This window comes from Hirundo rustica, chromosome Z (assembly GCF_015227805.2).
Source record: "Hirundo rustica isolate bHirRus1 chromosome Z, bHirRus1.pri.v3, whole genome shotgun sequence".
NCBI lineage: Eukaryota > Metazoa > Chordata > Aves > Passeriformes > Hirundinidae > Hirundo > Hirundo rustica.
Window position 1 is genome coordinate 59836966 of NC_053488.1, and position 72089 is coordinate 59909054.

General features: G+C 37.4%; 1 long non-coding RNA gene across 1 annotated transcript; it reads left to right on the forward strand.

Moving 5' to 3' along the window:
- Positions 1–25256: 25256 nt before the first annotated feature.
- Positions 25257–41259, forward strand: LOC120765603 (uncharacterized). The gene is made up of 3 exons (XR_005704478.2): positions 25257–25323; positions 27166–27291; positions 40408–41259. It is a non-coding gene; the product is annotated as an uncharacterized LOC120765603 (long non-coding RNA).
- The last annotated feature ends 30830 nt before the right edge of the window (positions 41260–72089 follow it).

A 72089-nucleotide genomic window follows, 5' to 3' on the forward strand; every position in this document is an offset into this window, starting at 1 on the left:
TGGAAAGGCTTTCTTGGTGGTGCTGCTTTTATCATAGTATTCCATCTCCATAAATTATGATGCTCAGCTAGTATTCAATGTCTTTCTCTAACCCCAACATAAGCTGCGATGTAGTGGTGCAAGAGTTGTTTTATTAAGTTGTTATTTTTGTAAGATTTATAAGTTATTTTTGTAATGGTTCAGTCCACTGTACCCCCCTGTATTCTGTAATAGTTTCCCCCCTTATGAGTTAGTTACATAACCAGACGTTTTATGCCAATCATTCCTTCCCTGCACCTGTCCCTGTCAATCCCCCCTCTCTCCTCGTGGTCACCCTGTCTGTCACTTCGAGACCCTTCCCTGGATTCTGGAAAGATCCAGGAGAGGTGTCGAGTGATAGGCTGGTGCCCAGGGAATCCCCTCCTACCCTCCTGTGACTTGTTAATGGTTCAGAAGTTGACACCCACTGTTACACCCCCGTGTTCCCTGGTTGGCTGACCCATTGTCACCACCCCTGGATCCTCCCCCGTTTATAAGTGGCTGTCAAGCTTTGATCTGGGCTCTCTCTGGGCAGCAGTGGTCTGAGGCAGAGCTCCTTGCCGGACTCCCCTTAATAAACTACCTTCTACCCTGCCTAAAGAGAGTCGACTCTTTTTCCGTCGCCGCCGTCGCAACTCCATCGGGTCCACTCGCTGGTGTGAGGAACCAAGAACCCACAGGGAGGAGGTTACTCACTCTGCCTGTAACCCCGACCGATCCACGCTGTAGCAGTGCAGAACTGAGCTAGCCTGTGGTCAACGCCTGCCAGGCGTGAGGGGACACTGCAATACTGCTTGACTGACAAAGTAAAATATATGAAGAGCTGTGTCTACAGATATGCTTCAACAAGTGCCTCATCAAAATATTTTCTTTGAGGTTCTTATAATTTTAGTCAAGATCAGGTTACACGAGAAACAAGTATTACAAACTAATTTATCTTAAGCTCCTATATTTCGCAGAAATATCTTGCATAGTTAGAAATGCTAGCATACAGAAACAAGGACCATGTCCCCAGATTAATGATGAAACACAAAGTAGTCAAATGGCTATGGATCTGTGATTCTTTGGGAAGGCTGGCCTGGAACAGAGACTAGACAGAGCTAAGAGAATAGAGTAGGTATTTACCAAAAGGCCTTTAAGGGTACACCTTGGGCAGTACAAGAACCTTACCAGGGTGGACCCAAAATGGTCACAAAATGGATGACCGGTCATAAGGTCTCACACTTTTATAAGTTTTGGTCCATTTGCATATTGCAATATTTAATTGCCCAATTAGAGCTTCAGATTATGAAGTCCCATCCTTCTTGTTTTCCTTCTTCAGTCCATTGTTGTTTATGCTTTTGGGCCTGAAAACTTGTAACAGTTGTCCTTGTTCTTCATCTGGAAAAGGATTTGTTTTGTCTACCTACCCTGTGAAGAGAGCTTGCTAACACTTAATATGAAGCCCAGAGTTACACACCTAGGCAGCACAGAATCTGAAAAATATGAAAGCTAAAGTTATAGGAATCATCTGTGAGAAAGTCATCAGCTTTTTCTGAATTTTGGAGAATTTTCAGTTCAGTAGGAGCCTTGTACCTTAAGAAACATGTGGAAATAGCAAGAATCAAATTATGATAGCCTTTAACAAAATGAAAGAGTGAAAGCACTGAATTTGCAGTGCTTTCATATTGCCTGTCAGCCATTCAATAAAAGGTGTGCTTTCATCAAGTTTCATACAATTTAATATTTTCATTCCAGGTTGGTATCACACTTGTGACCTGAAATACTTGGAAAGCCCTGTAATGTCCAGAGGATGCCTTTTAAAATGGACAGGTGTGTCAGCACTTCCAGAAACAGTACCATCCATTACCTGGATATGGGTCTTCCGCTTGGCTCTAGATGAGAAGGCTGTGGAAGGCCACCTGAGATGGTATGGCAGCCCTGAAGAAAATTCTAACCCTCTACAGAGGACAACCTATCAGTCATACCAGGATTAGGCACTTTGGATACACAGCCTTAGGAAGCTGCAGCACATGGCAGCTGTGGAAATTCAATTTCTGTTGAATAGGGCCGTTAATGAGCAACAAAAGAACCATGTGCTTCAGTTAATATTAACAGCAGAATTCCAATAGGGTGCTTAGAGATGTAAAAGTCATGGTAAATTAAAGCACATCTAATTCAAAGTAACATTTATTGCAACCTGGTTGTTACATTGGTAGTAAATCCTGCACAACTTCTTCTCTGAATGGTGGAAAGTATAAATTCTGGAAGGCAATGTATATCTGGGACCCTGTCCATTTACTGTAAAAAATGCAAACTGTTTCTCTGATTATGACATCAGAGGCAGGTTAATTGAAATTGCTTAGCAGATATCTTGAATATTCATAACTTGCAAGGCTATGTAAGTAAGACAGACACTTTCATACAGTTAACAAAATTAAAACAATATATTAAGTTTACCAAGACATATGACTTTACTTCTTTAAATCAAAAGCAAATACAGGCTTGTGCTTGATTATGGAGAGAAAGATTTTTTAAAAGTATGAAAATTAAACACTATCAAAGCAATCATTAAAGTAATATGTTGGAGTCCAGGGCATTCCTTTTGTTGCCCTGGAGGGTCAGGGACCTGGACAGGGGGTCTGGGACCCCAGCCCAGAGCTCAGAGAGACACTGGCTTTGATTTCAGTCCATGGGAAAAACTTCCTACACTGAGAGAAGGTTTACAGGCCACAAGAGTGTGAAAAATAGTAGTTTAGCTTATCACAGGGTGAAAAAAATTGTAATTTTAGGTTCCTAGCATTGAAGTGAATGGGAACAAGATGGAGAATCTGGGGCGTTGTCTCCTTCTTCTTCTTCTTCTTCTTCTTCTTCTTCTTCTTCTTCTTCTTCTTCTTCTTCTTCTTCTTCTGCTTCTGCTTCTGCTTCTGCTTCTGCTTCTGCTTCTTCTTCTTCTTCTGCTTCTGCTTCTTCTTCTGCTTCTTCTGCTTCTTCTGCTTCTTCTGCTTCTTCTGCTTCTTCTGCTTCTTCTTCTTCTTCTTCTTTTCTTCTTCTGCTTCTTCTTCTTCTTCTTCTGCTTCTGCTTCTGCTTCTGCTTCTGCTTCTGCTTCTGCTTCTTCTGCTTCTCCTTCTTCTCCTTCTTCTCCTTCTTCTCCTTCTTCTCCTTCTTCTTCCCTCACTCCATTGCTGCATTGACGTGGCACAAAGTAGTTAGTGAGGATTGGGTCAAAGTAAAGATGACCTTTTTAGTAATAGTGATAGACATTGGTGAGAAATAGTAAACAAGAAATACGTAGCAATTAGTATAAAAGATAAGGACAGCCCAGCTCGGGGAGAGACGTGAGGAATCCATGCAGCTGCGAACATCTTGTCGGACTCCGAGAAAATTGTAAGATAAGAAACAATAAACGAAGTATGCAACATTGAAAAATCTAAACCTGAGAACTCCGTCTCTTCCTTCGGCTCGGCTCGGAGCTGTGCAGGGGAGCAAAGGACCCTGAAACCACCTGAAAAACGGGGAAAGCTCCCGACAGTAATATGGAGTTTGGATCTCCAGTGTAAAATTTAGAAATGGGTTGTCAGTGGATAAAACCATCTGCCACACCTTCTTTGAATATTTATATGCCAATTTTTAATGTTTGTAAAAAAAGGAAATGAAGAATTCATGAGTTGAGATAAGGACCAAGAGAAAACACTTCAAGAGCAAACAGGCTCAACTTAAAGTTGCAAAGTGAAATTTGTTGCTAACAGAATCAGAAGTGGATAATGGGAAGTAAAATAAGCCAAAACACCTTTTTCCCCCTAGCCCCTCCTCCTTCCCACCCACAGTGCAGGGAGACAGGGCATGGGGGTTTTGGTCAGTGCATCAGCGAGATTTTCTTCCACTGCTCCAGAAGGGGGGGTTCCTTCCATGTGGGACCAAGGCGTCCCTCCCACAGGACACAGTTCTCCATGAACTTCTCCAGCATGGGTCCACTTCCGCGAGCAGCAGCCAAACCGTGCCTGCTGCAAACATGAGACCCTCCCACAGGCAGACAGTCCTCCCAAAACTGCTGTGGCATGGGTCACTTTTTCCACCAGGTGCAGTCCTCCAAGGACAGGCTGCTCCAGCCTGGAACAAGGGCCCTCTTGCTTCACCAGATCTCCCGCTGGATCACTGTCTTCTTCAGGCATCCACCTGCTCTGGTGTGGGCATCTTCTCCATGGATCTCTGCATCCCCTGTGGTTCCCCATGGGCTGCAGGGGCACAGCTGCTGCACCATGGTCTCACCACAGCCTGCAGAACCTCGGCTCCTGCACCTGGAGCACCTCCTGCCCCTCCTTCTGCAATGACCTTTATGTCTCCATGTCATTTCCCTCACATGTTCTCACCTCCTCTCTTCTCTGACTAGAAGCAAAACTCTGTCATGTTGTTTTGATTTTCTTCTTAAAAATGTCATCACAGAGACATCACAAGCCTCTCTCATTGGACCCAGTTTTGGCCAGCAGCATGTCCATCTCCAGAACCATCAGGATTGTCTCTGCTGGACATGGAGGAAGCTTCCAGCATCTTCTCACAGGAGCTATCTTTGTGCCCCCCTGCTATCAAAAAACAGGCCATTGCAAAACAATACACAGTGTTAGATGCAATCGCTGGAAACCATCCAGTCCAACCCCCTTGCCAAGGCAGGGTCACTGGCAGGTTACAAAAGAATGCCTTCAGCTGGGTTTTGAACATCTCTGTAGAGGGAGGCTCCATACCCACCCTGGGCAGACTTTCTGGTGCTCTGCCCTTCTCAATGTGAGGGTAGTGAGGGTACTTATCTCTCTGTGAAATTACAATCAGACCTTATATGTTGGAAAAAGCAGAGTGGTAGGGTTTTTTTGTTGTTGTTTACTTTATTTTATTTTATTTTATTTTATTTTATTTTATTTTATTTTATTTTATTTTATTTTATTTTATTTTATTTTTAATTAGGAAAAGCTGCACTGAACCTAAGGGACACAGTTCTGGCAAAAATAGCCATTTTCTTTACATTGTGGAAAAGTTATCCAGCACACCTCACATTCAAGAGTTTTCAGTTAGCAGTTGGGTGCCTTCTGTAGTCCCTTCAAATGTTATTCAGTACACCAGGAAGGTTTTGCATCTGAACACAATGATCTTCTTCCTTTTGAGAAAGACAGTCATCCAAAAAGAGCTGGAGTTTTAGGATCTTTCCTGTGGGTTTTATAAAGGGGTCTAGAGTTGTTACAAACGAATGTCTACATCCAGGTCAGTTTCTGCTAATTGGACTATGACCACCGAGATGAGAGAACTTCTAGTGCAAACCAAATGTTGTGGTTTCACCCCAGCCAGCAGTCAAGCCCCAGGCAGCCCCTCACTTGCTCTCCTGCCAGTGTGGCTGGGGAGAGAATGTGAAGGTGAAAGCTGGAAAACTCCTGAGATGAGATATAAACAGTTCAATAGGGAAAAAACATATCCGTGTGTATAACCAAAGCAAAACAAGGAATTAATTCACCACTTCCCATGGGCAGGCAGGTGTTCAGCCAACTCCAGGAGAGCAGGGCCCCATTCCATGTAGCACTTACCTGGGAAGACTAATGCCATCACTCCAAGTGTTCACCCCATCTTTTTGTACAGACCATGATGTCACATGGTCTGGAATATCCCTTTGGTCAGTTGGGGTCACCTGTCCCAGCTGTGTCTCCTCCCAGCCTCCCATGCACACCCAATGTCCTCACCAGGATGGAAGTACAAACAGCAGGAAAGGCCTTGGCTCTGTGTAAGCCCAGATCAGCAATAACAAAACATCTCTGTATTATCAACCCTGTGTTCAGCACAAATCTAAAACACAGCCACTGTGAAGAAAATTAACTCTTTCCCAGCTGAAACCAGTGCATTAGATTTCTAGTGTGGAAGTAAAAGTTGAATTTTGAATGCTGTGCCTTGGATACAAAACAGAACAGGAGAACTGATTAAGCTGCTTTTACTACAGAACTTCAGGTTTCTCTTGGAAAAATGCTTTATGGAACTCTGCTGATTTTTCTTAAGAATTTTAAAGTGTTTCATGTAATAGATTGTGTCTGGTTCCATCCCGCACCGGGCGGGAGATGACCTCCGGCTAGCTCGAGTCAACACAGCCACAGAATGGTCCCGGTTCGTTTCGGCTTCTCGGCTTAGCAGCTGGACCCCAAAAGTGTTGTGACAGCAACAGCAGCAGAAGAGAAAAGGCTGGCTCTCAGCTTAGCAGGTTAAAAGATGTTTATTAGCTCCAGAGTTGAGGAGCAGGGAGGCTCCGAGCTCCGAGCTGAGAGCTCCGAGGCTGAGACGCTGAGAGAGAGATGCTGAGAGAGAGTTTTTTCCTCCCTCCTACTCCCTAAAAGCGGGGGGCAGGTTCCAGGGAGGACACAACAAATCAGGGAATTCAGGGGGTAACAAGGTGTGCCCACCCCCAAGCCTTGGACCACTAAAATCCAGAGCTAAAGGAATTCCCCCCAGGGGACCTATCACCTGAAGCCCTCTCCCTGAGATTTCACAACCTGGGAGGGTTCCTCAAAGTGATAGACAAGCTGCCCCAGAGACGGGGGTGGGAGGACTGACACAAAACACCTTGTTATACAGACAACACAAAAAGGGTTACAACACTGGGGATACAGTGAAATGAACCATAACATAACCTTCTTATAAAAACCTAATAAAACAGTTCTGTACCACCACATCAGATGTAATGAATTTATGTAATAAAATTATAAAAAATCCTTTTTTTTTTTTAAAGGAGTTTCCTGAGTTATGTTGAAGTAGCGAGGTACTCATTGGACTCTGGTAATTCTAATGCTACTTCTTTTAATAAATATTAAGGAAGAAAGATGTTACATGTTGTTTTCACTAAGAATGCAGTAGAATTTGGGTATACAATTCTTTTACAATTACAATACGTTACAATATTGTATTATAATTACAATACAATGTAATTGTGTCTACTTGCCCAACACAAAATAATTAATAAGGTTTTCACTTTAATAATTTGAAAACAAAATTCAGTAAAGACATTTCTCATTTTGCTTTCATTCAATATCCATTCTTTCCTTATTCTTTCTTCTATTCTTTGACAGCTCTAGAGATAGGTCCAAAACTGAGAGTGCCTTTGGATCTCTGTTGGCCTTTCTGCTTCTTCAGCCAATCCACACCATCAGTGAAGGTTCCTTTGATGTCTCTTTCAGACCTTTTAAGGGGTGATACCATCATTTTTTCTCCCTGTTTTGTTCATTACTCTCTAAGATCTACCTCCATGGCTAACTGCTTTGTACTCAGATTTATTTTTTTTTTTATCCCCGCCCCCTAAAGAAAGGAAGTTACTTTTTTCTAAAGGATGGGTGTGAGGAGCAGTTATATCTTAGGACCATAAAACAATGAGTGATCCTGATTATTTAGTAAAATTATTTTCTAAACACTGCAGTGAAGTGTATTTTGGAAAGATATCCCAAATTTATAGCTGCAAAGTGGTGAAGACATACAGCTTTCAATATTTCCAAGGTATATAGTCTTCTGGACGTCAGACATGTGTTGAAGTTTTAAAAAATGCTAGTTTTCATGCTTGTAAAGTATTGAGAAACAGCGATGCACAAAAACCTTTTGAAGCACCTGCAAACTTGACTATCTGCTTTAAGAAGTGCTTACAATCTCATGGCTCCAAGAGGAACAGCTCCAGATCAAGCAAGAAATCTTTCAGAGTACCAGGAATTGAAGCCTTTGGCATATAGCTGTGGCATTAGCTGCAAATCCGTATTTCCTTCTCTTTGATAATCACAGTTTGAATCGAGTTTTAATGACGGTGCAGGATTATAGTTATTTTATCTTAGCTGGTTTGTTAATTCCTGGTCGACAACACAGTTTCTCATACCAGAGCAATAACTTCAACACATATAGGAACTGTAATCATGTTAAGACATCCTGTCAGACTTTATAGAAACCACACAGGAGTTAAATAGGACCGTGTGCAAGGCCAGACTAGCAAGTAGAAGCCAGATAAAACATTTGAGCATTCGGATTTGATTAAAGGGCATGGGACTGGCAGTATCCTTGATCTCTCAGCAGAGAATTACATTGTGAAGAGGTGAAACAGCACCTTAATATAATATAATTTAATGAGGAAGAGCTGATATTTCATGATATTTCATTAGCAGCCAATAATTTGGAAGAATGTTTTCAACACATCGCATTTGAATAGGTTATATATTAAATTCATATAACTAACAGTGCTTAACTAGGTCTGAAGGATGGTTACAGCATCTGTCATTGACAGATTCCAAACTAACTGTCTTGGAGAAAGAAAGAAAAATGAGATGTCTTGTGAATTTGACTAAAATTGGCTAAGAAAGTTGTTTTGACTGGTGATTTCAACATATGGAATTCTACAATCCTGCAAGCAGGAAAACAGTTACTTGTTGATTTTTCCTGGATTTGAACACTTTCTTTCTAGTTAATTAGTTGTGAGAAAGAGGGAATTTTCTTTTTTTAGTGTGGAGGCTATTTTGTTTATTTTTGTTCTTGTAGACTAAATCTTTGCATTTAAGGGAGTATGTCCTTCAGAATTTTGATAAATTGTAGTGTTCAACCCATCAAATATCAAGAAAACAAGAGTTAGGGTGGGAGTCCAAAATTTGCTGGGTTTGAACAGGAGACCTTGTAGGTGGTTTATGTATTTCATTAAATGTTCTGGATTTTTGCTTGGTTTCAGTTTACCTAGCAGGTTCTATAGCCATCCTTCTCTCTCTTCACACATCCCTTCTGCCCCCTCCCCTCACTTTCCTTCCTCCTTTTCTCCCTTTCTCTCTTTTTCTCCTTCCTGATGTATCTTGACGTTGTTGTGGTCTTCTTAAGCTGTGTACTGTGTTTTTCATGTTTTTCATGTTTTTAGGTATTTTAAAGGAGGAACACCTTAAAATTTATTAAATGTATTAAAATGCATTACATTTTTGATAACACCTCCTGTCTTGGTGTGGTGGTGCTCTTCATTAATGTTACTGTAGCTGTTAGGTAAATAGAGTTGTATCATACCCGATAAACAGCCTCAACACCTCGAGGTATGCAGCCGACTGTTCGTTGTGTAAAGTTATGTGAATTTTTTATTTAGGTGAGACAAAAGTCTGGCAGGCCAGGATTTGGGAGCAGAAGCCTCAAGTGCCCACAGGACATGAAGGGCACCATGGTGTAGCAGCACAGTAAGGACACCTCCTCCAAAACAAGGTCTCAGTTTTCAGCAACCTCTCTCTTGGGGATGCCTCTCTTTTTATTTAATAGCCTGTTTTTTTATTCTCCTAGCAAGTAGTCTAGTTACTTTATGGATGACTGTAAGTCACGGTGCCCCATGGCAAGGATTCCCAAATCTTGCTTGTTGTGATGAATGCCCATTTGAGAGGGTAAGCAGGGGACACATGCACCACTTTGGCTGTGTCATTTGCTTTGCCAGTCCTTGGGATCTCAAGGGTTAGGCAAAAACTGCTCTTTAATTTCTCCGAGTGACATGAAAACTTGCAGGTCCCTCCTAGCAAACCCTTCTACACCCTTCCCCTGACTAAAGAGACCTTGTTTGTCTAGTGACTCCTTAAACAGATACTGCACACCCCTGATCATCTGTTTTGCTCCTTCTAGCTTAGTCTTTTTGCACACAAGTACAGAATTACATGCAGCATGAAAACATTTCTGCCTCATGGATTTGCATTGAGGCATTCACTCTCCCCTGGTTTTGGTCACTATCCTTTTTCTTAAGCACTACATTTTTATGAAGTTAAGGCTTCTCACCACCCTACAAATTAATGACCTGAAGTAAATGCAGTAGGAAGCCTGCTCTTTGTAACATCACAGTTATCATACTGTCTTCCCACAGAGTATTAAATTGTCTTATGTTGCTATCCATCATTATGTTGAATTGTGTAAATTGTCTAAAAATTAGTGAAGCTTCAGACACTATAACTGTTTCTAACAGATACTATAAATTATTTAAACATTATTATACTCTGTGAATTTAAAAGTTGAACTTCTAGCCTCAAAATATAAAGAGAAATTGCTACTCTTTGTGCAACATTCTGGGGTTTTGTACAAGTTCAATTTTCAGGTCAGAATCACCACAAAATAAAACCAGGCACCATCCTAACAGCAACAAACCCCTTGTCTGTGCATAATATTCTCTGTCCTGGGTGCAAATAGCTATTAATTAATCAAACAGAAGGTTATTTGAGGTAAACAAAGACATTATTTATATTTTAAATGTCGACACAAACAAAAACTCGGACTATTTATTTTGATGTACCATTTTCCAATCAAAAGGAGAATTAGAATACATTAAATTATATACAATTGCTTTAAATAGGTATTATTTTATAAATGCTGTATCATCTAAAAGTGCTTTCTAGCTTCAGGGATAAAATAAAATTCTTAGTATTAGTCACCCCTCTCTCTGTACATGCTACCAGCATTCAGGGGTGCAGTAAAACTTGCCTTCTATCAGAAAGGGCTGTTTAGATGTATTTTATTTCTAGGAGACACTGCAGAAATCATCAGTGTTTCATGAGGCATCTTAGCTTGCTCCCAATGTTGTAGGAGCATCATAGATTTTAATTTCCTTTGCAAATGGTTTTGTGTGAATTTTTACATGGATATTTTCCCTAATAGAAACAGTTGATCTGAAGTTCAGTATTTAAAAAAAAAAAAAAAAAAAAACACAAAACCAACAAAAAAAAACCAAAAAACCAAACCAAACCAAAACACAACAAAACCATTGCCCCATTGTTATTTTATTCCAGTTTTAGTGGACTATTCACAGATTATGGATATTTTGTAGCATTTACAAGGAACATGGAAGTGGATATGAAGTGAAAGAAATGAGAAAGAAAAATTACAGGAGTAGGGAAAATACTCTAAAACAAGTCAATTTTAATTACTGCATCTCTCATACTTATTTACTTACTTTCCTACACAAAACTACACTCTCTGAAGAGTTTAAAAAATCTTTTGCTAAAAGTACCAACAATTGTATCCACCAATTTTAGTATCCCACACATACTACAACCTGTGGGTCCACATTCTCCTTGATATCCAGGATTTACCTGCTTTTTGTTTTGTTTCCTTTCTTTAACTATGACTGTTTTAAGTTAGTGTGATCTTGTAGGATATATTTTGTGAGTACTCAGGAGTGTCACTGCATCTCTTGCAAACCCCATCCTAATTTAATCACCTCCAGGGAGCTTAGCTGTAACATTACATGGCAAAGTACCGGCTTGCTGCTCTCATTCCCTGCTCTCATTCCTCCTGCCAGGAGGACATGTCTTCAGCTCACCTTTTCAGCCAGCTGCTATTATTTTCCTGGTACAACTGTCAATTAACTGGTTTGAAGTGAGCAATGACATGCTAGCCTGAGTTATCACACTCTACCCCTGGTCTGAACACCCTAAAATAAAGTATTCACCCAATTTTTCTGGGAGAACCCAGAATGTTTTTGTTGAGTGCTTTCTGGGTGAACTGATGCAATCTTCCTCCTAGCAAATAAGAAGACACTCTCTTTGATGATGATAATACAAAACACTAGGGAGTGTTAAAGTCACTAGTGGGAGTGTGTTGTCTTTGTTAATAGTGACTCTTGTGAACATCTTTATTGCCTTATGAAAAGCTTTCAATATAATTGTTTATGTTTTTGGAGATTAAAAAAATTAAAATAATTACAAGCTTTTAGTGTTCATGGTTTAGCACTTTCATGCCTTAAAGGTAACTCATCAGAAAAAATCAGCAAATGGTTTATAAAGAATTATGATAAGAAACAGATTTTATTCTTGTTCAGTGCTCAGGTCTGAGCCACTCTACTATAATCTGATCAGGCTGATTCAACCCTTATGTGGAACACAGCCAGCTGGTTGGATTTCTCTTGTGACACCATTAACATGATCCAGCATTTGTGAGCTGATAAAGACCAAATGATCAGCTGAAATACTTGTAGCAAAAATGCTGTCCTCTTTTATATAACTTCGATATATCTGAGTTTGAATATTAGCTTTAGAGTTCTCATATAAATATATTCTTAAGAAAATATGTTGTTTTGACAGTGCCAACTCCTGATGTGTTTCCATCATCTGAATCTCCTTCCACTCCTTAAATAAAATATGAAGAGGTTCTAAGCAGGAAAATGCAATTTTAAATACAATTTTAGTTTATGAAAAGGCAAATATTGGGTTTTTTTCTGTGTTCTGTCACCCCCATTATTTCCATATAAGAAAAATGGCAATATTGTTATGAAACAATTACTTTTCTTCATAATTCTCTTAGGAGTTAGTAGTAGCTCTTCTTTTCTCGTTACCAGGGTTGTTTTTTTTATTGTTATCTTTAATTGTATCATTTGAAGTGCTTGTAAACCTGCTTTGGTACATCAGGCTTGCTTTAGAACTTTTAACCTGTTTAGTTGATGGCAAAACAGGTAACACTTTTAACTATTTTCTGAGTCAGAAACTTCTTTCTTGGGTGTCTTTCCTGTCACCAGTTGTGCACACTGACTGCCATTTCATTTCTCCCACTCAAAAAACCACTAGTTTTAATAGATTTTGGACTCAAATGCTGTTGTGTTTTCCTCAAAATGAATTTTTTCTTGAATTGAGTGTGAGGCACTTGAAGAAAAGACTTTCTGAATATATGAAAAGCATATACTGGGAGATTATGTGAATAGCAAATGTAACTAAAATGATTTTTGGAATTCTTTTACAGATTGTTCTTCAAAGAAAAAAATATTTTACAGCAGTTTTATAAGTAATTTCTTATATCTCAAAGTTCCTTGTGAACCTTGTGAATGGTAGAACTCTATTTATTCATTTGCAATAACTAACGGTGTGCATTTTAATTAAAGCCCTTTATTTACTAATTTTAAAGAACTATTTTATTTCTAAAGATATTTTCTTTCAACCAAAATCTCTCAATGGAGTTGAAGGTAACTTCACAGCATGACTGTGACAGAACTAACTAGCCCAAAGTCCAGAGTCCCAGATGAGTGGAAAGAAAATTGAGGCCATCCCCTTAATCTTCATGGCAAGAGTTAAACTGCCATGTTGCTGTATATTATTTAAATTCTCTTTGTAGGCAAATGTGAAAGAAAATATGCTGTCTCAGCTGCAAATGCTTCACATGTGTTAGTGTTTGATCATTTTTTTAGTCACAGGACTTTTAACAAATGCAGAGCTTAATACCAACTTTGAGGTCAAAAAGGTACAGAGGACATTCCCTATGGAAGCATCCTGACGAGTGAGGAATATCTAAGTAGACTTTTTCACACCCCCTTCTCTTGAAAACTTCCTGCTGCTCAACTCGTCCTGTGTCATCCATGCAGGAAAGCTGCTGTACTCACAGGGAGCCTGTCTTCCTTCTGTGGTAGGGAAGCGAGCTGGATTTGTTTTCAGTCTTTGGTTTTTTACTTGAGAGGAAGCAGCAGAGGCAGACATGGAGCTCAAGATCATTCCTCTAAGTTGGTGTCTATTTCAATCGACTAGTTGCATTCCTCACTGGATTTGTTTTCCTTATATGCATACTTTGCTTTCATGTTAGTAGACTTCTTTCTGCCATCCTGTTTTACTCTCATTGCAGAAGTTTTATGTGTCGTTTCCCCAGTAAAAAAGTGGCTGTTCAGCAGCCTTTTTGAGCTTGTCATCATAGATTTAAAAAGAAAAATTTACTGGCTTGTTTTCTCTTTACTCTTTGGCATTGTCCATGTGCAGCTGGTTTCTGCAGATGTTTCCTGAACAGAGCTAGTGACATCTAAAACCTTGCAAATATCATCAGTGTTACAAGTTTCTACTTTGCTTAAAGCTGCATCACACAAGATACCTATGTCCTTTGTAAGATCTGGCTGCATTCCTTGCCTCAAATATAACCCTCACCACATTGTAAATATATGTTTTCTTGTAGCAGTAGAGTAAGTAAATGTGTACCTGTTATTGTTGCTGGAATGGCCTTTCTAATGTGAAAACCATGGTTTCAAATAAGCTGTGTGCTCCATTTACAGTCTAAACATGCTTTTCTAATTACCTTTGTATAATTTTATACTGCATTGATTTGCAGCTGAACTTCTCATTTACTTTTTTTTTTTTAAAGTTTTAATTCTTCTCTACTCTCTGCATCCTTTTGTGTTATTCCTTGTTGTCTATTTCCTTCCTCCTTTCCTTTCTCCACTTAATTCCTTTCAAATGAAGAACATTTGTGCACATAAATATCTTCCATGTGTCCTTTCTTCTCACTCTCTGAAGGTTCCTACCTTCTATAAAGCATTTTCTGCACACCACATCTGCCAAGTACTTTACTGTCGCTTGTCTCTTACAGAGCTCCTGGCTCTGTTTTGCCCAGGCTAGCTCGAGACTGTGACAAGACAAGAGAACTCCCCTGGGTCCAAAAACCCAGGGAGCAGTGAAGGGGCTTTTTCCCCTAATCACGAGAGAGACGGCATCGGTGGCAGAGGAAAAGAGTCAGACTTGGTGGGAGAGGGAATCCAAGGGCTTTATTCCAGTCTTTGTTCCATCCCGTCTGGACTTCTGCCTCAGAAAACCGCTCAGACCAGCTCATCGCCTGGTCTTGTGTTCCGGGCTTACATACAGGGAAGGGGCTAAAGGAGGGGACAAACCAACACCCAGTGAGGGATAAGGTGGGAGTGGAACAGGGTTGGAGGGACATTCAAAGAAACCAATGGGGACATAAAGGGATGAACCTCCTCTGGCTCTTGCCCTATCATTCGATGTTTTTACCCAAACTCTCCAGAACCTGGGAGGAACAGCCAAATGACAGACAGGGCCCGTAGGAGGGGACTGGGAGCAGTGTGGGAGGATTGATAGGGAAAGGGGGCAGGGACAAACCTCGGGATATAACATTTTCCAGGAGAACAGGGGTGTACAGAACAAACCATTATAAAACCCAATATAAAAATGAAATACAATATGAAAACAAATGACACTCAGCAACACTTTACCTTTTGAGCTTTTGAAGGAAAGCTTGTTAGAAAACCAGAAATGTTCCTGACAAATACCCTTTATTCTGTTACACTCACTCATTTGTTAGCAGCTGATTAGGTATAGGGAACAAAGGTCATATATTCAGCAGCTGGTATCTGCGTACATATTGTACATATTTCTAAGCATTGTAAAGCAAATAGTAGAAAGTGGAGTTTGGTCCTTGGCTGGGGTATGCATCCTACGGGGGGTGGGATGGTGGTGGTGTTGTATCCCCAAATCCTGAACCGTGTAAAATCCCCAAAGAGCTTTTTTTTTCTTTTTTTTTTCTTTTTTTTTCTTTTTTTTTTCTTTTTTTTCATTGTTTGCGTTTTGTTTCAAGGTAGTGAGATGCTTGCTAGTGATGACAAGCCATATTTCCTAGCTTTAGAACAGAACTGTTCTTACTGCTGGTGGTCCATTTAAGAAAGGAACTGTAGTGGGAAACAGCCTAAAGCCCATTACTTCCCTTACATGTCAGAGATTTTTACCTTTGGGGGAAAATGCTTGACTTAAACTTTACAGGAAAGAAAAAGTGTTTCAAATGCTGACTTGAAAGTGTCCCAGGAAAGAGCAAAGGTGCCAGTGGTGAAAGTGGACAGTCCTGGTAGCTTCAGTCTTTGATCCCAAATGTAGGGAAGCCAATGCTACCTTCAGAAATCAATGCTTTCTTCAGACTGACTGCACTCATAAATTAACCAGAGGGAGAGAATGACATTGGATTTGTTACTAATTATATTTGGGGTTTGTCTTGTACTTTTGTAATAAAGCATATACCTTTAAAAATTCTTACAATGAATTCTCCACTTTTTAAAAAAATTGGTTAAATATTTTCTTATATAAAAATATGATATTCATAGAGGGGAGTATGGAAGGGACAACATGAAATAAGCAAGGAGAAGAAAGACACAAGTCTGCTTTATATTCCTTTATTTTGGGAAGCTGGTCTGAAGTGAGATGCTGCAAGGCTACTGTATCTCAATAGCACCAATTGTATTAAAGAGAATGTGATGTTCCCAGTGTGTGGAGAACTCTGCTATGAATAGCTATGTTAGATTTCTTGAGCTATTCCATATGGTTTGGATTTTGTCATTTGTAAAAATGGTATTTTAAATTGCTTTCTTTACTTATAGAAACACAGATTTTAAGAGGGTGCTTACAACTAGTGTAGGATTTCATATGACAGATATTTATATTTAATGCAGAGCAAAACACAAAATACACTTAAACTTTATTCAGTTGCATTGTAAATGTATTCTACTTTCTTTCAACTGAAGTAAATTATATTAATAACTTGTTATTGTTAAAATGTCAAGAGTATTTTCTTTCTCTTTGAATTATAATTTCTTTGCTCAGGGTACTGCATTTTGCTTATCTCTCCTGACATGGAAAGGAAGAAATGTAATCTTATGTGAAATGTTCAGACTTCTCCTGAATAGGTAGGTTATTTCTTTTAGATTAGCTCAAGTAATAGTTACAGAGTTGATATATGGAATGTGGAAGGAGACAGGAACTAGACAATGCACTGAAGCTGAAACGCTTCCTTGTTTAAAGATATAGTCTCCCTGGGACTAATAGAGTAATGAGCACATGTCAGGCATTGTTGTATGTGGTTCTTTTTTTTTTTTTATTTTCACCAAGCTGATTTCAAGCATGTAGCTTTTATTTGACTGTGGTATTATCAAAATTTACATTCATCTTGCAGAGTTGAAGTATACCTGTTTGGGGATGAAATTGGAGACCTGCAGGAGAAAAAATGTACCACAAGGAGTTTTGAATTTCAGTCCTTCTCTGCAGCTGATGAAAAATATTCACTGTAAAGTATCTGGTTAATCAGATAGATCTTAAATGGTTCTCCCCTCTCACCACTTCAGAAATAGATCATTCTGCCTCTTAAAGGAAAGCTACATTATGTGAAATACGTTAGTATGCTGTCGGTCTAGAAGGGTTGAGGACTGTGTGGGTTTTGTGGTTGAGAGCTTTCCAAGCTGACTTACAAAGTGAACACAAATGTGAAGTTAAACTTTGAATAATGGTATTGTTCATAACCAGAAATATATGAGATAGTCCTTCTAATGGCTTTACTCCAGCAAGCCAAAAAAAAAAAAAAAAATTCAAACGGCTGTCTTCATCACAAAATCTATTTGTTTCAAAGATGGGTGTAAGGTTTCATTTTAAATTATTGTCCTACCTTCCAGCTTCAGAGAAAGTAGTACAGCTTTATATTTCATCAGCAAGGACAGCCTGCATACAATGCTGGCAAAATTTTCCTTCCATTACAGTCAGTTTAATTGAACAAGCATATATTTTTTACATTCTCATTTTCAAATTATTTTAAGCTTTCCAACAGCTGTTACTCATTAATTTATAAAACCATCAGTGAAAGAGCAAGGACCTGGGTAACCTTATTTCTGTGTATTTTTCTTTAAAATAAACATTTGACCCAATAGTATTAGTAATAGTGTTGTTTTCCAGATGGAGTGTTTTATTTAAATATTTATTAGCTATTATTTTAAATTCATTAAATTAAAGTACAATGGACTACACCTGGGTCGTGGACACTCTCACAGGTTAGGTGGAGAAGGGATTGAGGTCAGCCCTGTGGGGAGAGACCTGGGTATGATAGATGGTGAAAAACTCCATGACCTGGCCATGAGCACTCACATCCCAGAAAGCCAATTGTATCCTGGGCTGGATATGAAGCAGCCTGGGCAGCAGGGGAGGGAGGAGATTCTGCCCCTCTGCTCTGCTCTGGTGAGACCAAACCTGGAACCCAGCACCCAGCTCAGGGGTCCCAGCACAGGAAGGATATGGACCTGTTGGAATGAGTCCAGAGGAGGCCACAAAATTGCTCAGAGGGCTGGAGCACATCCTCTACAGAGCCGGGCTGGGAAAGTTGGGGCAGTTCAACCTGTGGAAGAGAAGGTTACATGGAGATCTCATAGCAACCTTCCAAGTAACATAAAGGGATCTGCAGGGAAGCTGGAGAAGAACTCTTCATCAGGAACTGTAGTGATAGGACAAGGAGTAATGAGTAGGAATTGAAAGAGGCTAGATATTAAGAAGAAATTCTTCTCTGTGAGGATGGTGAGGCACTGGAACAGGTTGTCCAAGGAGGCTGTGGATGTCCCAGCCCTGGCAGTATTCGAGGCCAGGCTGGATAAGGCTTTAAAATCAACTTGTTCTAGCAGGAGATATCGCTGCCCTTCATAGTGGGGGTTGGTTGGGACTATATGATCTTTATGATCCCTTCCAACCCTTAACATTTCATAATTTTAGCAATGAAAGAAATGCAAAAGTAAACCTCAGTTTTAGTATCTAGATCTTACAGTGGTGCCAGAAATTTTCATGCTCCGTCTTATCTATAAGAAGTCTGCATATACTTTAACACTACTGTTGTGATTTCTTTTGTGACTTTAAATTCCAAATAAATATCATTATCCCATCTAATGTCAATCTCAGCTTTTTTATAATTTTTAAGAGCTTATACCTTCAAAATTAAAATTTTAAATGGGAATACCATTGAGAATTGGGGAAAGTACGACTCAAACCTCATGCTGGTCCACCCACAGAACAAAACAAGCAGAGAAAGAAAGAAAACAAAAAGAGTTGTCTTTTATTTTAAAATCATCATCATGTATTGTTCCATGCCAGACAAGGAGGTTAGAATAAAGCCTGGGTTTGTGTATTGCATAGTTTGGGTGAAGTTCTGATGGGAATCTCATTTGCAAACTTCCAGGCATGCTTCCTATTTCTTTAACAGAAATTCTAAAATATGAAATCAATTTACTCTGCAGAAAATTTATCCTGACATTTGCAAATGTGTCTGACATCTGCAAATTTTACTGGATTTCTGTGGGATTGAGAAATATTATATAGTCACTGTTTTAAAATATTATCCATTGTCAATGAGAGATTTTTTTTTGAGGTGTACTCACAATTTATCTACCCTACTGAGCGCATGGAAAGGAGTGAACTGAATATGTTTTGGAGACTGTTGTTCTTAGTGTGACTGGAAGGGATAATAAGAAGCATTTTACCAGTTCTTAAACCATATTCCAGAAAACAATCACTTGTCACTGAATGTGTCTGGAAGAGATAGCATGGAAACAGCAACTGATTCCATCATCTTGTCTTGTAGTACTAAAGCTATGTGTAGTACCTCCCCTTAGTGGTGAGCCAGTTTGAACGAAAAATTGGTCCTGAGCTTTGTGTTTCCCCAAGAGTCTCCCAAATGAATGGGCCAAGATGTTATTAAGGGTGTATTTATACTGTGTTTAAATCCTCTTTATAATGGCATAATTTGAAGTTAAAGATTGTTAATGAGATGGATTTTTTCCTAAGATCAAGTGCTTCCATGAATATAAACACAGAAAAATCTTGCATTCTTCTTTCCACCCAGTAAAAAGCATAAGTTTTTGAGCTTAACCGCCCCCCCCCGCCAAAAAAAAAAAGGTGTATTCCTGAAATGGTTTGTAAATAAAAATAAGCTTCCATCTCTCATCTACTTATTAGAATTATCCTTTTTTTTTCGTTGTGTTTATTCTTCTTTAATGTCTTAGAAAAAATAATTTTTCTGTGGGACAGGACTTCTGGAGGAAAATTCTTGTGTAATCTGTCAAAAAATGTCTTAGTGAGTAGTTAGGCAGCCCAAAAGAGTGCAATTTTAGTTTCTAAAAATGTATGTGTTTTGTAGAAATCAGTCTTGGAATGAACAACTGTCTAGACATTTCATGTATTAAATGGTAAAGAACTGAAGCCCTGGATTTATTTAATACAACTGCTTGAGTAGAAAGTCTTGTGTTTTATATATGGGGCCTAGAGTCGTAAAACCTTGGACTCTGGTCCCTTTTTTGATGCTGGGTGACCTTAATAACTCTTTGCACTTACACAGCACTTGGCAAACATTATTAATTTAAACTTCACAAGAGTCCCCGTGAGGTACAGAGGTGTAATTATCTGACTTTTTCAAGTGTGAGAATTGAAACTCATAGAGGTTATGCTCTGTAATAAAACAAGTTCAGAAAGAGGATGGAAACCCAGGTCGCTTGGCACTTACTCCTGCTCCTAATCTGCTTGAGTACCGCTGAAAGCCTCAGCTCCTTAGCCTAGCACGTGGGTTAATGCTGCTTTCCAGGCTGTAGAAGCTTGTGCTGAATGGTGTGCCAGGGAGATAAGGAAGATACACATCTGTGGCACCTGTCTTCCCTAAAAGGTACCACTGACCTGCTTTGAATTCATAGGAAATTCCTTGTAGGCAATGATGGGAAATTCTAACCCAGAAGGCAATAAAATGATGTTGAAAATCCAAGAGAGGTGGCAGCAAATGTACTTGAAGTGGTTGCAGAGCAGGGCAGTAGATTGACTACACCAGAAGGACCTGCGGCAATCTTGGTTCCTCACTACATGAGTCTGAGGCAGGGTACTCATCATTTTTAAGCCTTAGATTTCTTTTTGCATGTTCTTAATTTGCTTTTAAGCCATGCCGTGCTGCCAAAACATGAGCTTAGGTAATGTTAGATTTTACTGTGATGTTTCATGACTTTCAGATTATTTTGACTGAATTTCTAGTGCAGAACCTCTTTCCTAGCTAAGGCTTTCGCTTATTGGATTGCTGTTCCTAAGATAGGCCGAATTGCTGGAATCAGAAGACAAGATGACACGATGTGAAAGTGTAACCAATTTTTATTGCCATCATTTACATCTGGTGGAGGTGCCTATAGGTGGCCAGTTTGCAGGAAGGACAACGTAGAAACTCTGAGCCTTCCAGCTCATACACTGCTAAGTTTTCCAATCCTGAGCTTCATTAGAAAGACCTGTGGAGCAGGAAGAAAGAAGAAATTTTAATTCACTTTTCGGACAGACCCTGAGTGCCAGCTGCAGAAAAACGGCTACAATGGTACCCATTTAATTTACGATGATCTTCACCAACCTGCTAAAGTGCACCATTCTAAATGTGTCTTTTCCTCACAGTTGGGCTGCTCACATATGGGCTGCCCCTGCATCATGGCATTTCCCCTACTCAAACAATATTTTGCTTTCTGTGGATAAACTTTACAATAACAAAATATGCTACCCCTTTGCAGGATCTAATAAAGCACTTCTGTTTCTTCCTGTGATTTTTTGTATTTTTTTTCACATTATGTTTTGGTTTTTTTCTCTTTTGTTTTGTTTTGGGGGTTTGTTTTGTTTTCCCACAATGAACAGTATTTCTTGTTGTAAAAGGGGTTTTATTTGCTATGCATCCCAACACTTCTTATATGTCACCTATTCATAATAATTTTGATGTAGTGAATTATTTTTATACGAGTGTGCTTTCCTTGCTTTCCTTTGTATTTTTCAGAGCCTTCTGTACAGATTTCCAGTAAATTATTATTTTCTCTGTATTACTTTACATGCTGTAATTGCTTTGTTATCTATAAAATAAAGGTAGGCTTAGTTTACTCCTTTCATCACTGCCAAAACCTCGGTGAATGAACTGCAGTTCCTCTCATTACCATAGCTTTGTTCTGCTTTGTTCTAGTGATAATTGCCCTTGTCATCCTCTTGTAACATTTGCTGTGAAAACTTGTGTTTAAAAACAGAGAAAGTAATAGGTGGTGTTGGAGAGAGATTAATTAGGCAGAATATTTTGCAAAATGAGTTGATAAAGAAATGTATGTATTTCACATCATTAAATAACTGAGCCAGAAATTATTATGTTAACAGCAGCCCACATGGATGAAAGGCTAAGGTGCTTTACTGCAGCAGATACAGTAAGAATATGGCTGAGGCAGTTTGCATTGTTGATTCATGCTGTACTTTTGGTCAAGTGAAGACAAACTAAAATTTTCAAATATCTGTCTGTCTTTAAACTTCCCCCCCCTCCCCCCCCCTCTGGTGTCCTTTGCCTTTCTTCCCTACAGCCCTGTTTTTACACTTAAGAGTTATTTTTGTAAATGATTATACTGCTTTTTAAACCATGTCTTTATGAATCCCTTTTCCAAAGGCAGTGAAAAAAATGTGTTTTGCTTCCAATGACCAAATTAGTAAACAAGTTTGAAGTTAAGGCCTGTTTTGTGCTGCTGGGGGGCTCACTAACACTGTCAAAAACAGTTTCTGGGATCTTGCAGCCACATAATTTTTTTTTTCTGGGATCTTTCAGCCACACTATTTTGGTGAAGCCGGCTAACACTTGAAATGGAATCTTATTTGTGAGAAATGTATGTGAAGTGACCAACTGAAAATACAAATAATAAATAATAAATAATTTTTAAAAAGAGATTCAGCTTCACAGATACATACACATTGTTTCCCTTGTTCTGGAATGTTTACCCAAGCTGCAATTTTTTACAATATCCTTCGTAAACGCATACTTCACTGCTCCTCATTCAGCATTATTTGTGTCGTGGGAGTCTTCCAAAGGAAACTAAAGATTTGGCAAGGCCTGGAAGCTTACACAGAAGACTGTTTATTGTAGAGGAATTTGAAAGATAAACTTGTCATCAAGGAAACCAAGGTTACCTGTCACCCTGGTTTTTCTGAGTTTTTTAAAGCCTTTTGATTGTTCATAAAAATGGAGTCAGATCTTTTAGCTACTGTACAATATTAGGAGCAGTTTCTACCTTTTTCTCACAGATGTAACATAAACAAATCCTTTGTTTTTCATTCTCTGTCTTTTTTTTTGCATATTTCTAACCTGAAAACAATTGTAACTGACGGCTGGTCTGGCCAGTTGGCTGAGAGGTGGAAACTCCAGAAGCCAATCTAGTTGGCTGAGAGGTGGAAACTCCAGAAGCCAATCTTCAGCCAGACCCACAAATGTATAAAAAGTAAGAAATAAACAGGCAGAGGCTCTCTGCCTTGTTCTCCGCCTTGGGCTTTCGGCCTTGGCTCTCTCAGAGAAACCTTCTGTCCTGCGAAAATCTTCTTGATTCCGTGTGATTGATTTGTGTATTCCAGTCACAGTTACCAGATGAAAATGAAAGATAAAGTTACTGTATAACAGGACCAGTGATGGAGGTGTTCCAAAACAGTGGAACCACGTCTGAGAAAATGCCTGAGACAGAAGCCAGGGAGATAGCTCTAGGGCCAGTGGGTGTGTGTTGCCCTGCGTCTCTAATAACATCATGATGGAGCTACCCTGTGTCTGAGATGTAACTTTTCACTATAACACGTGGGTGTATCATCTCCTCAGCAATTTTTCATAAAACACAGATGAGTGCATTTTTTAGGGGACGTGGTTGCTGAAATCCAGTTCTCACTTCAACACTTGTAAGTATAGTGGAACTGATACAGGGCCTCATTGTGAGCACAGCCACAGTGCAAATGTAAAGGCGATCTGCTCTTGGAGGACAACACAACAGTTTTTCAAGACTCATAACAGGCTGTTGGTAGAGCAAGGGAATGAGTGTTTGAAGATCTGGAAATTCCAGAGACCACAGATGTAGTCCTGTCTCCAGCAATGTTTCCAAGCCTATATCCATTACAGCAGAGAGCAGCAGCTGCTGTCACCACAGGGTGTTTGCTCAGTTCATATGGAGAGGCATGGAAACCCAGAGCAAATTGTTTCATCTCACTCGCTCCAATGGAAGGTATGCTGAAACAGAGAGAGCTCTTCAGTGATTGCATTCATCTGTTGAATACTGGTAATTACATATTCATGATGTACCATTGTACTGCACAAAATTCAAGCTGAAAAGTCAGCCCGGTTGATTTTGCAGGCTGTCTATGTGTGTGGTATATGCAATGCAGGAGAGGAGGGAGAGCACTCTGTGCTGTGAAACAGCTGCCAACTGTACTCGGGTGCTCTGGAGCTGTGGTGTCTGGCCTGTGACCTAACTGCCATGAATAAAATAAATACATTCCAGTATTTCCATAATTTTAAAAGACCCTTTGGTTAGATACACAAAGTCTCACAGAATTAAGTAAATGAGAATGAACATCTGCCTTTAAATTTTTAAGGAATGGGTAAACAAATTGCAACTGACTGTTACAAAAGTGTGCATTTTTTTGCCAAATACACAATAAAATATTCTGAATAAAATCAGAACGCTTGATAAAAACACAGAAAACCTTGGAAAGATAGAGCAAAATATTGAATAAGCGACATGTTTTCCACATATATAGCTGTGATTTAAGGTCCAGTATGGCTCCAACTAACTTATATATCAACGGAGGAAGGAAATGTTTTCTCCAGCTGGTTATAAAAGCAATTTTTTTTTTTTTTTTTCTGATAGATTATATACCCAGGTATTTGTCACAGCAATGAGAAGTGGTTCAACTGAGAAGCTTCTCAAACCTGTTAATTAGGAATGGACTGGGTACAGCCCTATGCATCTGCCCATAATCTGTCAGAACCAGGCTAAAAATAGTCTCACTGTAGATGGAGTTCAAGTCAAGTTAATGGTGTTTGTCTTTCTCTATATATTTATTTGCTCAGTCTGCTTCAGTTCTTTGGCACTTGCTAGAGAGCTATTGAAAATGTTGACCTAATACTCATATCAAAGTTTATTTTCTTTTTTTTTCCCCCCATGTGTTTAAGTATTATATCTCAATTCAGTGATGTTTTTCTTCTCAGAGAGGTAAGTGCTTTTCATGTAAGAATCATTAGATCCAGTAGGAGTTCCTCATGCACATAAGCATTTGATGAACGATTACCAGAATATGTTTGTGCAGGGAGGCTACAGGATGTTTATGAGACCACAGATTTTACCCTTGCATACTTTACCTTTCCATGTATTTTCTCTCTTGTTCTTTTATTTTCATAAGGTTTTTTTTTTTTCTCCATGAGCATTTCGTTTTCACTACTTTGCATTTTGTCTAATGAGACAAAAAAAAAAAAAAATTGTTTATATTTAAAATGAAGAAAGATTTATGATGCAGACAAATAATGCAGACAAATGATAAAGAGACGAAAAATGGTCCATCTCTCTGTTTTGATTAGTATTCTATGTGACTTACATAATTGTCTGCTATTAATGCTGATCTCCAAGAAGAAACTCCTGCCAGTAGGAGTCTTTTTTAATATGAAATGCAGTGTCTTCTTCAATTTTACTACAAAAAAAACCCCAAAAAAACCAAAAAAACCACCCAAAAAAACCAAAACCCAAACCAAACCAAAAACAAACAAACAAACAAAACCAACCAACCAACCAACCAAAAAACCTCCATATTTTTTGGTCCCTTTAGAATGTCCATTTTTATTCGAGACAACTGAATCTAATTATCACACAGTCTCTCTTGAACCACTTAAGGATCTCAGTATAAGAGCATAGCAAGGAGTCCCTTGACCAGTAGGTAATCATTTCCAGCTGTGCCATTGTAATAGCTTTGAGACCCTTCTCCTGGGAAAAAAAGGTGAGCATAAGTTATATCAAATTATTCAGCTTGTTACTGCAACAATTAGTGGGAAAGAATTAAAATCACAATTTGAACAGGAATATTTCTGTCGTTATCAAGTAAGTAGCCTGTCGCCACTAAGTAAAAGCATAATCAAGTGTTATTCCTTCCCTGAGGAGGTGAAAATACTCAAGAAAAATTCTGCAAAGTCCCACCTTTAATTATTTGGTTATAGCTAAAATGTTAGAAGATGAGGAATTAGAAAAATCTCTGAATTAAGCATACGAGTCTTTGGGAAACAAAAACATGTACACTTGTTAGAGGCATCAGAAAGAAACAATATATTGGTGAGAAAAGCTGTTGTATACTTTGTATATTATACAATATATTTCTGGTAAATATATTTTCTGTGCTTTTTGAGAGTCACATATTTATGGGACAATTGTATATATTTCATGGTTTTACCACATTTTTTGGTCTTGTTGATGATTGGAAACCCTTCTAAACTGATTTTGGATTAGTGATTTATTTTGTAGTTTATAATCTCTTTATTCATTATTTGCAATATCCATTAAAACCCACTTCTATTTTTCATTTGTGATGTCATCTTAGCTATGGCATGTTTGTTCCTTCAAGTCATCAAGGACATTTGAATATGTTATCTGGGATAAATATGTAGCATTATGGTCTCTTCCTATACATAGTTTCAATTTATTGTTATTAATTTTGCAGTAAGTCTACTTCTATGGCATTACTTGTATAATTATGCTATCTTGTAACTTTTATTTTGAATATATCTGGACTCAGGTCACCAAAATCGAATTTATTGTTTTTTAATAGTTTGAAAATATTTTCCCTCTATGACTATTTTTCACAGCCTAGAGAAATATTATAATTCTCTCTTCAGAAGGAGAGCATTTTACTCTCTATAGAAGAGCATTGTATATTGCTATACCTTAAATGTTAATTCTCCTTCCCCACCAAGAACTTAGTACTTTAAGAAGCAATTCAGCTTTTAAACTCAAACATAATTCTTCGTGATTATCATCCCTGTGTTTCTTTGCAGGGTTTATCGATGCTTTTGCTTTATAGTCTGAAGATATAGCTAATGTATTCTCCTGTTTCTCTTTCACTGATTATAAAAGTAATGCTGTGAGGCAAAAGTGTTTTAGTTTTTGATTTATGCAAATAACTCTGTAACATAAGTTAGTAGCCTAATGGCTCCTTATTACCCTTAGTATGTTCCAAAGGACTAGGTTCATTGCTGCTGTATTTTTAAAGTCTAGAACTACTAAAGAACAATAGTTTTACTATTGTAAAACTATTTACTGTTGAGTAAAGCCATGAATGGCTGATCAGAAGTAGCAGTTGATCAGCTGAGAGAGAAAAGAAAGAAAAACCTGTTCAGATGAGCAGGTGGTAATTTTATATCTAAGTATATCTGTTGATAAAATGGGTGCATAAGCAAAGGTGGAGCAGAGGAATTACTGTAATATCTAGGTAGTTGTTAGTGAGTACACACTGTCTTTTCTTTAACAGTATCCAAAAAATATTTCTGAATTCACTGGGAAAAGTGTACCAAAGATTGCAGGTTATTTGCTAAAGCCATCATCAACATCCAAGATATTAGCCATTATGAAGTTATTGTGAGAGGTATTTTCTGAACCAGAGCACTAGAAAGAGCTATAAATAACAATTCCCTCACTTTTAATTCAATGTTCGTAAGAAAAAAAATAAGAATCTTTACTAGTAGTAAAGTATAATATTTAATTCATCTAAATTCAATAAAATTCTGGCTGCAGAATTGAGTAAAATAACTGAAATATGTAATAACAATTGCTAATAATTTTAAATATCTAGAGACTTCAGTGTCTGGAATTACTGAAGCATTTGGCAAGTCTCTTCTCGTATCTGCAAATAAAATCTGTCACAGAGAAGAATTGAAGATATTTCCAAAGCGCTTGGAAAGGTTAAACAAAAGGCTATGTAAGTGGATTTATTCTGTTATATCTACCTCAACAATTGATTCTCCTGTGAAATTATTTGTCCCCTGAAGTCCTTTTGCCTTTTTGACCTTCAAAGTGTAAAATATTTTCTCCAATGGCTTCTCATGATTGTGATTTGAATATTAATATTATGTTCTCAAAAGGAAAGGCTACCTTCTTCAGCTCTTCCTCAGCTGCATAATGTTGCTCTACTCCAAGGTCCTGTTGCTGCACAGTGGTAGTAAAGGTGACATAAAATCACTGACAAAGGACTTGGCTGAGAGGCTTGGATGCTTTTGAGGAGAGTAATGTTTCTTTAACTTCCATAATTTAGTCTTGGGATGATTTGAGTACTTTTGCTCTGACTCTTGGAATAATTTTATTTTTACAGACTGCAATATAGTAGCCCATTTTTTTTAAGGAAAATGTTTTTTCATATAGCATGAAGTGGTGATATTAGTCATACATCATATATGGATGTCAGTAGATACACTGAGTGAAATAGAGCTTGGATTTCTGTATGTGGCCTGAAAAATTTATTGTCAGAAGTAATGGGACTTGCTGAGAAATTTCAGAGAGATTGAGGAGGGTTTTCCCTGCCTGGTTTCCATTGAAAATTTGCAGTTATCAGTGTTTTCCCATGGATTTCGGCAAATCAATGCAATGACACAATAGTATTAATCTGAATAACATCTATTGAGCTTTATTGGTCTTCAAGTTGTTAATTTCATCTGCAACATTCTTCCATTGATTTTTTTTTCTCTTTTTCACTGCCTCTTGAGGTGTTTTCAGTGTCATTGCAGTATTTTCCCTCTTGCTGTATGTATACAGCTCCCATCTGGTAAGCTAAGCCGACAACAAGGTGTAGCTAAATACTTGCCAGAGAAGGCTGTTTTGTTACTGTGATCTTCCCACCACTTGTGCTCTTTGTTCATGTATGTTTTACCTTAGCCTTGTTTTTAACATCTGTGGTTTTACAGTTCTGAATTTAGTTACATTTGTTGATACACACTGGGTCTTTGGCCTGACTAGAGGAGTAGTAGTTTTGAGTACTTTGAGTGAATATAGAAAAATAAAATATTTCCAATGAAAGAAAAAATATCTTTCAGAAAAATATTTGTCAGGAAAATGTTCTGTAAAATAAGCAGTAAGTTTCTTGAAGAATACAGTACTTTAGACTAAAACAACAACAGAATTGCCTCCCGTTGGTGTTTGTGGTTTTTTTTTTGTTTTGTTTTGGGTGTTTTTTTTTTTTTTTTTTTTTTTTTTTTTTTTTTTTTTTTTTTTTTGACTATTTGTCCTAGCAAATTACATAAAGGTATGATGTGGACCAGACAGACAGACAGATGGATTTCAACAGGAAAGATGCTGAAAGGGAGAATATACAAATGTCACAGTAAGAGAGAATTAATTACCTATAAAATGTAGGGTTACCTATAAAAGTATTGTTTTTACCTAACAAACATGTATTGCTGCCTACCAAATGTGATGGCAACAGCTCTCCTTTTTGTCCAGCAGACCGCTCTAGGTCTGGACATAAAAGACAAAAGTCCAATTAACTCATTTGTGAAAGGAAGTTTATATTAGTATCTTTCTCCTCAAAAACATTGCAGAGAATTGTAAAGCACCGTGAATACCTTTCCAAGGATCCCTGCCTGAGTATAAACAGTCATATATCAGAGACAAATTGTGAGGAGTGTGTGACTTCAAAGGCACTTTCTACCTAATTCCAAGCAGGTGAAGGAGTCCTTGTGTCCCAGTTTATTGGGAAATAAGAAAGAAATATGTTCATTCTTCTGCATGATTTCCAGGCTTCAGTTTTGCATTTATTTTGATGAGATAAAATGGGAGAAGTAAAAAATGAGGAAAATATTACACTCTTTAAGGTGATGATTCAAAGCAGGTGCTCTGTAATAGGAACAGGAATGAATAGAAAGTTTGTAGGAAAGCTTTACTACAAAAACTTGCCATTTATAGCCATTCAGCCCCAGGCCTAGCTCTTCCTATTTTTTTTTTGGGAGCTGAGATAATGTGACTCTGTGAAATGCTGCTAGGGAATGAGATTCAGTTTCAATAAATATATTTAAAACACTATTAAGCATATATCATTTTTATATCCCCTAGTAGAAACATGTAGGAAAACAAGGACAGATGTACTCTGCTCAGGTTTATTCTAGACTTCAGTGGGTCATCCAGAGTGCAGGGAAAAATGTTTAAGAAAACGTGCACTCAGAAAGATGAACATCTACTGAAAATCATTGCACTTATTTACAAATGGTATCATTGTAATGGCAAATGATTCTCTCATTTTTGCTCAGACCTGAATGGTTCAGGTCTTTTATTTGTATGCTGACTTCTGAACCTTGAGGGATTTTCTTGAAAAAAGACTGCTTGAGGAGAAGGAAATCAGATAACTAGCAGACAATTTGAAACACAGTGATGGGAGGGATGGTAAGTCATTGCTTTGCAACTCCTTTATAAATGGCAATGTGGTTTATGGACACTGTGCAAGAAAAGAAATACAGAAGAGTATCTGGACTTGCAAGCAAGCATGAGATTACAAAAGGAGACAGTTTTTTCACTAAACTATTATATTTGGTCGAAGGAAAGAAGCCTCGGGCTAGAGCTTTAAAAACTGGGCAAACATCGATAAGGGATATCCTTCATTTTCATTACCCCTTTTCTTAATTCCTGAAAGTTGCTTTGTCTTTTTAGCGGAATGTAAAACTCTTGCTAATGACAAGTATGTTGGAGAATAGCCTGTTCATTACATATATTGAAATAGAGATTTTGGCTAATATGGTTACCCCAATTTCTTTTTCATTTCTTTTCCTAAGTCAAAAGAAAAATGCTATTTCTTACAGCAAGTGTTCTGCTTCCAATTTTCATGCTAACTCTTGATTCCAAGCCATCATCAGTAAACATAAAAATAGATCTGAACATGCCTGTATTATTTCTGGGTAAAGTTCTCCCGCTTCATTTTGACATGAAGGCTACAAACACTGGATGAAAGATAAAATACCAAAGTTTCATTGACGTTTAGGGGACAAAATTATTCCTTAACTTCACTGTAATTATGTACTCTACTTGTGCATAAATTGCAAGAATTTCATGGGTTTCCACGAAAACACTAGAAGAGATAAAACCAAGTGGCTTTGGATTAGAGCTATTTTTGTTTTGTTTTGTTTTTACAGTTAGAAGGAAGACAAATACTGATATCACCTTTTAGCTGTTCTATTCTTAAGTGGTAGCTGTTCAATCCATACACTTTTGAATACAATATATATGTTACCTTGCTTCATTAATCAATCCTTCTGAATTTATTTGACAATTTCATTTGCACCTGAACTTTTGAGGTGCTTATATTATGTAACTTGTCACTGGCTAAAAGTCAGAATTAGTTTGAGGTATTTTCAGTGCTCCTTTTTCTGATGGTTAAAGGCAACATATCAGAAAGAATTAATGTTGATGTTAAAGGAAAAATTACTCTAAGTCAATGGTTTTTATACATAAAGAAGAATTCTTGTTAAAAGTAACAATATAATTTCATGTTGCGTACTTATTTGTGGCAGTTTTGGAGGACTTTTTAATTTTATTTACCTGAAAAATTATGATCTATTTGAATGACTTGTCAGACTAACAAAAGTGGTTGTCAGTGTTAGAGAAATTGCTCCAGATTTTGAAGATGCGGTGTTTTAGTTTGGAAAGTTAAAATAATTAACTGTTAGTTTTTTGCAAATGATCCCATTTGAAGGACTGCCAAAATGTAAAGAAACATATGTTCATATGAATGAGGAAAGTAGAAGAAAAAGGTGTGTTTTGTGCATGGTCTGCAGGATTTAAAATAAGGTATGAAGGAATATTAGAGCATGGAGCTTAATGTTAAATATGCCCTAAGGCTGGTATAGAGATTAACAGAAATACATGATTCTTTTCAGCTGCACAAATCTGTCTACAGGCATCAACATTGATCTCCATTGTTGTTTTTTGTCATATTTAATAATGGGAAAATGGTGTGAAAATGATACTCCTTCCTCTCTAGCCTTTTGGTGGAGAGTGCAACAGCAACTTCATTCTGCTTTTTGGAAACTATTTTGCTTTTTTGCAAGATGACAATGTGGGGAATCTAGCTAGATGTGTATTTGTGGGTGTAAGTGATTGTGATAATGTTTAAATTTTAAGGCTCGTTCATTAGAAGGAATCGCCAAACATTTTGATGTCTTCGAATCTAAAAACAAATGTTTCACGGAGATACCATGGTACTCAGATGTACTTTTTATATTCTCTTCCATTCTGGTTTTATTTTCCTGTCCACTGCTCCAAATGTTCATTCTCACAAACAACCATCCCAACCTTCTTTCTTCTTAGTTTTTTTTTACTTCTGTTATGACTCCATCCCAAAAGTGGTGCAATACGCTGATCCCAGCTGGGCAGCTTAATATAAGCTCAAAATCAAACTGCAGCCATGTGGAGGTCGGTCAACAAATTCATTTGGTGGGTCCGTTTTTGGGCTATACTGTATAGGTTGGAAACACATACTATTAACATTTCTATCTCCCAAGTCTTTCTGGAGAAGCAGGATAAAATGGTTATCCTTCAGGCCAAAACCCAGCTTTAGCATAACCATTATTACCCCAAGCATGGTTAAAAATTAAAGTGCCTGTTGATAACTTACACCTGGTTGGAAGCATTGAGCTTCATCTGTCTGCCAATTCACTTAGGATTTGTAGAGGAAAGAGGGAATTTTTTTTACAACTATGTGAAAAGCTGTTAAGGAAAACAGACAATGAGTGCATAGAAAACGAAACTCAGAACACCATGTCCTCATGCAGCTCTTAAAATAAGAGTAAGAGACAAAGAAAGAATCAGTGGATAGAATCAGCATGCATTCTTGTTCTTGGAATATTTTCCTTCTCCTAATACTATTATTTAAAGTCTCCAGTTGCTCGCATCCTCATAATATGAAGTCTTAGAGTAATCTTCCTTAAAATTGCTCTGTCCAGAGACCATACTGGAAGATTACATGCCAAAATAAGATGATAACTTTCATTAAAGTGGCTTAAATACTCATGTACAGACCTAAAATAATATATTGATAGCAAATCAAACTGGACTTAACTCTTTGGGTGTTCTGTTTGTTTTTGTTTTATTACTTGGTTCTTGGTTGGTTTTATTTTGGGTTGTTTGTTTGGTTTTTTTTTTTCCCCTCAGTTTTTTCCCCTGTATTTTTGAGCCCTAGTCTACTTAAGGGCAATAATTTTATGGGACTGGATTTTTCAGCACATGAAAATAGATTATCTACATGGTACATGCCTCAGACAACCCACATTTCTATTTCTGTTGAGAAAACAGAGTGCAAAGTGCTGGAAATATGTATCCATCAATATAAGAAAAGTTTTATCAATGATCAGTTTGATGAAAAGATGAATAATTTGCTGCACAGTTGGTCCATGCAAACAAAAATCAATGACATTTCATTTCTAATGCAAATTAAGGAGAATAAAATTCAGCTGTCAATTTTTATACCTATTAGGTGTGCTACAAATAGTGTGCTTCAAAAATATCAGTTCATAATAAATAAATGTAGGAGGAGATGATTGATGTAGATATTTTCCCTTTGTTTTTCTGACCAATGAATAAAACCTTGCTCTTAATCTATTATTGGGTATTAGCATTGTTTGAACATGTTTGTTGCTTGGCCCATTTCTTACTCCAGAGAGTGAAAACTCTCTGGAGGTGTGAGTTTTCCGACTCTGCTCTTCAGTCCTATAAGTATTGTAAATTAGGGTGTATATTTGTTACCTAATCTTCTCATAGCAGCACTTAAAGAAAAGTAATATACATATGTGTGAAAAAATAAGCAATATCTTCTGCTTAGAACTGAACCCAGACTGATGTTAATACATCAGTTCTGCCTGCCCAGTCTTCCCAATTTTCTTGTCTGTTTGATATAGTTGGACAGCAGAGTCTTTTTCAATCTTTAAACATCAAAATTTGGACCATAATTTCTAGCACCTGTCATTATTCTTTGGTATGTCACTTTATTCACACCTTCCTTCTTCCTGGCCACTAAATGACAGATTTGGAATTTTTATATACATATGAAGTTTACACTACGATTTCAGTTCTTTACTATAGGAAATTTATTTTATATTACTTATAGCTTTTGTGTTGCCAGTATTTTTCTCTTGTAATGTTGACAAAATTTGAATTTATAAGAGTGAATTACAAGCGAAAACCAGCCAATTGTTGAGGAATCACTCTGGAGGCTTGTACTAGTTGATTGTGTTGTGCTTTTCAAAATACTTTGCTTGCACTGATGCAGTGATTCATTATCCTTTACACTGTCTTCTGTTTTAACTTTATATGTAAGTTTTTACTCCTCCTGTTGGCACTGGTGCTGGTTTTCAAGATGCAAGTATCTGTCCTCTGGGAATGGGCTTAGACTTAGGGCTATGAAACAGCTGTCAGTTGAGAATAATTTCAGTCAGGAAATCTCCTTTTCTACAGAAAGTCTTTTAAAAAATATGAAAGTCTCGTTCTTTAAATTCAATTTCCAATACTGTAAAACTGACCCATAAATACCAATCATGTATAATCTTGTTTTAGTTACAGACATTTCCACATTTGAGGAGCATTTATAGAAAGAAAAATGACTTTTAACCAAACTAATTGGATTGAGGCAGTGTGGTGTAGTGAATTGTTGGAAAACGGAGAAAACACATCAAATTATGACTGGAAAAATGTTTCAGGAACTGTATTGTCTGGTCTTTTTCTAATTTAAAAAATATTAACTCACATCAATCTGTCAAAATAATGTTCAAGGAAAGATCTCCAAACCAAAGATGGGCTTGTAGACCATCAATTGAATTTGATTCTTTAAAATATGATTAATATTGTAGCCCTAATTCATCCAAGTCTCTTAAATGGAATTGAGGAAATGTTTTCACTTATCTTTTTTTTAATGGCATTTCTTACAGACACATGCCTTCACCCCCCCAAACAAACAAACACACACCCCAAACCAAACCAAAAAACCCTCAGGATTAAAAAATAATTCAGGACTTTAAACCGTCTTTTGGCATAACCTACAATAGTCCTATTCTACCCACCACCTCCTGTAAATTACTGAGCTGTCAGTCTTCCATATTTCAGCCTGTGTAAAAATAATTGTAATTGAATGAAATGTGGGATGAGTGAAATGGCAGTAGAATAATCTCATTCTCAGATTTACTACAGTTTTGTACTGGGAAAAATGAATACTTTATTATCTGAATAGCATGAGTTTTCTAGGTAGATTTTTAATGCATGTGAAACTGCTTTAAAATGTCTAGAAAACACTGTATTTTGCTCTTCTCCAACACCCCACTCCCAGGCTAGATCAGTAAAGCAGAAAATTGCAGCCTGTTCAGGAGAATATTTTGTCGTGTGTGATCATCAGCCTGATTTTGAGCAGCAAAAATCAGAGTCGTCAATATTCATAGGAGTCTGATTGAATGTGTGGTAAAACTAATTTCACAGAGAAAGTAAACTCCCTGTGTCCAGCAGTGTAAGGCTGAACAGATATGGTCATGTATCCCTTACATCAGCACTGAATTTTCCTCCAACATAAATATTAAACCAAAGAGTTAGCAATAGGAATTCACAGTGACTACCAATGCAATTACACAGTTATTTTCTCTATTTTTCACCTATCTTATTATATGTCTGCTCTAACCAGACATGGCACAATATATCAAGAATTCTGTGAAAAAAAAATTGTTTACTGAAATATTACTTCTGAGTCTGAAACATGCCTATGCTGAAGTGGGAAGGCAGAAAGAGCTGGAAGGATAAAGAAATTAACTAGACAGCAAATAAAATTGACTCCTTAATATAAAGGGAAGTATACAATGCTTTCTTCTTTCAGTTTAATGTATAAACTTCATTAAATACATTTCCAAACACTGGAATTGAATAAATTGATTATAAATAATTTTGCATTCTGAATTTTTCTTCCTTCATTACCAGTGAACTGTCAACTAGAAGTTTGCCTATTTCTTGCTGTTTTCAAGGGCAGTTGTCAGGGGAAACTATTTTGCCAGGCAAAATGAGCAAGAATTGTGCTATATATCCTCAGCACAAGCTACAATCTTCTTATCTGTTAGCAACCATGAACAAGCAGGCTGTGGAATGTTTCTGTATAGTTCTCATAACTTAAGTCATTTGTTGAATAACTTCTGCAAATACATACCAGTTACTTTTTAGCATCTCATTTTTGAGTGTACAAAATTCAATGTGTGAGCAATTGATGGAATTTTTATATACATATGAAGAATCTGATTTCTCATATACATGTCATTATCCTCTAAATCATATGTGTAATAGGAATAACAGAGTTGATAAACCAGAGAATCCACTCCGTCATGGTTTGACCCCAGACAGCAGCCATCTGGGCAGCCACTTGTTTGTCCTTCACCAGCTGGACTGGGGGAAAGGTAAAAGCTCAAAAACTCCTGGGTTGAGATATGGACAGTTTAATAGGGAAAAACAAATCATGTACACAAGCCAAGCAAAACAAGGAATGAATTCACTGCTTCCCATGGGCAGGCAGGTGTTCAGCCAACTCCAGGAGAGCAGGGCCCCATTATGTGCAGCACTTACTTGGCTAGACAAATGCCATCACTCCAAATACTCCCCTCCTTCCTCCTTATTCCCCTCATCTTTTTGTACTGACCATGATGTCACTTTGGTCAGTTGGGGTCACCTGTCCCAGCTGTGTCTCCTCCCAGCCTCCCAGGCACACCCAACGTCCTCACCAGGATGGAAGTACAAACAGCAGGAAAGGCCTTGGCTCTGTGTAAGCCCAGATCAGCAATAACAAAACATCTCTGTATTAGCAACCCTGTGTTCAGCACAAAATACAGCTCTGTACCGGAGACAGGAAAGAATATTCACTCTACTTTAGCCAAAAGCAGCACCACTGGGCATTGAAAAGTAGGCTTTAATTTAAAAGTACGTATGTCAGTCTGCAGAACAAAGAGAATGATTCTGTAACTTTGCAGTTATAAAAAATAAGAAAGTCCATAATATATAACAAAGTTCATAAATGTGATCATTAGAATTATTTAAAAATTGCTTACATTTTAACTAATAGCAACTTATGGACTTTAGTTTCCAGTGAAGTAAAATTACAAAATGTGGTCTATACCTCAAATGAAAATATTGAATGAAATTGTCAATTTTTGCATGGTTAGAATGGAAATAATTGATATTTGCAAACTTTATTTATGTTTTCTCCAAATAGAAAGATTTTGATGATTCTACATCTAAAACATTGTATTTGAGTTTCAGGGAAAAAAAACCACAAAACAACAACAACAACAACCAAACAAACAAAAAACCCAAAAAACAAACAAAAAAACCCCAAACAAACAAACCAACCCCCACAATAATAAAAATGGAAAATTAGGTGGTTTGGGTTTTTTAAGACTGTTGAGAGAAAATTATTTACTTAAATTTAATTTTTTTTTCTGGACTCTTTTTTTTTGCTATACTGAGCTTGGATATACTGCCCATTTTCTATGTAATTTCAATTTCAAATGTTTTGATATTGCACAGTCTTAGTGGAGAAATTTATACATATAGTCTATTTTATATATTAAATGACACAAAACACGATGACATTTTTGAGTAATTTTGACATATGGTAACTTTTTGTACATGGTTTAGTGAGTTGAAGAGGAGACTGAAGCTTTTAAATACTAGAAAACATTGTCTGTGTTCATGCTACTTGGGAGGCTTGTGGAAATCTATATTCAGAATGTAAATTTTCATGGGTAAGTAAAAGTCTGCCAAGGACATTGACAATTCAGATGGGAGCTGACTCATAATCTGAATGTGGAACCATAACTCAAAGTTATTTGGATAGGCTGAATATTATTTTGGGACTGGTGCTCAGAGCAAACTTTTAAAGGCCTAAAATAGGATGAAGTGGTTAACCAGGGGAAAACTGTTGAAAGTGTGTGTGTTTTCTAGGGGCAGATTGCTGAAATCCCCTTAGCACCAAGAATTCCACAAATGTTTATCTTAAAACCTCTTGTTGTCTGTATTGTCCCACAAAGTTTTTAGGATAAAAAGGAATACTGATGTCCAGAACATACAGACTACAGTGAAGACACACCATTGCATTAATACCACACAGAGCTCCAAGAAAGCACTTGGGATTTCTCTGTCACAATGACTGGTACTGGAAATAGACCTGCTTTCTGGACCATGTAGCAAGACAAATACCTTTTCTAGCCTGCCAACTGCTCTTTCTGGAAATGGACCACATCTGTTTTTTTGTTGTTTTTTTTTTTTTTTAATGCATTTCTATACTTCCATGAAGGTAAGCCTGGGTCTAGCAACAAATAAGAAACTACCACATAATGTTATTTTAGAAAAGAAGATGAAGAAAAGATGGTTTCCAGTACATACATATTCACTCGCCCACAAATATGGTAGTCTGAACATTGAGAATAAAACAATATTATTTTGTTACTCAGTAAAAATAGTTTACATCCCTAGGTATTTATAATGTAGACATCCTGATTGAGTAGGTTGACTTATTGTGTCAGCAAGTACAGAGTACACACTAATAAATGAGGAGAAAATGTCAACTATGTTGGCAGGAAATGGCCAGTCGTACAGCTGACAGCCAGTCTTGGCAAGGAATTTATGTAATGGTTTGGTATTGCAAGCTGTTTGTAGTTAGCTTTACCAAAACTGCCAGCCAATTGCCTCATCAGGTCTGCTGACAGGCAGTAATCTAATCTGGTCTCCCATTTGTTCTTTGTTTTTATCTGCTAAACACAACATCTTTCCCATGGTTGAATTGTATGCTATTTGAAATCTGAACATTGCATTCAATCTTTTGGACACAAGAATTGCAGAGGTATTTATAATCAAAATCATATAGAAGTGGGCCTCTGGAAACAATTTTTCATGAATATGTGCTCAGATTTCAAAATAAACTTACTATGAAAGAAGAAAGAAATGTGATTTCGTTATTCTCCCCATATATGCCCTGTTTCAAGCACAAGTTTGAACACAGGATGTTTTCTGTCATTAGGAATTCTAAATAGATGTCAGGAAGAGACTGGAGGGAGAATTGCAGGTACAGTGGAAAATAGATTCAAGGTTGCTGGCTTGATCAAAGCACAGAGATAAGTAACACGCGTTGTGCTTGAACAAAGCAACTTACCTGTAAAATAAGTAAAGTTGAACGAGATATGTTCAGATTTGCTGGTTTTATAACATGTTATTTGTTGAAAGGCAGTTGGCTTAAGATTTATTACTGAGGAGTCAGTGTGTGCTTATGTCGTTGATTGACATGAAAACTATTATTTCAGTACAAAAGTACTGAAGAAAAAAGAACTATGTCTGTTCATATAAAGTCAGGACGGTCTAGTGGGAAGGGTGTGAAATTGGTGACATTTCTTTGCTCCTCCAGAAGCTCCCTGGGTTGTTGATGGCACATTTGATTAGGACTAGATTGCAAGAAAATTGTTGTGTATCAAAAAGTGTTCCTAATATATACTAACTCCCCCTGCCTAGCAATTCATTTCTCAAAGCAGACAGTTTAGTAGAGCCAAGCCTTGCAACTGCCAGTATTTTCAGATGTAAATTTCCACTGACATAGTGCTTCTGGCCTGTGCTTGTGTCCAGATACTACTCACTCTGCTCTGGCCACCATGTAGCAGTTTGGCGTTCATGGGAGAATCTTGCTGGTATTACAGACCAGGTATTGTGTAACTCTTGCACTCGAAACGAAATGAGCCTACCTGGTTTGTTGTGCCTACCTCTGCCCAAATTATAGGGGTGAGGAAGTTGTAATGCCAGGAGGTGCAGGGTCATTTCTGTTCTGTGGTGAAGCCTATCCCTTCCCTCCACTGCAGTGTTGTGAGCCCCACACTGAAGTGCTCTTTGGAAATCTTGCTTGGGGTCATGCCTTCCTTCCACTCTGGTCTTCCTGCCTTTCTTCCCTAAAAACATAAAGTAGAGGGATAGGAATATTCTGTCTTAAATGAGATCTTGTGAAAAAAAGTTGTGAAAAATTCATCTCTTAAAAGAGTATATGTCTGCTTGCCAAAATGTACCTTGGTTCTCATTAACTACATTTCTCAAGGCTGGCAGGATGTTTCATACTTTTGAAGGGATACAGATGATAAAGGTGTTCAAGCTTGGGAATTGTTTTTTCTGTTGTGTCAGGGGGTCACTAAAAAGTCTGAAACTCTTATACAGAATCAACAATTTTTAAAGCAGTGCTGGTAGCGATGTTTATGACAAGGTTCTGTTTCTTGACCTGAAAATATTAAGAATCTGTTGGGCGAAGCCTCTGGCCATCAAGGAAAAAGTATTTGTCTGACTGCACAAATCCTCAGAAATCAAAAAGACATTTGCCAAAACCCTATTCATATATAAAGATAAAATGATGTGCCAAAGTTCATCTCTAAAGTAAAACTGTGAACAATTTATATATTAAAATATAATATACATATATCATATATTATACTCTTATGTAAGATATTTTATATTAACTATGCATCAGAACATAAATTTCAAAATAACCTATTTTTAACAAGAAAAATAGAATGAAGAATTACCAGTATTAGTCATTGTCTGTTGCCAATCTATTACTTTTTATTACTTAGTAAGAAAATACACAACAATTTAATGGAAATTACAAACCAATATCCACTTTCCCCCCCTCTAGTTATTTAGTATATAATATACTAAATATTCAAAATTAAATTCTGAGGAAGAAAGTACAGTCAGCTCTACACAAAAGTAAAGTTATTTCACTCACTGATGGAAAAGGAAATGGAAACTGATGCTTGAGAGAAGGGAGAAAAAATAAGGTCAATTAAATGTGTTCTCATGGATTTGCTAACTGTACTGGGCAAAATGGATAAGGACAGTCTCATCCAGAATAAAAAGTATTTTTTATGCAAACTCCGTTAGAAGCCTTCTGTTTTGCAATTTTCTTAGAGTACTGGGAGAATAATTAGATGGGCAATTGACACAATACCATTTGATCTATTTATATGATTTCCTTTTATTTCCTACAGCTTTTCTGTTTTCATTCCTAATACAGGTGGTGTTTGGTCTTTGACTTGAAAGGACAAGACGTATCTCCCCTCTTCAGTGAAATGCCTGCAATTTCTATGGCTTCTGTTACACCTGCTGAAGTCTTCCCTTGTTGTCTCCCTATTCTAATAAGTTCTTGAGAAAATCAGATGTTGATGAGACTTGCCTGCAACAGACAGAGTTCAACTTTCTAGGAACCTCTCAAAATAAATAAAAACTTCTTTTGTATAATCTGAAACATAAGCCCAAAACAACTTGCCCAGATCACAGACCTTTTGTTTAAAGTACATCAGAACTTTGCAACAGTAAAATACCAGAAATGGCAACTAAGATGAAATATGGATATCTGTGTGTCCTTGTTCCTTTGTGCCTGTGGGTCTTTTTTCCAATCAATAAAAATGTAAATGATAAAAAAAGTATGTGTTAGATTGGAGAAATGTGGAGGGTTTAAACAGTTAAAGAAGAATTACAAGAACATTTTAAGATTCTGTCAGTTTTCCTGGCTGAAAAGGAATTCCAAATCAACACAGCTATTTTGGCTTACTTTTTGTAACCTTAAACCTTTTTGAGAAGTGCCAGTATTCTCTCTTTAACATAACATGTCCGTGCATGACAACCTGGAGAATTGTACATGGAAAATGAGAGAGAAGGCACAGAGAGGAAGGAAGGAAGGAAGGAAGAAAGAAAGTTCTACCAAAACAAAATTGTAAACTTTACTGTTTAGTGGTCTGTTTTGCATCTACTGAAATTTTTTTAACTCATTTGAGGCTACCACAGGTATGAATTGACACAATGTAAAACCCCAGTGGGGAAGACACTTTTGGGATTGTTTTTTGATAAACAAAGAAACTTGAAAACTCTCTGCTCAATGGAAAATATTGGACCCCACATCAGTCAAAGTGTAATTAATCATTAAAATTAATTATAAATTTGAAGGGAATAAGTTTTTCTTTGCCACTGCATGAAAACCAGGATGGGTTGGATCTAAAAAGCATTGAGTAATTCTTCCAAGTAGTGCAGGACAGTGCTTATACTTGGGCTTGACTGCAGTAAAATGTTATCTGTGTTCTTGTCCGTATTTTTATATTTTTTTATTTTGATGATCATGATGATGATTGATCATCAATGATGACTCATTCTCCAAAATGCCACTACAAAAACAAGCTCCAGTATAAGACAATAGGTCAGAGGTTGTTACCTAAATTAGGAGTGTGTTGAATGTGATTAATCTCTATTGATGATTACCCTAGGGATAGTGGAATTAATACTAGGGGCCACAACCCATGATATAAAATTTAATTGTTCTGAATTATTCTTTGCATAGTATTAATATCACTCTTTAATCTTAATTTCCATATGGTGAAGTGAATACAAACTTTTATATACTTTTTTAAAAATTTGTTTGTGCAGAGATAGATTTGAATTTGATTTTCAAAGAGATCAAAATACACTTATGTCTCATCTTGAAAGTGAAAAATTAAATGATTACGGGTTTTAGGCTTCTCAAATGGTTAAACATTTAAAGGAAGAACAGGAGGGGAAGAGAATTGTTTTCAAAACAATTCAAATCAGAGAGCGCATTGTGACAGACTATGATGACGAGAAAGTGATTCAGAGCATTTCCCACTCACTGTGTGATTTTCACCTTCTACTTGCCTATCACTTTGTCCAGCATTTCTTGCAACTTCCACAGTGACAGAGAACTTTGAGATCAAAGTCCTACTTTAAATAATGAGGCATGTTATCTATAAATAAAGAATGGATTGAGAGGCTGGGGAGGAGGTTTTAGCTTTTCAAGATGAATTCCATAATGGAGACAGAAGATTTTGTCATAGTTCCACCAGAACATGAAATATGAATTCACAGCTGATTCAAAACTATCTTTTAATGGTAACATGAGGTTCTTGAATTAAAACACATTGATGGGCTCTACTAAAAATCCTTCCCTTCCCTTCCCTTCCCTTCCCTTCCCTTCCCTTCCCTTCCCTTCCCTTCCCTTCCCTTCCCTTCCCTTCCCTTCCTTCCCTTCCCTTCCCTTCCCTTCCCTTCCCTTCCCTTCCCTTCCCTTCCCTTCCCTTCCCTTCCCTTCCCTTCCCTTCCCTTCCCTTCCCTTCCCTTCCCTTCCCTTCCCTTCCCTTCCCTTCCCTTCCCCTCCGCTCCCCTCCCCTCCCCTCCCCTCCCCTCCCCTCCCCTCCCCTCCCCTCCCCTCCCCTCCCCTCTTCCTATATTTTATATGTATTTATATGTTATAAATCAGTTCAAATTGAAGAAAAACCCTGACTGTTATGCATCATTCCTTTCATGTGTGGGATATTTTTTCTGACTTAGGCACCTCTGTGCCTCTGTTCAACCACCTCTGTGACATTCTTGCCTCTGACAGGATTTACATTCATTAGGTTTATGTTGCCTTGATGTCAAACTAGTACAGATGAATATACTGGAGGTAGTAATAAAGACATAGTGCTCAGCAGTAAGGACAGGTAAAATATTCATGGTGGTTTGTCACTGGAACTGAAGGTATTCAAAGAATATTTTTGATATCTTCTAGTGCGCGTGTGTTTACTTTACACAGAAATATTTTTATTTATTATGTTCATTAGATTAGTGGCTCCCACACAGCTGCCATGGGATAAATGAACATTCACTTATGACTTTTTTCACTTTACTGGGTGGGAAAATGAGAGAAAGTTGATTGTTGATAAGGTAATATGAAGTGGAACTGCATTGTAGGGCATTGGTATCTATTTACTGACATTTTAAGTGTTTCTAATAAGATGTTAACCTTGGAGTTATTTTCCTCACAATATCATATAAGGTAAGTGGGCAGTAAATGCTGCATCTGTTTCAATCACTGGCTATAAGTTTTTTAAAAAGTTGATGTTTTGCATCAGAGTAAGAGAAGAGTTGCAAAATAATAATATTTTTCCTTAGTTTGTCAATGTCTGAAGGCAGTTCTCATTAGTTCTGGATTCTTTTGAACCTCCATCATTAGGAACAGCTCACAACTTTAACTCACCCATTTGTCAGATGTGATGGATCATCAAATAATCAAATGGAAATACATGAAAAGCACATGTTTTAAAAAGAGCACTCACATGTGCAAAAATGCATCCTTAAATGGTGCTCATAATTTCTTATGTAAATCCAAATGAAACTTACATTTTTTATGTATTTCCATTGCACTATCATATTCAAATCTGTTGGTAACAAATCAACAATAACATTTTTGATAACACAGTATATTGAACATGACATATTCTATTCACTTAGAAATTCAGGTTTTATTGACTTTGGTTTTCTACTTCCTCTTTTTCCCCCCAGCTGAACTTTGAAAAGGGCATTTTGACCTTTCTTTTGTGCCCATTCAACACTTCTCTGTAAATTAGTTGCATATGTACATTTCTGTGTGCTTTTTGCATGTAGATAATGGAATGTAAATGTGGGAGAATTCTCTCATATTTTCATGAAGATGAGTTTTGGAAATGCAGCCTTGGTATAGGGAATGTATTTGACTGCAAGCTGTTTGATTTATTTATATGCAGCTTGGAGGAAATGCTTTTAAAATCAGGTGTTGATTCTGTATTGAAAAATTGTTCAAAAAATGCTGATAACTTATTTGTCCCAATTTACTTTGGAGAGACTTGCTTATTTACTTTGTTCAGTCTTCTGTGAAGCATATTGTTTATTGTGCAGATAGGTGAGCAGGTAAAGGGTAATAGCCGCATCATTTGTAAAATTAGAACCTGTATCCTAAAAATTCTTTGTCTTGTTCTTTTTCTTTCCCCTCCACAGTTAATTAAAAATATCCTTGGTTTTATCATCTAACTGAAGTTTACAACTATAGTCTTGGAATCTGTGATTTGGACTCGTTTCTTGGGGATGTGGAAGTGTTGCAGGATCTGTGTTGTAGTGTTATTCTCTCCCATTGTTCTTCTCCTCCCAAATGTTTGGAAAACAGGAATGCAGAGAACTTTAAGACTTACTGTGATTTTGAACATCTCAGGCTCTATTGAAGTCCTCATGAAAATATATATAATTATTAGATTTTTGGCTATTATAAAATTATCTTCCCCTTAGTCCTCTTAATGGCATATAAAAAATAATGTTTTAACCACCAAGTCATGTGGTCAAGTATTAGAAAACAGTAGTACACATGACATAAATTCTGATGTTTATTCAAATTAATTGTGTTTTATAACAAGACTTTTTTTACATTCCTCTAAAAAATTGCTGATTTTTAGCATTAGAAACATTTTGAGGGTAGGTGTTATAGTTTGTGTGTGCAAAAATCTGTCAGTGAAGACTGCAGAACAGAGGAGCTAACTGAAGTTGTTTGAATGAAATTAATTTGTAGACATAAAAGGTGCCACAGATATCCACTGCAGTTCTTTGTGGGATTGAATCAATCCAAGTTAGCGTGCTGTATGTTCACTGATGACAATAGAAGGTTATTTCTTTCTGGATGTGTCTGTGTTATGTGAATCTGACTGCTAGACAGCAAGAAAATCCTGCTGTATTCTCTGGATGTCTGTTTTGTGTTAAAAAGAATTTAAAACATTAACTTAAACATCACATTTCCAGAAAGAAAACAATGGTTGAAAAAATGACTATAATATTTTATAGCAACCTATGACTTTGTTTCATCATGCAAAATTTTAGTTAGGATTGTTTTGTTTGCCAAGTCGAAATTATATTTAGCAATAAGGGAGAAAAAAAAAATTTGATTTTCATTATGTCTTTTTGTGTTACATGAAACTGGAGCTCTAGTAAGGGTTTCAAAGTGAATTTACTTTTTTTTTTTTGTTGTTGTTAAGATTAAAGCAGATTCATTATATATTTTAAAAAGATTAAACAAAGACATTTTACTTCTTTTGCAGCTGCTAATTCATCATGTCTTATCTTTACACACAAGCTTTGACCATAAAAATAGTCATTTCCTTTATCTATCATGTCATATTTTAAGACACGCTAAAAATAACACAATGAAAGGCAGGATATTGCCAGAGTTGAAAACATCTTGTGTTTTCAACATTTGGATTATATTAATCTTGTAGTCTCCTTTCATTGCAAAGGTGTCGTGTTGGTTTCCCTAACCTCGGAGCTATGTTAGAAAAACTGCATCCAAGCTTGGTTTCCAGAATAATGTAAATACTACTTCATGTCCTTGGAATTTCTTATTGCAATTGCTATTACTTCATAAGTCTACTTGTTTGGGGGTTTTTTTGCATTACTGAGCACTGATTGATTTGCACTAGAAAAGTCAGTGTTTCACTCTGAACTGGTTATTGCTATGCACTATACAAAAAGACAGTTTTAAGAATTTTTAAAAATATGAATGCATTGTAGTGGAAATTTTTCAACAGCCTAATGTAAAAGGCTGTTAGTCCTGGGACTAACTGTATTACTATGAAAAAAACTCGGAACAGAAATATTTCGTAAACATAAAGAAAACTTGCAGAAAACCAAGACTTCTTCCTTCTTGGTTACATTTTGAAAATCATCCTGAATTGTGCTGGCTGTGAGTCTGTATCAGTAGAGGTGGAGAACACATTGTTACACATTTGGTCACCACCTCAGCTGTGGATTTGCTGCCAGTCACCTCACAGAAAAAATTTACTGATTGCTGTCTGTTACAGCTGTCTGTTGCACATCTCTGAAAGGCAACTACGGCCTTCTTGCAGCTTCATCAGACATAATGGAGGTTTGCACTTTTGCCTCTGACTCTCAAAGAGTGTAAAGGCTTCTCTGCGCATCCATTTAAAAAGGAATTTTCCTTTGTGTTAGTTTAACTCAATGCTGTAGGTGACAGATATTTAAGTGAATTTGAATATTTTTTCCCAGTGCATCACTAGTATGGAGTAAATTGATGTTGTCTTTGTGCAATTGTCCATGGTGTTAATAATGCCAGGGTCACGGGTTTGACCTGTATGGGACACTCACTTCAGATTCAGACTCAGACTCAATTATCCTTGTGGGTCCCTTCCAACTCAGAATATTCTATGATTCTGTGAATCTCTTGCAAGAAGGTTAGCTGTTATTGCCTATGTCGTGCATCAAGGAGGTACTGACAAGCCCAAAATGTGATCCAGACCTCTGAACAAAAAGATACAACTTGAGAAATATAAAGGTAAATCACAGCAGTGAAGAACTGTAGAGCCAACAGAGTCCATCTAATAGTTGAGTGCTGCCAAATGAGAATTTGTTCAGCAGCAATCTTGGATGGAAAGAAGCAGATAGTGGATTAAAAATATGCTGTATGATACCACTCTAGGAAATTATGTAAAAATTGAGCAATTAATTAATTGAAAAGCAAAATTTTCCTTTCTGCTTGATAATATGACTTGCCATAAATGTGGCAAGACTTTTTATGAGGCATTTGTGAAATGTTGTGATTTACTGTCCTGCTTGAAGGAAAGAAAATGAGACTAAAAATTGACTTTGATCTGGAAGATGAATTAAACACTCATTGCCTGATTTTTGTGGGAAGCTAGAAAAGGAAAGAAAAGTATCCCGTCCTTTAAACCTCTATAAAAATTACAGTATCTGAAATTATTTTGTGTCATACTTCACATATCACACACATCAAAGAACTCTCTATATTGTAAAGCATTTCAGGTTACTCGGTAGCTCCTCATTTCAAGTTGTTCTTTCAGTCAGGCCTAACTTATTCAAACTGTATTTAATGACACACAGTGCCTCATATAGGAATAGATGCAAATGGATAGAAAATTGTAAAAACACACTAGAGAGATACAGATAGATGCCATAATCTAAACAGAATTTGTTTTTCTGTAATTAGGACTGTGACACCTCTGCATGATCTTTGATCCCAACATATTACGATATGACAGATACATATTACTGTGATTTCTCTAGTGATGCTCACTGTTGCTTTCCTGTCAGCTTTAATAACAAAACAACTGGACAGGCTAAATTGAAATGATTTATCCTCTCAGAACATCACAGTCACAACATATTGTCACAGTAACAAGTTAGACTTTCTCCGGTATGCACAACAGATTTTTGTCTTGGAACCATTCATGCTTCACAGTATCACTGATACTACTATGCTCTACAGAATGACTTTCATGAGGTCACTTCCTCTGCCCTGCACTCTGTCTTCTGCCTCCTCCCCCTTTCTTCAGTTAAACAAGTGTTATCCTATATGGTGTCATCCCATTCTTGTTTAGAGAATCTTTTTTAATAGTTGAGTTAATACTCTTAGTGAGCAGATGATATCCTTCTTTGTCTGTGAAATAGTTTATCTGGAAAATAAATATCTGTAGTCTGCATTCACTGAAGGGGCAGAAAGGTATTGCTTGAAGGTTGAGAAGGAAGTGCGGAATCTGAGAACAGTTTCCCCTCACTCTTTTGGTTTTGAATTCTAACCATGTTAATAATCTTTCCTTACTGAAGTTTATGATGGTATTTAATTAATGCATATACTTACTGCACACCAACAGCATACATTACATAATAGTAATGTGATGACTTCTAGCTGCAGCAGTGATATAACACATGCTGAAGCAGTTTGTAGAGGAGGACTGTCTCTCGTGGGAGGGATTCTGTCCTGGATCGGGGGAAGAGTCTGAGAAGACATATCACTTGAAAGAGAGGGAAGGGGAGCTCAAGGAATCAGAGCAGAGAGTCCCTTTTGGCTCATGGTGAAATCCATGGTGAAACAGGCAGTCCTGTAGATCACATATGTTAATGGAGGAGATTGTAATGGAAATATCTTTAAATTGTTTTAACCTGTTTTGAGGTAATATGAGTTGCATATTATGAAAACTACTACAGCAGGAAACCCTTGTTGCAGTGAGACTAAGAGCAAAGGGAATAGTTCATTGCAATGTTAAATCCTATATCCTGGCACAAAGGGATTAGGGATGAAGAGTGTAATAGAATGAAGAATATAATGGAAATACATCTAACTTGTTGAAAGCCATGATTTGAGTTGCATATTACAGGACTGGTTTAACAGGAACAACCTGAACCAATGGAGAAGAAGACGTACAAAAAGCAATGCAAATTAAAGCAGTGACCTGAGAAGGCCCCGGTACCCAGGAATCCAAGAAACACACCACCCCTCCCAAAGAGACCACTTAAAGAGAAGCCTGAAGTGATGGACTAAATGAACTCAAAAGCCCTTTTGTGAACATCGTGGAACATTTGTGGATGTTTTACAGACATTTTGCAGGGGTGGTCCATAGGTCCAAGGTAGTAATCTGTGTATTATATCAAAGAAGAGGAAGAGAGAACATGGTTAATAATAGAATATTTAACAGTGTGGGATCTGATCATAACATATATAGAATAACGGTGAGATGAAATGATGGTTTTGTCTATGTGGGGTTAATTTTCTTCACAGAAACTAGTACAGGGCTGGGTTTTGGACTTTTGCTGAAAGCAGTATTGATTGAACAGGAATGTTTTCTTTTCTGTTGAGCAGGGTTCACACAGAGCCCAGGTCTTTTCTCCTCATGCAATCCACCAGTGACCAGGCTGGAAGTGCTCAAGTCTGTGGGAAGGGACACAGCCAGGATAGCTGACCATAACTGACCAAAGGAATATTCCAGACCATATGGTCCATATGTAGCATATAAAGCTGTAGGGACAAGAAAGAAGGAAAGCGGAGTGAGACATTTGGAGTGATGGTTTTTGTCTTTCCAATTAAGTGTTATGTGTGATGGAGCCCTGCCCTCCTGGAGATGGCTGAACACCTGCCTGCCCATGGGAAGCGCTGAAATAATTTCTTGATTTGTTTTGCTTGTGTGTATAGTTTTTGCTTTCCCTTTTAAGCTGTTGTCATGGGGTGACTGTGTATCCCCAATCGTCTGTTGGGTGCAGGGGGGAGGGCAAGCGCCGTTTGTTTTTCCCCAGGAAAACCCTGCTCATCGGAGTGCCCTTGAAGCGGGGGAGCTGGAACACGGCAAGACAAAAGAAGCTCTGTTGTTTTTTTGCCCCGGCAGTTAGTTAGTTTAGTGCTAGCGTAGTTAGACACTGTAGAATAGCTGAAGCTTTTTGCTTTTCTTTCTTTTTCTTTTTTTTTGTCCTTTTTTCCTTCCTTTTTGCTTTTTTTGTCCTCTCCTCGGAACTGTTCCAACCTCTCCGGACTAAGGACCTGGGGAAGCACCGGGGGCCTCCACAGGGGATCCACCCCACCAAGACCAGCCCTGCACATCTCCTTTTCTCCCAGCGTCAGCAGAGACGGAGCGGTGGAGCACAGTGACGACCCTCGAGGAGACTTTCTTTAAGTTTGTTATCCCTCCGTAAGCGGCACGAAGCTCTTGTCATCGGGTATTGTGCTGGGAGTGCTTTGCCTGTTTAATAGACAGGTTTTTTCCACTTCTCTCTGAGGAAATCTTTTTTCCCGAACCAGTTGGAGGAGGGGAGGGGGGGCCCCGTGGGAGGGTTTCTCCCAAAATCTGCCTGAAACCACCACAGCTGTCTTTATCTCAGCTCAAGAGTTTTTCTCAGTTTTACTCTTCTGATTCTCTCCCCAGTCCCACTGAGGCAGATGGAGTGAGTACCTGTGTGGTATATGGTTGTTGGATTGAGATAAATCATGACATGGGAAAAATATTTATTGCTGTGAATCTAAGACAGATGAAGATGATTCCTGAATGCCTGAGAAAAAGTACTGATGTACTGCAAGAGGCACATTTCAGATGTAAATAAGCCATATCTTAGTGTTTCACTGTGGTTATCTCAGTCCAGGTTCTGATGGGGATGTTGCTTTTCAGGGGTGCCAACTTCAGTGACTACCAAGCCTCTTGATGATGATGAACAGGAGTGATGGGATTTGCTACATCTAAGATTAGGGTATTTAGAAGTCCTGAAGTTCAGCACTGCAGGCTCCTACTTCTGGAGGTTTCAGACCAGATCATTAGTGAAACTGAATATATGTGCAACTCTATAGACAGCTGTGTATGACAGCAATTACTGCTCAAGATCAGATGGTTAAGTGGTAGAAAAAAAATAGTTTCATTGTGATAAACATACTATTGCAGCACAAACCCCCTCTGAATCTGAACCCATTTAAACAACTCAAGACACTTCTGTGCTTTAAAGTTCTTGAAAGATGATGACTTTGTTTAGTTTAATTTCTTTCTATTCAGCAGCTTACTTTTGCTTGTGGACAGAAGATACTTTGGTCTTTATTTATGCTTTCATTTTTAACGGCAGCCATTTACCAATTTCAAATGTTTACCTAGAATTGTGCCCAAAGGGAAATATACCCATCTAATTGCTATTAGTGTTTGCAATGCCTGATTAACTTATAATAATATATTAGTAAGGCTATCATTTAATATTAGAATTGACATAAAGAAAGAGGAGTGGGTGATGTAATTTTAATAAAAGCCTAATTATTTGCAAATGGAATGGAAGGACAGTGTGAGTAGTATTTATTTATTGCATGTCTTCTGCAAGGAGAGACTAAATTCTGCTTGATTTTCTACTGTGTGATTTCTTTCAGCTCTGGGCTAAAGTAGTACACAAAGTAAGGCTTACACAAAATGAAGGTAGTACACTTGTACACATAGTGCATGTACAAATGGCTTGTAAATTTGATTGGGAATGTGAAATTGAAGGAAAATGTGTCATGGTGCCTCTGTAAATTTTTGTGTATTTATTTTCATAAAACATAGTTATTCAGCTATTAATAGTGGGTTTACTATGTTTATGCACTGGCAGTATAAGGGAATTATTAAATATTTTAGCTGAACCCAAGTTTTCCATGTAGAAATTAGTAAGAAGGAGGAAGGTGAAATATTTAGTAACTAAAGTTAGTGCATAGCAACATATTTTAAGTAGAGGTTGTGTATTTGTTGAGATAATTTCAATTTGTATTTTATTTAAAATGTTATGCTACAGTACTGGGTTTGTTTCTGTTGTGACTTGCCATAGAGGTAAAAAACAACTTTTCATTACAAAATGGAAAATTTTGTGAATCAGGAAGTAATTCAATTGAGTTGCAGGAAAGAAAAATACATTAGCTTTTCAATAATAAATTTTAAAAAATTGCTTTATTTGGGAATAAACGCTCCTCTAAAAAACATCTATTCCCCCTTGAGTACTGTATGTACTATATAGGTAACATGATAACGAATTGAATTTATTTTCTTAGTTTCAGTGAAGCAGTTTATATTGCAAAACCAGCCTCATGAACTATAAGCTAGTATAAATAATTTAGCAGTCTGATAAGGAATATTATGTAAGAACTTATCAGGTGAGATTCTGTAAACTTACAGGTAATAATTTTTCTTAAATTATGTAAAGCCTCACACTGTGCCAAGTCTAAGTAACTTTCCTAGAAATAATGACTTGTTGTATGAAAATAAATCAGAATTCATTTTCATCTTGCAAAATTTTGCACCCAGAAATTGAGCACAAATAGTTACTTCCTCCCCACCCCCCGACCCCCCTCAATTAATGGGGTATTCTGACTGAACACTCCACAAACCATCCCTGTGTTACAAAACTTTTTTTTTTTTTTTTTTTTTTTCCTGTGAAATTTTGAAAGATTCAGTGTTATAACCCAGGACTGGGAATATGCATTCCTTAATTATATCAATCAGAGTGGCTGATATGAAGGCAAAGGTTCATTCATGTTATAAATGTCAAACCTGTGATTTTTTGATTATACCATAGTTTTAACTTTCAAGAATTAAATACCAGAAATTAGATAAGCGGTCTTTGCAGTGTTTCCTTACTTTGGTGATGTGTTACTTCCATGGAGGGAAGCATTCTTCTGAGCATTAGTAAAATTAGTGTAGTTTTATGACTAGCATGGAAAGAGTTGATAATTCATTCTCTATATCTCAGAAATTATTTCACTTTCTGCTACTGCCAAAGCTGACAAACTTGCTGGCAATTTCAGACGGGAAGCCCAGTACTCAATAAACACTAAGGGCAGACACTTGTTCCAGCAGATGATTCGTTTGCATCTGGCAGGAGACATGTTGGTAAGGAGGAGAGCAGAGGTTGGTAGGACATCTTTTCTGTGTTTAGCAGCAGAGAAAATTTAATGCTACTTCAGGCTAAAGTACCTTTCTTGGGTTAAATCTCTGGTGACACCCATGCAGACAGGGCTGTGAGAAAAACTGGTGGTAATGTGCAACTCACAGCAAAATATCTCAGCAGACAATTAATGCAATTGATATTTACAGAAATCACCAAACATTATGATCAGTTCAAAATGAACTGTTAATCATATTAAAGAGCCCACAGACACTTATCCTATGTTTGTCTCACAGTTCGTGAAGAAACAGTGCCTCCAACCAAAATAATCAGATGATCTCAGGATGCAAGAATCCTTCAGATATTTCTAGAGTCCTCTTAAAACATACTTGCATTTGACAAAAGTAGGAAATGTTAATTTCTAGCCCTTTTTTATGAACAGGAATTCCCTGCAAAGGGAATTCAGTTGTCCAAGTAAATGTACACTTGAGTGACTCAGACCAAATTAGTGGTTTATATGGTTCTCTTTGAGTATATTTACTATAGTAAAACATCTAAAATCCCAGCTGTTTGAGTTTCTGTGTGAGATAAATCCACTTCTTTACATTTCCAAGATATTTCTGACTCCAGCTCACTCATCCTTGTTACGTGACATTTAGAAAGCATTTCATGTAATTTCTTACCCTTCCTTCAGACTCTTTTATTCTTTCCTCTCCCTCTACCAATGCATAGAGCACTCAATATGTGCCTTTGGCTCATACTGTTTTTTTCAGAGGTAAAAAAAATTATTTTGATGAATCAGTCAAGAAAAATACCTGTACATTTTGCAATAACTCTATTTGCTAGCAGTGTTTAAAGGAATTCAACTGCAGCTTCTCACAGATTTTCTTTATTACTGCTAGCTGATGTTTTCCAGGCTGCTTGCTGTATTAAAAGCATATGTTTGCAATGCTAGTAGTCTGCACTTTGTTCCAAGAAAACTGAAAACAAATGTGAGAAAGATGACTTAGCATTCTGTAGCTTCTATGTGGAACAAAATGGTGAATGTTTTTGTGTGAACACAGTATAAAAGTTAGTTCATGGGTTCATTTTATAGCAAGGAAATAGTTACTGAATATTTTCCATACCAACATACCAGAGTAATAAGTGTGCTGTGTTTAATTGGCTGGAGGTCATTAAATGTGCTTTGTGGCTGGTTGGAAGTTTTATTTTTGACTCAACTCTTCCCCCATGCAGCTTATTGTTAAGCACACAATATTACACTCCAGCTCTGTAGTTTGGAGCCACATGAATAACTCCACTCCCTCAGATGTAAAGCAAACAACTTTGGGTATCAGTGGGAGGCGAAATAATGTCTTAGGCTCTTCTCAGAATTTCTGTCACAAACATGAAAAGATGAAAGCTGATTTTGATGATTGCAAGCTGGTGGAATATCTTCACATACAGAACAAACCATGTGTTTTTAGTAGCAAATCAGGGCCAGATTTTCCAGGGAATATATGCAGACTGTGTTCACCAAAAGAATGCACGGGTCCTTTTTCTTTAATGCTTTTTCTTTCTTTAAGCCACTGTCATATTTACAACCTATAATATTCTGGAAAAAAAAATGTTCATATGGGGAATAGAGAAAAGACGATTTTCATCAGAAATTGTCAGAAATTAGAATACTCAAACCAAAACAAAAGCTTTCTACTAAAACCAGTAATGCATATATTGTCTTATATAAGAAGGCAATATTCTTAAACTATGGTTTTTGTGGGCCTGCATTACTCCCTACACAGACTTTTTGCTTTCCTAAATTGCTTTGAGTATTTAAAAGACAATTCTAAATATAATTGCATAAACTTAAACTTCAGGCCTTCTCATAGCAGCCTATAAACACCAATTCTTCCCTGCATAGGATTAGCATTATGCTTTGTCCCATGGGTTTGTGTTTTATTGATGTTAGAAGATCTATCTTACACATATATGTAATTTTACATATATTTTGGGAAATTACAAATTATATTGGCTGTAAGGAAAAAAAAACAAAACACCTCAACACAAAACCAGCCCCACCTGTTAACTCAGGGTAAGCACTCAAGTTTCATTTAGAAAACACCAGCTATCATGAACTTGTCCTTCTCCTCAGAATAATCCAATAATCTGAACTGCATCAATGCCTTTGCCTGTCTCCAGTTTTCCAGGTTGATTTAGAGTAGACCCAGTTAAGCTATATTTCCATTTCAAAATGAGAAAGTAATGTCTTTCTCAGTAAGGACAGTTCCTCCTCTAATACACATTATTTTTTTCCACTTTTCTTTCTCCCAGACTGACTCATAGCATGATATTTCCTTGGCAGTAAAGGGTATAGGATCTTCATTCCTCCAGCTGTGCCTCTCAATTGTAGGTTTACCAGTATGGGAGAGAACGTGCATAATTACAGTTAACCAAGCCTTTCTGCTTCCTTTATAAGGGCCTTGGTAAAAGTATGGGAAATTTAGGTTTTGAATTACCATTCAAATTTGAATTTTTCTTCTACTCTTTGCCTTGTGTAGATGGAGAAATCTTCTGCCCTCAAGTCTTAAAGAGCCTATCAGAAATGCACACTTAATTTTCTCTCATTACTTTCATCTTCTCAGGGTGTCAGGTACCTTGAACAAATCATTGACTTCTGACAACTGACTGGTTAATACTTGGGCAGGTTTCCTATGACAGCTGTGTTGCAGGCTTAAAACACATGGGAGCTCTAACCACTGGGTTTCATGGTGCTGGCAATGCAGTCTAGAATGAGCTCAGCTTCACGCTACAAACAGTATTCATCTGAACAACATTTTTATTTTGTGAACAACTTGAACAATTTTGTTCAACCAACCTGACAAAAGCCTGTGTTAGGGGAAGTACTTTGAGAAATAGGCATCAAAATATTTTCAGACAAAAATGCCCACTTGAACAGCATGACTCATATTTGGTTGCTGAGATGCAGTATTTAAAGATATATTATATGTATTAACATTGTGGCAATCTAGAACTTTACATTTTATAATAAGACTAAAAAGTATAGGTTGGCAAATAGCAATGCTGCAATTTTCATTTAATGTGTAATAATTGTTGTAATAGTTGTTGAATGAAGCATTCTGATAGACTTTCACTGATGTTGCAGTAAACATTACTGTAACTGATATACATTCCTGAAAGGTATTTGTAAGAACAAAATAGGTTGTTGACTGACTTTGTATAGAACTTGCATTTGTGAGCTGACTCGCTGCAAGATCTGCAACATTAATGAAACACTTCCCTTGTGTGCAGTTCAGTAGCTGTGCAAAATTTTGTCTGTGAGTTCTGCCGCTGAGAGGCCTGGTTGTAGAAATCATATAATCAGATTTTGGTTCAAGGGATCATAATATATCTAATCTGAACTAAAAACCTCAGAGAGAATATAGGGTAGATGCAATATGCTCATGTGAATCAGAAATTTTGTGGTAGATATTTTAAAAGCAGAGGAAAAAGAATTTGGATTACTTTTAGTAAAATAGTCCAAAATATGCAGTTTAACTTGACCCTGATTTTCTGTAGTTCACAGTGCCTTATAAGGAGGAGAAGGCAGCCCAAGAATCATATGAATACAGAATGTAACTATAATCAGACCACATATACGAAGGCAGGAGGATTAGTTCAAGGCGGAATGGGATGAAGTTACACAGGATGGAAGGATAGCCTGCTTGAGCTGTTCATATCTGAAATTCAAAAGAGACTTGAGAGAAAAATGAATAAAGCAGAGATCACTGAACTTAAAGTGAACCAAAACAAATGAGATTCACATGTCCCTAAGAGCCAGCTGATGAAATCTTTAAATACATGAATGTTCTTTTAAATGTAAGTGCAGCTGCGACTGTTTAGGAGCGTGTGGTTTTGCTAGCTAGCAAGTACTTTGTGCAATGATTGATCTCCACAAATTAATTTGCTAAGAGAAACAAATAATGGAGTAAGTGTTCCCATTTCTCAGGATACAGCCAGTTTCTCCCTGTTGGCTGCTGCCTGAGTCTCTTTCCAATGAATCAGTGCTAGACTAAAGTTAGTGTTATAATTAGGTGATTACAATCTTTGGCTGTTTAATTAAATATGGCTTTATACAAATATTTTGTCACCAGGCTGTTGAAACTTGCTAGGTACGCATTTTTGGAAGCAGTACGTAAACTTGGGAAATGATAGCCTTTGATCTTTGAGATTTTCTGTTCTTTGAAGTTTTTTTTCTAAAGTCAATGAAATACAAGTGTTAATTTAATACAGCAGAGTGGAAAAATAATCTTAAGTCAGGGAGAATTAACATACAAAACCTCCTAGCTTTTCATGTGTCTCTTAAATTTAGTAATCCTCCCTTTTCTAAGAAAAGCTCTCCTAGGAGATTTTTATTCTTTTTTTCTGAACCATTAGCAACCCCACAGTAAGTATTTTTTTTACCTGTGTGCTTTAGTTTAGTCTCCTTTCAGTCTCCATTTGTTTTTAACCTTTTAGTCCATTTTGAAAGATATGTTTTCTTCTATACTTAGGAACACTGTTGAAAGTATGAATGCCTATTTGTTAAAAATTCCTTGTGTCTCTGATTGTCACTCCTCTTCTTTTCTTTATGTTTCTTCTCTGAGACCTTTATTGCCACAATTTCAGAGCTTCTCATGGTGTTTTCCATTATCATTTTCAGAAATACTGTTATGAATCTAGCAAGTATTATTTCCAATATATGAAACATAGAAGCAAGACCTTTTAATGCAGGGTTTCCAAAGTCACAAGTCAAGAACCTCAGAGGTATTTCACTTTTTTTTAAAATCTCCCCATATTTGTGAACTTAAATGCATTATGTACATATTTGATTTTTCTGGAAATATCTCTCATCTTCTCTTAATTATATATTGTAATATTCAAGTATTTTTTTAACAATAGAAGTTTCTGGGGTACCTCTTGAACATGTAAAGCTTGTTTTCAAGGGATATGTTTATCTAATCAGGATTTAGAAACGGCCTCTGGACTTGGGAGGAGGATGCAACCTAATGTTTTTATTCTTTACCACGGTGTAAAGGAAATATTGAGTGTACTCCATAATAAAGTAGTGTTAGGGACAGAGATATTTCTATAGTTATTTTCTCCAATTCAGAGATTAAAGGTTAATAATTTTTTGATGTGGGGAGAACAGAGTTAAACAAAAACATTGTTTGGATTGCAGGGAGACACAAGACTGAGTGCTTCACTTTCAAGGGGATTTGAAAAATATGTTTTTCTTCTGACATAATGCTATAAATTTTGAATGCTTCACTTTTAAACTATGTCTTCCAGGAACAAAAATTACTTGCTCATAGCTTAGAACAAATGACTGCTGCCTAATGTGATTTAGCAGGCTGCAGTACCGAAATAGATCCTCTTGCAGTTCTCTGCTGCTGCCTTTCCAGCAGACAAGTCTCTGTCTTCAAGGCACAGAGCATTACACTTCTGTTTCAGGGAAAAATCCACACTGCTGGGGCTGAAAGGATGTGCTTTCCTAGGTATTTTTATCCAACTATATCAAAACAGCTGCATTTTGAAAAATATGGCCCACTAGAGCTAGCAGCAACAACTGTTGATTAACAGTGAGTGTTCAACAGACTGTGATATATTCTTTTTTGCTTCAAAATAGTAGTCTAAGTTTCAGTGTAAATAAAATTGAGCTATTGCAAACAAGAGAGAGCCTACCTCATCTATAGGAAGTTCCCTGTGTTTGTTCATTGAGTTTTCCCTTCAGAATGACTTTTTTTCAGATATAGCCAGAATTACTTGAGTTTGCCCAGTTTTACTATATGCATGTTACATTTGTTTAAAAAAATTCCTTCTTCTGAGTGATGGTAAACAGTGTTATCACTCTGTCTTGTAAACCATGCTTTCTATTCTTGCATCAAAATCATGCCTGGATTTGAAACTGAACAAACTTTACTCATCAACAAATACTTGTTTCTTTTCTCTGAAAGAAAACAGGTTAATGGATTGACAGACAGAAGATTTTTGCAGAAACATTCCTCTAAATCTGATTTAATTGCTGTGTTTTGCCATGCAAATATTACATGAAGTATTACATTTTCTGAGTGAGTGCACCTGTGCTATAAGCTATCTTTGTGCATTTTCCACATATTTTCATACAAAACAGCAGTAAAATCTGTGCAGCTGAAGAAATGAAGGGTTTGGAAACAAAAAGGGATGAAATAAGAAAGAGAGAGAGAGAGAGAGAGAGAGAGAGAGAGAGAGAGAGAGAAGTCTTTAATTCACCAATTACTTGTATATTCAGGAGCATAGCTAGAAATGTGTGAAACAGCTTTCAACAAAAGTGTCCTGGTAGCAAGGCTATTCCTTTCCTGAGATGCTTGACTTTCTGCTATACTGAAATGCCATTTTACATCTGAATTAAGCTTTCCAAATGAAAAATCAGAGCTGGAAAATTTAAAAGGTGGGTTTTTTTTGTTTTTTTTTTTAAGACAAAGTATTATGCTTCTGAAGTAGAAAATTGTACAACTATTACCTGAATAGATTTACTAACCTGGATTTAAAAATTACTGACCTGGAGCACAGGCTTTTTTCACCCACATTGGTGTCTGCATATTTACAAGAGAAGATTATGTTCACATTTAATGCTCCATCACAAGATTTTTCAGTCTACTGACATTTACCATATATTATTAGATGAAATTTTATTGATTGCTACTTGGACAATTAGGAGGCAGTGGGATCCTGATAACTTTTCTGGTATATGCAGTACTTGCATAGCTTGGCTGGCATCTAAGAATGTAGCTAGCAGGACATGACTGACTATAATTGAAATTATGAGAGGTAGGGTGTTGTGGTGTGTGTTTTTTTTTTTTTTTTTTTTTGTTTTTTTTTTTTTTTTTTTTTTTCTTTGTTCCAAATTATTTTTTTAACTTGTTGTGTAAATGGTTATATGAGATTAAGAGTTGGGGTCATAACTATTAATGCATCTAATTTTTCTGTTATTTGCAATGTCTCTATATTTTCTGTTTCATCTGTTCTTGCACATTTCACTTCTGCCTGGTGCTAGAGTGAAAAATTTCCCAAGATTTCCTTGCAGCTTCTGTAAGTTACCCCCTCTACGCAGCATTAAATGATGCAGACAGCTTTAATTTTAGCTCATCTACTATTTTTAAAATGTTTAATTGACTGAAATACCAAATATTTTAAGAATGGAATGGATTTGATATAGAAGTCTTTCAACCGTGATTGGCTGGGTAAAAATGGATAATTGAAATTTGTTTCATTACTCTTCAACAGTGACATGGTTTTACATTCACTAAATTCTGGTCTTAGTACTTACACTTTCTGTGGGAGAGAGACTAGGAGAAAAACAAAGCAGGCTCAACCTTAAAAATTAACAAATAGTTTCATTAACACGCACTAAAAGAACAGAAAAAAGAAAGTTGGAAAAAAACCTAAAATGGAATGAAACTCCAAAAACACTTCCCTCCCCTTACAAACTGTTAACTTTCCCCCAAAGAAACATAAAGAGACAAAACCTGTGATTTTCAGTCAATTTCACCATTTGAATACAGTCTTTCATCAATTGTTTAGGAGAAGATTCTCTCTTTAGAGTCATGGATCCCGCTGACGACCTAGAACAGTTCTCTTGTGGGTTTTAAACTGTCACAAAAAAAACCGCCTGGAGAAATCTGCTTTTGTGACCCTCCCAGGAGCTGGTTCCCAAACTGCTAATGGTCATGGGTTTCAGACTTTTGCATACTGGGGTGTCACCTTTTAAAGAAGAATAACTCTAAAGCAAAGGATTCTTTATTTCAAGGTACAGAGATATCTTCTAATTTCTTCACTGGCACAAAGAGCTTCTCATCTCTATCTCTGTTCAAGCATCTTATAAGATTAATATCACTTAGTCCATCACAAACACCTTTGCTCAAATCCACACAGAAATTAAAACAATCATCTCCCCAAATGCATATCTTTCCCATGATTTAAAGGAATGATCTACATATAGAGTTCATTTCCATGGCTCAAATAAGAATGGAACAACCAACTCTTCAACCCTCTGTCCCAACATTCTTTTCACTCTCACTCTACTGGCTTCATGCTGTTGTTCTTAATGTTCACTCTGTCCTTTCTTACTCTCTCAGAGAAGAGCTGAGCTCTGGAAGCTTCATGTTGCCAGGAAAAGGTTAAATCTGCTCAGAGTCTTTGTCTCTCCTTCTGTAGCTCATGGTATTAGATGTTCACGGCTGCGCTGGTGAGGGAGGAAGAACTCACACAGAAACATCAGAGATCGGAGCACCCGGGCAGTCCGGAATCACAAAAAAACAGGCGGGATCATAAATGCCTTCTCAGCCCACCCCTCGGTGTAAATCGGGGTGGCCTCAGCCAAATGGTGCCCATAGCTCTTATCAGGGGCCCAGCAGAGATCTCTCCCTGCTCCATGGAAGTTTAGAGAAAGTAGCTGTTGTAAAGCAGCAACCTCTCCTTCACCCCCCCTTCACCCAGGAGCCGATGGAATCCGGCCAGCCTCAGGCCAGATCCCCCCCAAAAAGGGGGAGCAGCAGGCCCAGCTCGAGGTTACCTGTCTCTCTCTGGCCAAGGGAAAGAAGAAAAAGGACCCACCTACAGGAAATCAACTTCCCAAAGCTGTAGCCAACAATTTTCAGTGGTCAGAACTGATGCCAATATTCCAACTAACCCTCTGATAGGTCCCTGTCTTTTCTAAAGCAATTCACAGGTCCTGACCTGGAGAATTATTCTACATTCTTCTATAGCTAAAAAACTGAACTGTACTAACCCATGACAAACTGCAATGATAGTTTAGTGAATTTCAAAAGGCAAAGAACACAGTTTTATTTGTAAACTAAGATTGTCCCCTTTCACCTTTTCCCTCCTAATATGTCTGTTGTGTGTAAAGAAGCAGACATAGTTTATTTCAGAGAAATAGAACAGAAATTGCCTCAACAATGTGTTTTCCAGGCTTTAGGGTAGGAAGATAAAATTTTCTTCTCTGTGTTTAAGTAATGCCCTTAAATGACAGAAAGTGAGCCTGATCAATTCTGAAAAAATAGTGAGGTAGTCTGACATGCTGAATTACGATTTTTTATTCCTACTACCATTTCAGATGCTCACAGTTTTCTGAGATAACAGTATAGGGATTGCATATGAGACACTGGAACTGTAAGGAAGAGTGCTTTTCTGTTTGGCATTTGAGGGCTGATGATGTTATACTGGTATAATTTTATCATACAAAAACATATATCACATATATGATTAATTTTAAAGGGATCTTCATATCTAAGCTTTTATTTACCTACTGTCTTGCTCTTTAATTTTAATGTTTTGATTGACAGAAAAGTTAATAGTGGGATGGCAGCAAAACTTTGGCACCCTTTGTTATTCATCCAGAAGTAGCTCTATACTTTGGACCTTACTGCAGGAAGAAAAATGCCTGAACCGTGAGCGTGAACCATAAAATTCCTGGATCCTATCCATATCCAAACCTCTTTTCAAGGGTGACCTGCAGAAATTGTCTGTATGGGGGTAGGTGGGGGACTGGAGTTAGAAACTACAGGTCTTTCTTTCCTTTCACCTTAATCTCATTTCAAAACTCCTCCTTTGAATGCTATCTTATTAGGAACTCATTTTTCTGTAGTAGAGGAAAATTATTAAAAAATGTTTTATGCTTTGTTTAGAATTATGTACATATTTATATATGCACACACATATAGTGGAAATGTGTAATGATAGAGGCCCAGAGCATCACCTGACTTTAACTGAACACTAGTTTGCCGCTCAGCAGAGACTGATAATCTCCTGGGATCCACACCAGTCAAAAGTGCTAAGGCTAGGCATAGGTAAAGGAGTGCTAACGTAGTGCTAAATTAGATCCACTAAAAGCTCCTACATATCAGCAGGATATTTTAGTGATTGTTTTTGGCATGAAATCATATAAATGCACACATTTCGTTTTGTGGGTGTTTTTTTTTTTTTTTTTTTTCCTTCTGGCTGCACCTAGACTGATCAAGATTTTTTCTGCCCACGATTTGAGCAAGAACAAGACTGCATTGGTTTCCAAAAGAGAATGCGAATGTAACCTTTACTGGCAATGACAAGGCTTTTATTCTAGAGATAGTCTTGTTAGCTGTGCTTATCTGAGTGAATGTGTTAGCTGTTGACTCATGGAGAAATACTTACTGTTGGCTGCAAAATAGTTTTCGAAATTGAACATGTAACTCCTAAGGATTTTCTGCCTAAAGGCAAAGGTTGAAAAAAGGTCTGTGAGCCCTGAAATCTCTTTTACTCCCTCAAAAGAGGAAGTCACTGAAATATTGATCTTGGTTTTGCAGTCAGATTTCACTCTTTGCAAAAATGGGTTTCATTCTAGTTCAGAATCTTCCTGTGGTGTTACAGGACAGACATACAAGTATATTAAGAATTAAAATTAATATACAAGTATATTAAGAATTAAAATAATGGATTGTGAGTATTGCTGACTCTTCAGGTAGGATTATGTCAACAAACAGAGTAACAGGTTAAAGAAAATCATGAAGGCACCTTGGAATGGAAAGCTGCATAACCATCCTGATTTATAAGGGAGAAGACAACTCCTCTGGCAATTTAATTTAAGATGCATCAATAGTCCTTGGTGTGTGGACAGGTTATCATGTATTCATATCTCCAAGGAGCTACTTCATATCTCCGAGGAGCTGCTCTCAGCAGAGGTTATAATTTCCTTGCTCTTTCATTCCCTTCTGGATGAATCTTGCATTCTCTGCTGCAAATACTCCAAAGTACATTTATTTTTTCTGGAGTGAGCTGGATTTATAAGAGACTGATTTATGTTTAAGAGGTTATTTACAATTCTGTATCAATCTCTCCCTCCCCAGCCTTTTAAGTAGTGTGGCAGTATTGAATTCAAGGTAAACTGTTAAATATTTAAATATCATTGGAAAATGTAGAACTCCTCTAAATACTCACATTTCCTAGCTGAAGTGCATCTACACTGATGCACACATATGGGGTAACAAGAGGAGCTGAAAGCTGTGGTGCAGCTGCCATCTTGGAGACATGGTGTGATGACTTCCATGATTGGAGTTCTTCAATGAGTAGTTATAAGCGCCTCAGAAGAGAGAGGCAAGACAGGAGGGATGACTGTACATCAAAGAGAGTTTTCACTGGAGGTTAGGATAAATTGAATTGAGGAATTGGATGGAAAAAATAGGTTTTGTTTGAGCTGGATTTATGATAAAATGATGAATAAGAGCTGCTTGTTCATATTATCTGTCTTTAATGTGAGCTCTGTTACATTTACCTTGTGTTGATGGTTTACTAAGTAACACTCCATGACATAGGATGCATTTCAATTTGGAAAATGCTGTCTGAAATGTATTCCCTGAAGACTGCCTAGACCAGAACTTCAAGATACAGCAAAGTGGCATGGCCTTCTTAGATTTTTCTTTTCTTTGGGTTATGTGTTTGTTATTATTTGGCTATGAAATTAGTTCCATATGTGAAATAGTTCACGTTTCAGTTTTTTAAGACTTCACTGTTTCTGACTTTTAAAAATCCTTATTAAAATGAGTTTAAATTAGGTTGCTGACTTTAGGTGGCAAATAAGGGATTTCCTGTCTTGAAATACAGTTCTGTATAATAACTGTAAATCTATTCATTTGGTTTCACCAATTTTAGTTGTTATAAATCTAATCAATGACATAAATAACATATTGCTTTTGATCACTTCTATGTATTGACTCTTACGTATATATCTGAATGTCCCTTTTGTCAAAACATAGGATCTTTATCATCTGGCATGCTTGTAAATAAAAGCGGCTGAAAGTACATGGTCAAAGAGCTCAGCTGAACATAGGCTGTTGTTCAGTCTGCATTCTACTTCCATGAGGAAGCTTTGTATAAATAACAAGCCTGCAGCAACAGTACAGTGTGTATAAAACATATCCAGAGTTATTATCCTTCAAGTTCTGACATATTTTTTTCTGTTGTTGTTATTATATGTGCCTGCTTCCATGCTATACTCCTTGGATTGCATCAGTGAAGGGCACAGCTCTTGATGCCTCACCTCATTAGCATGCATTTATTATTTGTATTTATTGTCCCAGGGCATTACAAAATTATATAAGATGTTACAATTCTAAAAAGTGTCAAGACAACAGCTACAACTTATTCTTCCACAGTAGCTGACATTTTGATTGCCTGTCACCTGCATCTGCTGGATAAGGCTGAATTGTAAGGCTCTTCATGACAAGGCCAAATGATTTTTCAAGATCTTAAAAAAGAAAAGGGATCTTCCTCTGTTCAATCGATTTCTCCTTTTTTTTTTTTTTTTTCCCTGGTGCATGTAAATGCTGACTATGTGTGGTTTTGGAAAAATTAATTTCACCTTGGAAATTCTCAAGTTTGTGTCTAATTTTCGTTAAAGTACAGCTTGAATTGGTGTTTGTCTACTTTCAGATCAAAGGCAGACATTTGAATTTGAATCTTTCTGGAAAGTATTGGAAAGTATAATGGCTCAATCATTTGGAGAATGTTTATATGATTGGAAATGATCACAAGTTTTGATACAATTTTGGGGTGGGGGGGTTGGGACGCAGTCATATTCTGATGTAGCTGCTTTATAGTGTCAGAGCTGTAGAAGCGGAGTAAAATCATCATAAAAAGTGAGAAGTAATTTTGTCAGAAAATTGAAAATTGTACCCATAGACCATGGAAAGAATATAAATTATGGTGAGTTATATTTGAAACCATATCTGATCAGGCAGGCAGTGAAGATTTTTGAATTGTTAATTGCCCTAAGCATAAAAATATGAAATAAAAATATTTTCAAACGTATCTGAAACCAGAAACCTGCACTTGACTCCAAAAGGCTGATAAATGTCTGGCATACAAAAATGAGCATTGAGGTTAATGCTGATAAAATCTAAATGCTTTCTTTATATTTGGGTCCATTAGTCTTAAATAGGCACATTACTGGAAAAAAATTTAGAGCAAAATATGAGAGTAATGAATTTTCAGAGCAAAACGTTTCACCCAAGGGGTCTAGAGTGAGTCATTACCAACTTTATAATATAAAACCTGTTGCTTGAATCCTGAAAAGAGGAAGGAAGCAAATGAGAGCAAGTTTTCAAAAAGGGCTTCAAAAAGCAATCTGGGGATCTACAGGCCATTACATCTTACTTCTGTATCAGTCATACTGGCAGAAACTATAAGAAAGTATAGACTTAGTTAGTCAACTGGGAAATAAATGTGGCAAATCACAGCTTGTATTTCTGCTGTAGTACTTTAAGTCTCACCATCAAACACCGATGAGGGCAGCTGTCTGGCAGAGCATTGGATTAGCAGAAAAATTGTGATCAATTGCTAAATTAAAATAAGGAAACTAGTGATAAGTTTCTACTTTGAATATATGCTGTCAGTGGCATTCCTTGATTACCTCTGCAGATAACCTGTTTGATGCTTATCTTCAGAAAACTTCAGTAAATGGGGTGAACAATGAGATGGCAAGGCTTCAGCATTACAACTCTACTCAAGTTGGGAAGAGTTGCAAAACATTTTGATAAATAAGCGAGTAATGAAATGCTGGCTAATATCTAAAGTCAATAAATATAAAGCAAAGCAGATGCCAAAACAATCTTGACTGTAGACACAGTTAATTGTCGTGAAATTAATGGTATCCTGCTCCTGAGTCAATATTTGAAGTAACTGTGAGCAGCACTCTGAAACACTCATCTCATTTCTGCATAGCAGTGAGATAGGTACACAAGGTGTTTTCAGCAGAGTGGAAATGGGGAAAACAATGTGGCATCACAACAATTAGCCCCCTGTCTGAAGACATTTTAAAATGAGCATACTACAAGAAATTCAGTCTTAGCAAGTTTTTAACAGAACTAGGGACAGTAGAGAATGAAATGGGAATGATCTAGAGTAATCAGATATTTACTTTGCAGAGAATGGAAAAGAGTCTAAGTCTTCTCACTATAGAAAAGAGATGACTGCAGGTGATTCTGATAGATGTCCATGTAATCACAAGTTGTATGGCCAGAATGATAGGAAGTCATTGTTCACTGCTTTTTGTTACAACATATATGTAACATCCAGCGTAGCTACTTGGCATACAATAAAAAATAAACTGAAATATTGCTACTGAAGTATGGAATTAGTTGCTAAATAAAAAGCCTACAAACAGATTTAAAATGTTATAAGGAAAAATTGTGAAAGAAAATGTCAATCCAAGTATTGTAAGCTGTAGCTGATTTTTTAAACAGATGTTTTAAATGGAGAGGATGTTGTCAGCATAAGATAAACATCACCTATCTTTCCTCTAATTTTTTATGCACTGCAATTATTATAAGGTACAGATGAAATTACTGTTCTTAATAGTTTTAAAACCTTGTTTTATTATTATTGTTGTTGTTGCTGTTGTTATTAATTATTGTTACAAGAAGATAGCAAGTGCCTTCACACTAAGTAATGCAAGTGTCAGAACATCATTAGCTCAAGCCCTGTATAATAATTGTATTCTTTACCTCTCTGTTGAACAGTTGTTGTTGCTGTGCTGCATCGGGGCTTGAGCTAGGCTGCTGCTGCCACCCGGTCTCGGGAGGAGGGAGAGAGCTCTGATGAGCCAGGGTCCCCTTCCTAGCTGAGGTACTAACACTGACCATGGGTCCAGCTGTGGGCCAAGGGAGCTCTGAGGGAGCTCCACCTCTGCCAGTAACACCATGTGCCAAAGCAAAGATTGGCCCGTTCCTAGATGCATATCATGGAGCCATTCTTAGGACCTGTGTCTTGGAATTGTGCCCAGCTCGTTATCAGTATTTCCCCCAGTATTCCAGCTTCAGCTGCTTGCAGGAGCTTTTAATCTCAAGGCTTCTTTCATTTAGGAAAGAAATACAGGATTCTTAGCCCATAATAAAAGATTGCTTCATTGTGAAGAAATTACTGTAATATTTGTAAACTATATCAACACGACCTGTTGGGGAGGATGAAGCCAGAAAGCCCTATAAATATGACTGCTTAGATTCTGAGAATGTGAAGTCTGTAAGTGAGATAGAATTGAAAGTAAGTTTTGGTGTCTGAGATGTCCTAGCTACTGCATGTCTGGGAAAACAGTTATGTGACCAGCTGAAGGTCACCTGCAGCCAGACCCAGGGTCAAATGGAATGTTCTGTCTCACCCCCCAATGTGTGATTCATCCCACACCTGTACCCCTCCCCTGAAGTATCAGGTATCTGTAACCCCATTGGCCCAAGCCCTGTTCCAGCCCACCTTGAAGCCCCCTGATAAGGGGTCCCAAGGGGGCTGGACGCTCTCTTTGCTTGCACCCTTTCCCGAGGACTTTCCTCTCTTGGAATTTCCTCTCCCTATCTCTCCCTTCCCCCACCTCCCTAGGCCTTGCCACGAGCTGCAGCCTGGCAGCTCAGAGCAAGGCCTCATATCCCTTACAATAAACCTCATCTTCTAAAACTCAGCTTCAGAGATCTCTTGTCTACATTCATCCACACCATCCTGGAGTCCACAGCAGAGAAGTTATTTCTACAACTACCAGAGCACCTTTCCAGTACTCACAGTTCTGTGATTTTTCACTCAGCGAACATCACTGGTCTAACTTTCTCAGCTGTGTCAGCATTTTACTTTCTGTCAGATTCTGGTTTGTAAAAAGGCACCCTTTTTGTTGTGGCAAAGTTTGAGCTCCACTCTTCCTCACAGCCCAAAGGTCACAAGGATCTGCTCTGCTGGACTGCAGTCTTCTCCCTCACTGCAATCTTATCTCTCATTGTTTGTAGGCAGAAGGGGGATGTTAAAAGTTCTTTTGCAGAGTCCTTGCCTCTTGCTGAAAGAGCTGCCCAAGACAACTCTTTTCTGGTGCCTTCCTGAACTTTAAGAGTTTCTAAAATAGCTCATCAGAGGGGTAAAAAGCCAGCAGCAGTCTTATCTCTTCTCGTGGCTCAGTCCCAAAATCTCACTCCTACTTCATTCCACAGCTCCGCTGTAGAAGCCGTGCTGGCATTTAACCTTTTAACATGTGATTGTGCCCAGCGTAAAATCAGACTAAGAGAATAAGAAAAAATAATTTTTTTGTGCTTCTCTAGAAGTTTAGACATAAGTTCAAAATCGTATTTCTCTTCTGAGGACATATCCCTGTCTAAGTTCCCCTCGGCTTACCTCCAAAACCTGAAGGGATTGATGCCGGCCAGCCCCCTGCTTCCTTTCAGCAGGACTTCAAGTCCTGAGGGGTATCCCCACAGACACCAGACAGGTGAATCTTCACTTCCTCACACAGGGCACCATTTGTGAGGATTGACAGACACAGACTCTGTTACGCCAGCAAAGCCAAGCCAGTTTAGTACACAGGTTACTAGCATTTATACGTCATTACCTTCATCCAAAATTTTCCACACCAAATCCTTTGCCCCAGTCCCCTCAGAAACACAAACTTCTTATTATTTTCTTATTCTAGTGATGTCCTTTGTTATCTCTTTCGTCAAAGCAGTCAGTACCAGAGAGACAGAGTGACTAGACATGTTGTCTTCACTTCTGTTCTTGCCTTGAGTTTATCTCTTCCTCAACTTTCACTGTACCAGGGCTGAAAGGTCTGTGGTGCTACCCAGTTCAGCCTCTGTAGCTGTCTGACCTCCAATATACCTGTGTGTTCCAGACTTGCTATTCTTTAAACATTCATCAAAGTCAGAAAGTATCTGAAGCATTTCCATAGAATCTGTTAAATACTGTTCAATATTGTATTGTGGTAAGCCTCCCTCAAGTATGAAGTCGTATTCCTCTTCTTCCATATTCCGGCCAGGAAGCAGCCAAATTCTACATTTGAAGAGAGTTTTTGTGTGATCTGAGATTTGTAGATTTGGGTTGAGACTAACACTATAGGAATCTAACATAAATCCTAGCACTCCAGTTTGCTGTGTGTGACTAGATTTTGAACACTGGATAATATATATTCCAAAATTCCTTTAGAATATTATATGTTCTCAATTAAAATATTTCTAGTATATCCAATCAAATTTTCAACACCACCAAAGTTAAACTTTATTAAAGTTACTTTAGTGCCACAGTAAAATTTAAAAATAATTTTACTAATGAAAAAATTGTCTCATATTTTAAGCATCACTATGAATAATGCGTTATAATAAACACATTCTTAAAGCAGGTGAATTTATGGGTTTGAAATGAGCAATTTTTAGTTGAATGGAAAAAAATGTGCCTTCTCTTATGTCAGCCTTATATAGGAATGCTCTGCCTAACTGGGGGTAAACCAGCTTGAACTCTACCCTTTTTGCAAAAGTTACTAACTGGAGAAGTTACAAGATGGAGAAGGGTGGTTCATGCTGCTCTTGGTGTTGAAGACTATTGAGACCAGCCTGATTCTTCAATTCCAAATTTATACATTCCGAGGAAGTGAAGAACAAAGATTCCTGATGGAATGTGGCAGACATAGAAGGGGAAATACCTGATAAAGGAACAATCTCATGATAGTAACTGAAATCTGAAGTGGCTGACTGAAAGGCTGCTGAGCTGACAGAGCTGGCCTAGAAACCTATGACTCACCACCAATCCTAGACCTACTTTTTAAGAGCAGGATCTCCTAACAGACCCCTTCTAGGGGGCATGTGTGGAGATTCCTCCCTGGAGGGGGAACTCAAGGTTACTCCTTGAATAAGAGGTATTTTCCCATGGTCATTGGTTGGTTACTTCCATACATTGGTATGGTGAGTAACATCAATTTCTACTTGACAATTACTTTAATATCATTGATTCAATATTACTTGAAAAAATGTGTATTCAATTACACCTATACATAAAATTTTAGGCATGAACCATTGACGAAGTCTGGGACTAGGATTAGATCCAGCTGCACCTAGACACCTCTCTGAGAAGAAATGTAGAAAACACAGCAGTCCTTTCTGCACTACATGACTCAAAGGGAGAATCTCCCTTATAAAACTTGTCCAAAACTTCTATTTTGTCTGCAACAAGACCCTTATAGAAAACAAGAGATGGTAAATGTAGGTAAAGGATACTCTTTTAAATTTATGTTGAAATATGCTAGCAATATGAAATTTTCCCAGGAAAGCCCACTGGCTTATATATGTGCATTTCTGGGTCTGTTTTGATGATCTGCTGTGTGTTCATTTTCACATATGCCACAGATGTATGTCATAGAGGCAAGAGGCACCTCTACTACCACTCTACGTATGAGTCAATCAAATGGACTGAATGTAGTCATGGGGTGAAGCGTGACTGAAGGTCTCAGCCTCTTACCTGAACAAGCAATATTTGGTCCAGGCTCCAAAGAAGGTAAAGACCTGCACAGTTACAGGAAGAAAAGGAAAGAAACTAGATTTGGAAGAATAGATGGAAATTACTCTCATTCAAGCCCCATACCTGCCTAACCTCTTGCAAAATAAGAAATTAACAGTGTCTCCAGAGGACTGGGATTGTGATATTTGGGGTGATCTTAATGACTATGATGAAAGAAAAGACAACCTCTTGTTTTCACTTATGTTCCTCTGAATACGGGTACCATATTTTACCCATCGGTAAAGCAGATACACTTAGATTCCAGTTGGCCACCAATGACAGTTTATACAATTTCCAATAGATACATGTGCACAATATTCAAACCCAACATGCGGTACTGAAAAGATGGTGGTGTGGCCCAGACAGAAGGAAATTAAAGTAACTGAAGTAGATGGAACATGTGTTATTCATCAGTCCACAGAAGTTAATTTCTGGCTCTCTGGAGGCTGAAGCCCAAGCTCTCTATTTGCTTTGTAATTAAAGAACATAATAAAAATATTTGGGGGTATGGTGTTTTGACTTGGTGCTTTCCAGGTGGCACCACGTGGTTGCTCAGTACAAGTGCCAACCGCAGTCCTGGTACAAACTACAGTGAGGCTACAGTGCAGATACTCCAACCAGTTTCTGCACTGCTAATTCAAAAATTTCCTGTTCCATAGTATCCAATTCCTGCCATGTGTGCTGTGGAACAGAATGGATCTTCTGATGTAATAACAGCCTTAGAAAAATGGCACAATATTTCCATAACCCACTACCCATGAAATTCATGGCCAGTCCAAAATTCGGATGGGAGACAGCACTTAATAAGTGATCACCAGTGCCTTAACGCCAGTTCCGGTAATGGCTGTGGTAATCAAGATTGAAACTTACAGCTGCACTACTGAAGTTTCCCCTTCATACACTAGAAAGTCTGTGCAAATCAGGGGACCAGTTAATTTTATAGAAGCATTCCTAGTGGGGACTGCTACTCCAGAAGGAGTTGCACAAATACCTTTGGTCAGAAAATGGTCTGTCTACTTGACAGTCAACCAAAGAACATACGACGGTTTCCAAATTACAGATGCCTTTGAATTCAGACCTATTGGCATTACAACAACTTCATAAATTGTCACCAATTTTAAATGCACCTCTCCTCACCAAGGAAACACCAAAGTAAGATATTTGGTTCACTCATGCCTCAGCAAAAAGGCAATATAAAGCTGCTGCATGAATCATTGCAACCAGCAAACAAAACCCAGGATGTGGTGGATGTAGCATACAAGTATGACAGTAAGGACCATTGTTTTGCAGCACCAAATGGAGCAAAATTTGTATATGTATACTTTTATACTATGTATGGGTTGGTGCCACACAATGACAGTGAGAATCACTGAACTGAGAAGGAAAGTGATCTCCAGTTTGGAGAAATAA